The sequence below is a fragment of the Chlamydotis macqueenii genome, chromosome 1 (genome assembly GCF_036417535.1).
Source record: "Chlamydotis macqueenii isolate bChlMac1 chromosome 1, bChlMac1.mat, whole genome shotgun sequence".
Classification (NCBI taxonomy): Eukaryota; Metazoa; Chordata; class Aves; order Otidiformes; family Otididae; genus Chlamydotis; species Chlamydotis macqueenii.
Window position 1 is genome coordinate 102,828,609 of NC_141556.1, and position 72,089 is coordinate 102,900,697.

Below are 72,089 nucleotides of genomic sequence, written 5' to 3' on the forward strand. Positions count from 1 at the left end.
TGGAATTAGAAGGCAGAGAAGCTAGGCAACTGGGATCCATTTCTAGAGAAGCAAGCATTGACAAAGCAGTTGGAAAAGGGACACAAGCCCTCAGCCTCTGGAGGCGACTCCTGTCAGGTGTGAAGGAGAGGTATCCTTTCAAGGAGGATATAATGTGTCATCCAGGCAAGTGGGCTACCATGGAGAAGGGTATCCAGTACCTGAGGGAATTAGCTGTGCTGGAGATTATTTATGATGACCTGGACAATGATCAGTTACCTAAGGATCCAGATGAAGTCAGGTGCACACGACAAATGTGGCGGAAGTTTGTTCGAAGTGCACCATCATCATATGCCAACTCATTGGCAGTTATGACCTGGAAAGATGGAGAGGAAGAAACAGTGGATGAACTGGCTGGCCGACTCCGGCAGTACGAGGAAAGCCTGTCTTCCTCCCTAAGGGCCTGTGTCTCGGCTGTGGAGAAACTATCCCAGGAGTTCCAGCAATTCAAAGCAGATATGTCCCATTCCCCACCGGTACGGGCCAATATTTCAGCTATTAGGAGTAAACGTTTCCCTGCTCAGGAGAGATGGTTTACGCGGCGAGGTACCCTGTGGTTTACCTTGCGTGACCAAGGAGAGGACATGAGGGAGTGGGATGGGAAGCCTACCTCTGCCCTAGAGGCGCGGGTACGTGAGTTGCGTGGAAAAACCATTGCAAATAGAAGTTCTCCCCGGAAAATTGTTGCACCAGTCTCCAATAGGGAGCGTAGAAGGAATAGCTTTAGTTCTGACCCTCTTGAAGGGACCTCTCATGCATATTTAAAAGAAATGAATAATGAATACTGTGGCCAGGATTAGAGAGGCCCTGCCTCCAGCCAGGTGGAGGAGAGGGATAACAGAGTTTATTGGACTGTGTGGATCCGATGGCCTGGCACGTCAGACCCACAAGAGTACAAAGCTCTAGTGGATACTGGTGCACAATGTACCTTGATGCCATCAAGATATAATGGGGCAGAACCCATTTGTATTTCTGGAGTGACAGGAGGATCCCAACAGCTATCTGTATTGGAGGCTGAAGTGAGCCTGACAGGGAATGAGTGGCAAAAGCACCCCATAGTGACTGGCCCAGATGCTCCATGCATTCTTGGCATAGATTACCTCAGAAGGGGATATTTCAAGGACCCAAAAGGGTATCGGTGGGCTTTTGGTGTAGGTGCTTTAGAGATGGAGGAAATTATACAGTTGTCCACCTTGCCTGGTCTGTCAGAGGATCCTTCTGTTGTGGGGTTGCTGAAGGTTGAAGAACAACAGGTGCCAATTGCTACCACAACTGTGCACCGGCGGCAGTATCGCACCAACCGAGACTCCCTGATCCCCATCCATAAGCTGATTCATCAGCTGGAGAGCCAGGGAGTGATCAGCAAGTCCCACTCACCTTTTAACAGTCCCATATGGCCAGTGAGAAAATCAAGTGGAGAGTGGAGGTTAACAGTGGACTATCGTGGCCTGAATGAGGTAACACCACCACTCAGTGCTGCTGTGCCAGACATGTTAGAACTTCAGTATGAACTGGAATCCAAGGCAGCCAAGTGGTATGCCACCATTGATATTGCCAACGCGTTCTTTTCAATCCCATTGGCACCAGAATGCAGGCCGCAGTTTGCTTTCACTTGGAGGGGCGTCCAGTACACTTGGAATCGACTGCCCCAGGGGTGGAAACACAGCCCCACCATCTGCCATGGGCTGATCCAGACTGCACTGGAAAAGGGTGGCGCTCCAGAGCACCTGCAGTACATTGATGGCATCATCGTATGGGGCAACACAGCAGCAGAAGCTTTTCAAAAAGGGGAGAAAATAATTAAAATCCTCCTGAAAGCTGGGCTTGCCATAAAACGATGTAAGGTGAAAGGACCTGCAAGAGAGATACAGTTTTTGGGGATAAAATGGCAAGATGGGCGTCGTCAGATTCCAATAGATATAGTCAACAAAATAACAGCTATGGCTGCACCGACTGACAAAAAGGAAACGCAAGCTTTCCTGGGCGTTGTGGGTTTCTGGAGGATGCATATTCCAAATTATAGTATGATTGTAAGCCCTCTGTATAAAGTCACCCGAAAGAAGAATGATTTTAAATGGGGCCCTGAACAACAGCAGGCTTTTGAACAAATTAAACAAGAAATTGTTCACGCGGTGGCTCTCGGGCCAGTCCGGACAGGGCAAGAGGTAAGAAATGTGCTCTACTCCGCAGCTGGGGAGAATGGCCCTACCTGGAGTCTCTGGCAGAAAGCACCAGGGGAAACTCGTGGTCGACCCCTTGGGTTTTGGAGCCGGGGATATAAAGGATCTGAGGCCTGCTATACTCCAACCGAAAAAGAAATCCTGTCGGCATACGAAGGAGTTCGAGCTGCTTCAGAAGTGATTGGTACTGAAGCACAGCTCATCCTGGCACCCCGACTGCCAGTGCTGGGCTGGATGTTCAAAGGAAGGGTCCCCTCTGCGCATCATGCAACGGATGCTACATGGAGCAAGTGGGTTGCACTACTTACACAGCGGGCCCGAATAGGAAACCCCAATCGCCCAGGCATATTAGAAGTAATTACAGACTGGCCAGAAGGCAAAGATTTTGGAAAGCCACCAGAGGAAGAGGTAACGCGTGCTGAAGAGGCCCCACCATATAACAACCTCCCAGAAAATGAGAAGCGGTATGCCCTATTTACTGATGGGTCCTGTCGTATTGTAGGAAAACATCGGAAGTGGAAAGCTGCTGTGTGGAGTCCTACACGACGAGTTGCAGAAGCTGCTGAAGGCCAAGGTGAATCGAGTCAGTTTGCGGAGGTGAAGGCCATCCAGCTGGCTTTAAACATTGCTGAACGGGAAAAATGGCCTGTGCTCTATCTCTACACTGACTCATGGATGGTGGCAAACGCTCTGTGGGGATGGTTAAAGCAATGGAAGCAGAGCAACTGGCAGCGTCGGGGCAAACCTATCTGGGCTGCCACTCTGTGGCAAGATATTGCTGCCCGGTTAGAGCATCTGGTTGTAAAAGTACGTCACGTAGATGCCCACGTACCCAAGAGTCGGGCCACTGAAGAACATCAAAACAACCAGCAAGTGGATCAAGCTGCTAAAATTGAAGTGGCTCAGGTGGATCTGGACTGGCAGCATAAGGGTGAACTATTTTTAGCTCGGTGGGCCCATGATACCTCAGGCCATCAGGGGAGAGATGCAACATACAAATGGGCTCGTGATCGAGGGGTGGATTTAACCATGGACACTATTGCACAGGTTATCCTTGAATGTGAAATATGTGCTGCAATCAAACAAGCCAAGCGGTTAAAGCCTCTGTGGTATGGAGGACGATGGCTGAAGTATAAATATGGAGAGGCCTGGCAAATTGATTACATTACACTCCCACAAACTCGCCAAGGCAAGCGCTATGTACTTACAATGGTGGAAGCAACCACTGGATGGCTGGAAACATATCCTGTACCCCATGCCACTGCCCGAAACACCATCCTGGGCCTTGAGAAACAAGTCTTATGGCGACATGGCACTCCAGAAAGAATTGAATCAGACAATGGTACCCACTTCCGAAACAATCTCATAGATACCTGGGCCAGAGAGCATGGCATCGAGTGGGTATACCACATCCCCTATCACGCACCAGCCTCTGGAAAAATTGAAAGGTATAATGGGCTGCTGAAAACAACTCTGAAAGCAATGGGTGGTGGAACCTTCAAAAATTGGGATAAACATTTAGCAAAAGCCACTTGGCTAGTCAACACTCGGGGGTCCACCAATCGAGCTGGCCCTGCCCAATCTGAACTTCTACATACTGTAGAAGGGGATAAAGTCCCTGTGGTGCATGTAAGGAATATACTGGGGAAGACAGTCTGGGTCATTTCTCCCTTGGGCAAAGGCAAACCCATGCATGGGATTGCTTTTGCTCAAGGACCTGGGTGTACTTGGTGGGTAATGCAGGAGGATGGGAAAGTCCGATGTGTACCTCAAGGAGATCTAATTTTAGGTGAAAAGAGCCAATAATTTGAAGTGCTTGATGTCGGTTACTATACAGTACTGTATGTCATTATCTAGCTATTATGTGTCCCTCCTTGCTTCTTCCTGCTCCACGCCCTGAGATACTTATGTTGTGTCAAAAGTATTATAGTAAAATCGTTTATACCAACAAAGAATGAACTTTAATAAAATAGGAAAAATTGCAGCAGTGATGCAACCAGAACTGGCTCTTGCTACTAGCACCTGCCAACAGATCTTCAGTCTCCGGACTATGAACTTGCTAAGTCACTTGCACCAGACAGACTACCTGAGGAAACACTGTGTCATCTGTCCTATGCTGAGAGCCTGTTATGACAGATGGAGCCCAAAGTTATGGACTGGATAAACTCAACAGACCTTTTGAAAGGATGGACCATGGACTAAGAGAGTTACATCTGTGTGTCTGCATACAAGTAGATAAAAGGAAGAAAAATTTGATGATTAATTGAAAAGTGTAGAATCTGGGCATGATGTAGATGGTATGGAATAAGGGGTGGATAATGTCCTGGTTCTGGCCAGGATAGAGTTAATATTTACCTGAGCTGGGTAGAGAACTGAAGCTGGTAGCCCCTATGGCTGGGATAGTTAACTAATTAGCTAACAGCTGGGGTTAATTTACCCAAATTAGCCAAAGGGCTATTCCATCCCATCTGACATCATGCTCAGTATATAAGTGAGGAGGGTGCTGAAGGGAGGCCCTCCTAGTTGGAAGAGACTGGATGTGGAGATCTGTTGTGAGCTATTATACTGTATTTGTGTTCCATCACTCTATTGTTTTCTTGTCATTACTGTTAAATTTACTTTTTGTTTAATCTCAACCCGCGTGTTTGGTTTTTTTTTTGTTTGTCAAATCTCCTCCTATTCTCTCGGAGAGTGGGGGGAGTGAGAGAGAGACTGCGTAGTCTGGTCCCCGTTGGGGCTGAACTACGACACTGGGTTATTGTTTCCAACTACCGCTTGTTGTTTTGTGAATTCTAACCTAATTTCTGTAGAGAAGCTTGCAACAACTCTTGCGTACCAGTTCCTCAAATTATGAGGTTTATAGGTGCTGGCACAGCACAAATAATTTCTTGCTTCTGCCTGAAGTATTAAGCTGACATAAAATTAAAAGAGAAGATAATGAGACTCACCTGTAATTGAGTTTTATGTTATCTAATTGAGTTTGAGCACTGAAACCTCAGCTAATTATTGTATCCTCTATTGTTCTAAAATGTAAAGAGTAATGGCACAAATGTACACCTAAAATCTCTCTATAGAAAGACTAGATGAAGCCTACATAGACTAAAACATTGGATTGACTATGAAGGAGTTAATTTATCCACTGTGCTTTAGTTTGAATATAGATATAAAATGCCTGCTGAAACAAAGAAACATTAATTTTTATTTTTGATGTGCCAAAAATTCAAGCCAACGCTGTGGAAAGAGTAAAATGTAGAGATTTTCATGTGTGTGCGCGCGTGGATGAGCACACAATTTTTCGTAATTGATGTCTTTGTAACATCTGATTCATTTTTGTGCTAATTTTTTCCATAGAAAAGTTTCAGTGTGTTGTAAAATCTGGCGTTCAAGACATTGAATGCTGCCAGCTACTTGTTTTTCTGAAAGGCAAATCTCAAATCATTTTTATTGCTCCTTTATTTTTCTCTTGCTTAGAAAAAAAAAAATCCAGGCAATTCCTTTTTTTTTTTAATGTTTTAGTTTACTTCATTGAATTCCCAAGATTTTTCCTAGATATTTGATATGAAAGTTTGTTACATGTGTCCACATGTCCGTACTCTCTCTAGAGGTGGTCTTGTTACTGCGGAATCTGAGCATCTTCCCACATTTTATGGATCACTGTGGCTGACTGATGTTGTTAATGGTGATCATGTTTGTAGTTATTTCATTCTAGTATTTCATTTAGTTATTTCATTAAGAAAAAAAAGAATCTTACAGCAATTTAAGGTGTGTAAGTGTTTCTGAGGGGCAAAGAGAGAGTTTAAATGTATGTGTGATTTAAACTAGAAAATGGACAGTAGAGGGGTGCTAAGTAAGTGTAGAGACATGATCATTCTGTGTTGAACTAGTTGCTAAGGAAACTCTGTATGTTACACAATTCCTCACCAAATTACCTTTATTCTTCAGAAAATGTCATTCAATGGTTTTATTTGGAGATGACAGTGAACCTCAACTCTTGAAGATCTTTTAAAATATATTTTGAGGTATTGTATTCAGAGTATACAATATCTCTCGCTACCAGAGAATGCAGATTTATTGCCTTAAACCCAAGTTCATGTACATACTTTTACATCACTTTCTACTTTTCAAATTTTAGTTGAGAAGGTTGTTGTAGACATATTTAGACAATCTCAATAAAAATGGACAAATGCTCAAAAATGGACATAATATTTTTCAAAAAATCTTTCATTTATTAAACTGTTTCCTCTCTGCAGAGTCCAGGTTGATAGCTGAGGAAAGTGGAAGTAGCTGATATATTTGAATAGACTCATAGTCCAGCTTTCACATACTTCACTTTCTTCCAGCTGAGGAAAGCAGAATAGTTCTTTCCTTGTTTAGATGTGTGTTTTAGTGTTAACTTTTCAAAGGTGACCTGTATATGGGATGGTGTTTGGGCATACATGAGGTTTGGAATGGGACTGTAGAAGCTCTAAAATCCCCAAAACAACCTACCTTTCAAAATGAAAGTTTTTAACAATATTTTCTTTGAAAACACTGGTGAAAATCATTATTTCATAATAGTATTCCAGTTTTAATTTACATCAGTATAAGAAAAGTAAAAAAACTTAGATGGCAGTTAAGTACAATGGGTATTTATATTTTATACCAGTTATCATACTACCCTCACATGCCCTGGTACCTCAGTACTCTCAATACTTTTCAGTCCTGTGCTTAATTATATGACCAAAACATACCAAAACCCCCTTATTTTATTACTGCTACTATGCCATTTCGCTAATGATTTGGTATCTTCAGCTTTTCTGGAAATGGCTAGTATTAATGAAAAATGTTAAATTATTCACTCAGAGTGTTGTTTCATGGAATTAACAAAGATCTTCCTTTTGCAAGAGGCTATATGGATATTAAATGGCCACTTTATTTCAGTCAGTCACATAAGCACACAATCAACTCTATCTCTCTGTCCAAAGCAAAGCTGTGAAGTATGTGTATATATTTCTATATAAACAAATGTATTTTGTAAACTTTTACCATTTTTGCCCATGGATTTTCTATGCTTATAAGATGATTCTTGATCGTGGAAAAAAAATTGTCATCTTGTGGAAGTTACCTCCTGTGAGTTAACAGGCCCGCAGTGAGAGCCAAGTATGCTGCCAAAACTACTATTAGAATAGTAGCCTTAATTTTAACATGTAGTTTAATCTAAGAACATGGAAAAATCTTACTGGATTTAAATAAATTTAAATTTATGTTTAAATCCAAACATACACTAAAATTATGTCTTGCCTATCTCTTATGGCAAATAATTTTGTGTCAGCATATACCTCCTTTTTGATACCTTTCTAGTATCTTTCACTACAGGTGATAGTTTTGAAACAAACATCACCTAATGTGATATTTTACTAGTTTATATCATTGTATCATTCTTAACCATTAAGCAAATAGTGAAAATCAAATAAGCAATCTTCAGCTAAGAATGATTATTTAAAGCTAAGCTATTAATAAAATCCTCTGACAGGTGGAGGCACTTAGTAATATCAATTAGTTCCCTCTTTAGATATGAAGTATTCATTTTATAAATTTATTTATTCTCTATATAAAGTTTGTTGCCTCTTGAAAAATGGTTTGCTGTTGGGAATACCTGATGCTATTCATTCAGAAGAATATTCCGTAGATGATATGGATGTGCTTTCAACAGTTTGGGGGAAAAGGAACAAGTGGTTATGTTTTGCAAACATGAAGATGAGGCTGAGTGTTGGATTAAGAAAAAGATTAAGAGATGGTTTTGTGGAAATCTTCTGCTCAGGTACTACATTTACTATGTGAAGACAGTAGGTTATCATAGGCACTACTTGTGACATATGTTTTTTCTATAACGCCGTATTTCTTAGTTAGTTTTCTCTGTTCAAGTTTTTGCAAACTTAGAGGTGATTTGTTTTAGGCTAGTATAAAACAGTAGCTGAGACTGGTAGAATTTCTTTGTAAGGACTTAATTCATCATTCAGATTGCTTGGCTGGTGATCTGCATGAAAGCTGTATAGCGGAATAAATAACAACAGCTGTGTATCACCTCAGGGAGGGGATATTAAAAAAATTAAATGTGTTTTTTTTCCAGGCATTTGGAAAAGTCATCATGCTTTCAGTGCCCTAGAATAAAGACGAGTGCTCTGATTTTGTGTTCCTTTTGCTCTGTGTTGGGGTACACAATGCAAACAGGGAGGCGGATGCCTGCGTGCTCTCTGGCAAGGAGCAGTCGGATAGTTCACCAGGTTTTTTTTAAACAACTTGAACAACACTGAAAATTGAAAGCTGATGTTTATTCAGATCTAATGAAGCCTCTCTTCTGTGGGAAAGGTAGCTATTTAGTTAGTCTGAGATAATCCAAAGGGAAGTTCTGGAAGAAGTCAATTTATTGCTAATAGCATTAGTGTTAAATAAAAGTAATTGGAATGTGGTGGTATTGCTATGATCTGCTTCTAGTAAATGCCAAATAACAGAGAAAATGGTGGTAGTTTTCACTTTTACTATAGTTTTGTGACAGGGCATGTACTGGGTTTTTTGTTACTTTCTTATTTTTGTTGAGGAAACAGTAATATACCTCCCAAATTAACTTCCAGTTAAATATAAAAAGGTTAGATGGTACCTAATCTCTGAACAATTGTGCTAAAACTGGCTTTCTTTCAGACATACCAACTTATTTTTTAAATATATTGTATATTTCTTTCAACTTGTAGTTTTAAGTTTGACTGGACAACAAGAAAAATGTAGTGTCTTTTAATGATAGTGGTTTTACACCTTGTCATTGAGTCAACTGAGTAGTCAGAGGGCACCTAGAAAAGGGAACTGTAGCCAATTCCAAGCTGGGGGGAAATTAGGGTCTGAAAAGAGGAGGAAACAACAAAGAGAAGTATCCAGGTGACAGAAAACGGAAAAATTTCCTCATCTGTTTGGTCAAACAAAGTGTGTTGGGAAGATGCACTCAATCAGATTACATTTCGCATAGTAATGTGTGTCACATAGATGCTTGGCTTGAGGTTTTTCTTGTGGTTTATAATGAATTGTGTTATGGAAAGGTCAGTAAACATAGCCTTTTCCTTTTATTTTTTTTCTTTTTTTTTTTTCTTCTTCACTTGAAGTGTTGACGTCCACAATTATGGTTGTAAGTGTATTTCATAGTGCAGTGGAAGGGATATGGCACCATCACCAGTGTAGACCTCAAGACCACACTGAACTCAAAGATGGTGTTTTCAAACCATCTCTCTGTGCTTGATTCCACTTTTCTTCTGAAAATACTCATTCATAGTCATCTGAACTAGAGAGGGTGAAGGGGGAGGGAAATTCTTTTAGTGCTCTTCCATTGCCCCTTCCTAGGCTGTGTTATGTGCATAAGGAGTTCCTTTCATTTCTGTGTATTCACACAATTTATTCAGGTAGCATGCATAGGAAAGGTTAGTATTTCCTTGAGTATAGTCCTCTTGGTGTATATAATCTGCACAGAATCCTTTCTGTTACTGACTAGTTATTCAGCATTACACACGGCTAATTATTCTTGTAAAATAAACCTGATAGTTTGACAGGGACTTATGAAGAATATTATTAGTGTTCATTGGTGTTAAATTACTACAAGGACTGCCTTATGACTTCCTGGCAATACCTTCCTCATTTTCCCTCAGCTGCTGCAATATCATGGTAAGTGGTGTAGAAAGTGTAGAGAACGGTGGTCAGTTTTTTCACCCTCTTCCCTCCCTACCCCATCCTTGCTAAGCAAGGGAGGCTGCAACAGTGACTCTGTCCCCTCATAGGAAGGAGTCTGTGCAGAAAAATCATGTTTAAAGTCCCTAGATTGTGTGTATTGTACACCATACTATGGGGGTCTCCTAGCTTAATGCAGCTTTGCAAGAGTGTCCTAATGGAGACTTCCTTAAAAGCCCAGCTTCTGCAGCTGCTGTGCAGTCACAAGATGGGTATGGCAAGTGAAGGAAAAGGACATTGCCTGGAAGCATCCTCTAGGTTCCTTGAGGGGTTCTTGCAGGCACTGAGGAATAACAAGCTTGGGAGTATTTTACTGCTCTAGAGGGGAAGAAATCCCCCTCTGAATGAGAAGTTATCCGACTGCTGCACTTCGCTTGTGAAATGCAAGAGTTGGCCATGTCTCATGCTCTCCTCAGGCCAGCTGACAGCCCCAGCAGGAGGTGGAGGCTGGCCAGCTGCCTTTTCCTGATGATGATGGAGCAGGAGGAAAGCCACCCCATTGCACAGGAGCTTCAGGTAGAGTACATGGCTCAGGAGATCACATATAATGGAGCCGTGCTGGGAATCACGCTCCCTACCTGCAGCCTTCTGCTGTTCTCTCCCACCTGTGGCACAAACGCAGGGCTTCCTCACGTGGGAAGAAACAGGAGATTTCAAAGGTCTAAATGCCGTTGAGATAAACTTGGGGTTTCATTTGCCCAGGGTGACTCTCTGTAAAGAAGTCCCCTCTCCTGCTTCCCCCCTCTCACGTACATGTTTGTGTTGTGCTTGTTTGTTTTAACACATGGAAAATGGCATGATATTGTATTTAAATATCTGCTCCTTCAGGCCAGCACACCTGCCGGTAAGGGGAGAAGCTTCTTGCCATGTGTTATATGTGTATGCTGTCAGATTAAAATGCAGTGCTGTGATTTAAAATGGAATTTCAAAGGCCTGTTTTGCCTGCCTCCCAGCATGGTTTCCGTATGCACAGTACCTATGTGACCAGGCATTTTAAAGGAGAGCAATTTCCTAGTCCGCAGAGCAGTGATTTTTGAAAGGACTGTAGATGCAGTTCCAACAAGAAGCATTAAAATACTTGACTTGTTGAGAAAAGAACACCTTCAAACACTTTCTACAGTAAGTAATTGTCATGGTCCCATGCCAATTGTTTATGACAATTGCTCCATCATTATTGTTTGAGTTTAGTTGTGTTTTGTTTTGGGAAGATTCATACTTTCTGACTTTTACCTTAGCAATATTTTAAGACAAATGCCTATATGAAGATAATTTTACTTCTTACCTTAAAAAAAAGTAATCAGAAATCACCCTCTCTCTAACCCCTATTCTCATTTATATTTCAAATGAGAGGATGATCTCTCCCCTGCCAACTTGTATTGAGACTGAATCAGCTCAGATCTTGGACAGTGGCTTCTGAATTTGGAGACGAGACTGGACGAGTATGGCCCTTTGCCCTTGAACACACCTTGGAAAGTGCAAGTGGAATTTTTGAGTCCTTATGGCCACCTAGTGAAACATTTCAGGTTTTCCCCAGTGGCACAGGAATACATTTAAAAGCTATTAGTTTTATAAGTGAAGAATTGGTCAAAATGTCATTGGCAGATCTGGCTGCTCTCCCTAGGTTGGACACTGATTTGGGGCAGCTGCTTGACACATCAGTTTCCTCACCCATAAAATGGAAGCAATACCTTTGGGGACAATGGTGAGGTCTTTAGATGAAAGGAGATACGGAAGGGCAAAGTGTTGCTATACCATGATTATTATTCTTGTACTGTGAAGGTGCACTTTTCAGGTTTAACAGTGCTTGGTAATGATTAATTGAGTTGTGTGGATTAATTTTTTAGTGAGGCTTATGAAATAGTTTCCTAAGGAATAATGCATTTTACATGTTATTTGAGATTTAAGAATTAAAATTTTGTCTTGTATTTCAAAGAATTTCAAATGACCTTCAGACTGAGCCAGTCAGTGGTTTGAATATGCTAATGAAATCACTTTGCTTGCAAGATGTTTTGTTTGGTAATGAAACTCAAAACTACTGACCGTGTTGAGCTGATAATGTTTGTCTGTCTAGTACACTAATATTCATCAATGCAGTGCATGCAGGTAAAGTTCAGATATGAATACAGATGACTAGGATTTTCTGGGAGCCCATATAATTTATTTTAGGTCTTGATCGTTGTAGCCAGCTGATGACCTTTATTTTACACTGATAATGAAAGAAAGCAGCATTATTTTATCACTTAGCTCCATGAATACAGAAATAACTGAGTTCTCGTCACTAATCATTTTAGCAAATTAGAAAATGCAATTTAGACCACATCTTGCCATCTGTACTTGTACTGAGCAGTGTTTTTGGAGCATATTGAGACTGTTTACCACTTAACGTACTGCTCAGTGAGGACACCAAAGTCTGACTCTTATATTTCAAATGTATTTCAGAGCCCAGTTTTCGGTTTGATTTTTTTCACTTGATCATTGCTGCCATTTTAATTAGACTGAACCTAGAAGAATATAGGTGATTTTTCAGAATGAAGTGTGAACATCACAGTTGTCTTGGTAAGAAAGAGCAAAATGTGTCTTTATAAGCTGTGATCTGAAGTATTAAAGTTGTTTAAAACATAAAAGGCAGTAACCTCAGAAGATTCAAATAAATTTAGAAAAATCCATGGACTTCACTTTTATCTTGTGCCTTTACTACTGTAAATCTTATTAAGTAATGTTGTAATCCTGTAAATTATCACAAACTTGGATAAATGCCAAAAGAGTGAATGTCTTCAGTTGCAGTTTGTCTGGAAAGCTTTCCTCCCACAATATATTCTATATAAGCTTTCTGTACTATTGGCATTAAACAGGACTGGTAATGCTGCAGATCAAAAATCTTTAAATATTTTATCTACCGCAACCTCAGATAATTAAAAAAAATAAGTACTTGATTTATGAAAGCTCATCAAATATGCCAGAACATTAGGTGAGGCCTTTGACATCGTTTCTGAAACTCTGAACGACTTTACATTAAAGCTGAAACTTTCCATTTAAATACATTTATTTCATTTATTTTATGCCAAAATTATTGAAACCAAAGGTTTTGCTTTTAGTTTTGGAACAACTTCATAGCTAAAAAGTCTTCATTAGTCCTGCTAGTCGGATATACAAATATAATTGGGAACTTATCAACCTGTTTCTCTTTCCTGTGACACATAATGAAGGAGGAGTGGGGAGTAGGGACAGGAGGCACAGAGCAAAGAAGGGAAGCAGATGAGCACATCAGAGGGCGATTGTTGTGCCAGAGGTAGAAGAAGGAGGAAAAAAAAAAAGAGACAATCCTGGTTCTTCAGTACATTTCCTGTGAGTTTTAACATATCCTTGTACCAAGCTTCCAATAAAGTTGAGCAATGGGCAAAACTATTAATCAGTCTCCCAGAGTGTGATTTCAGTTGTTACCTATTCCATACCTCTCAGACTTCCCTAGAGAGGCATGGGCAGATGAGACACACACACTTGCCTCTGGCTCTGAATCGTGTGAAATTGCTAGCAGCTTATAATAAGTGTCTGGACTACCAAAGTTTCTTTGGTATTCTTCTAATTAAGTTAATTGTAAAGAGTCAGAGGTGAGGTCACATAAAGAATATGTGGTAAAACACATTCTTTCACAATCTGTGTGAAGGGGGTGAAGATGCTTCTGAGGATTCTCTTGCTATAGCAGAAACTTTGCTGTGATCCACCAAGAGCTGGAGATGGGTCCAAATTCAAATCATTAAATTTATCTTCCTAGGAACATACAGAAGGTGTATGTTGTTCAAAGAAAGCACAGGCTGTAATGCCAAAGGCATCTTGCTGTAATAAACAGTCATGGAAGAACATCTGGAGCCTTTAAATGTACTCTGATCCTTTCAGGATTTTTGACCTCTAGAAGGGAATTTCTGAAATCCTTTCAAAAGAGAGTGAGGCTAGTCTTCAGTGCCCTCTCTGGGAATTAGAAAGAATTTTTGCTCTTGCAGATATGTGAAGTGAAAGATACTTTCAAGAAAAGTATTTAGGCGTTTGATCATTGCCATTGTTTTATACAATTGCTTAATTATATAAACCTAGTTTCTGAGAAGAAGTTATGTTCAGTAGATTTTTCCACTTGGGCTAGGGGAAAGCTCATACTGCCAGTTGGATTCTAGCTTTTCTGACAGATCTTGTCATCTCTGACAGTAAATGGACTAGTTCATAGCAAAGTTGCAGAGATTAGATTATATGCTCCTATGATGTGTATAATGTTGATGAGTTTCAGTATTAGGTTGGTAGGTATGTAGATTGCTGATCTGGATGGTTCCAAGGCATTTTCTGGGGAGAGTTTTACAAATTCAGTGATCTAGGTTAGCAGCTTTGCCCTGTCAAGCTGTCTCTCTCAGTTCTGATTCATTTGCTGTGCTTTCTTTGCCCTGGTGTGCTTACACTCATTACTTCACATTTTGTTTCCTTCCGTCTTTGTGTCACTTCAGGGTTTAAAGAGGCATTTCTGTAACATTTCGCACCTGGAGATAGTCAATTTTCCTTTTAAAAAAAATTAAAATGCAATGTGACTTTTTGATTAACTTTGTATTTAGCAGAAAAATGTTTTGCTAGTGAAAGTATAAAGTAGGGAGTGTATACATTTCATTTATACTAAAGAAAGTTTGCACCATTTTGAAGACTGTGAAGGGATCTTTAAAGTACAAGTGAATGTAACTTATTTCTACGCTATAGTAACTTTTAAAAATTAGGATTTCATGTTACTGTTCAGCAGGCAAAGTACAAAATGTATCTACCCGTCATTTGTTTGCCCAGATACCATGTACCATGTTTAGACCTCTTTTCAAGGAACTACTATAAAAGCAGAGTCTTAGCAGGTGATACCATTTTACAATGTTTGATCCTTACAAAACTACTCTGATTTTTTTTTTTTGTTGTTTGTTTTAACTAAGTTTTAGCAAACATATACTGTATCACATGGATGAATGACCTCAGCCTTCAAAAGTAGTTTTTTTGTAGGTGGACATGTATTTTAGAATCTGAAAATATAAATAAATATGACTTCTGACTTTAGATGTTTGGTTCATAACTGACAATTCAGCTTAGATAATGAAGTCAAATATTAATAACAGTGTTTTTACTGCTCAGTCTGACATGAGGAGAGTTTACTCACTTTAAAAAAAAATTTTGAAAGTTAGTACTTGGAAACTGCGAGGCAATGTTGAAATTGCAAGATACACATTTGCACTGTACTCAGTATACGTGAATATTTACAAAAGCTTTGGAAGCAGTGTTTGTCTTGTAAAATAAAAGGGAAAGCTAGGAAAGAATTAATGGTCTAGCGACTGTGTCAAAAACCCTGTTTGTATGACAAAAACTTCATGATGTTACAGACACCCTTTCTGAAATGACATAGGAAAAATTGAAAGAAGTCACTTGGACAGGAGTAAGAGTGCTTACTGAAAAGCTGGATTGTTAGAAATAGCACTGTGTGGATTAAAATTCATAACCAGGTGTATGAAAATAGTTTTCTGTGTGGAAAAGGTCCAATTTTCCAAATGACAAATAATGTTGGAAAAAATAGGCATTTGCCACCAGAAGGGATGTTATGTGGTCCTGAATTAGTTGAAAATGAGTCAATCATAACATATCTGAGAGTTAAACCTGGCCTTTAAAAACTGTGAATTGATTTTTTTATTATTGTTACTATTTTGTACAAGTTTTAAAGGTGTTAACTACGAACTTCTTTTCGACATCGTTGGCTAAATTCGTGCCCGGTACAGGTCCACTGGCTGGGCGCAGTCGTTACTGTTTGCAGCCTGATCCCACACTGCTTTGCAGGAGAGTTACACTGGTATGAGTCTGGACCACTGCCATAAAGCATCAGGGTCTCTCTCTAGCAGTTTATGCGCAATGTGTAACATTTTGAGAAGCACCAGTCTAACTGGGAGCATGAAGGAAACCAGTGGAACTTGTGTATCTCTGTTATTTAGGTTTGTAGATCTTATCTATATGTTTAAACATATTTTATGATGCTCCCTAGATGGGGAGCCGCTGACAAGGCTTAGGTTGTTCTTTGAGAGCCGTGGGAAAAACACCTTTCCCTGCCAATAACAGATAATGTCTGTGCTGTACATTCAGGGCTCTTTTCTGCGGAGATGGTCTGGTGTTAAGGACAGGTGGTTTGGAGAAACAAATAATCTTTCTTTTTGGTCTTTATCAAGTAGTCCCATTTGGTCTACATCAGGCTTTAAGGCTATTGTGTGCTTTAATGCAATTACACTTGTTTTTTACACAGACTCTGGCAAACCAGGCTTCAGCAGCAAAACCAGCTAAGCCTTCTATAGTTTTTTTCAAAGTGAATTGCATTGTGCTGGTCCCTGGGAAAGTATCTTCCTTGAAAATGTTTAATCCTCCTTCTCCCTCCCTCCCTCCCCATTTCTTGTGGATGAAACTATCCATGGCATACACTGACAATTAGTCAATTCATGTCTTACCTAAGAAAGAATATTTATTTTTTTCCTGTGCACAGTGTAATGTACTTAGAGATGTCTTTTTTGTTTACAGTGTAGGAAGTAAACCGTAAATCTATGATATCCCTCTGTCATTAGTATTGCATAACAATATGAGCATAGTTAATTTCAGTTAAAGATCTTTCTGGATAGTAAAAATAAGAGGGAGAATCATGTAAACAGTGGAGCAGTTGCGAACTACTGAAAATATTACAATGTTGTAAAAATGACACAGCACCTGCATTTATATCACTGATGCTCGTTTCCATGCAGATCACTGGTTTTGTGTAATAATACTGGCTTATTTAATGCTTACATTCCAACGTGTGCTGAAGTCTTTCTCAGCCTTGCCTTTTTGTGACGCTTAGTACGCCCAGCTCCTATTGATACCACCTACTGTTGGGACTGTTCATTCTGTGAAGACAAGTCCTTGAACAATAAAGTGCACTTGTGATGCTGAGGAGCAGCCCAAGCATCTGTATTTAAGGGGCTACCCTCGCCATTACTGTGGGCTTCACAGAGCAGCTTTCCGATGCAGCCTGTGCAGCAATGATAGCCTAGTTCTGCCTGAGAGCCGAAAGTAGTATTAGAAGGAGTTAAAAATCCCTCACCCCACCCCCTGTGCAGTAAAGGCAAAAGTGAAGCTTACTTCCCAAGGAACCAGAGGTTCTCTGAGACGCATTACTGGGAGACAGAGATACATGAGTGTGTGTGCGTATATGTACATGTATATATATGTGTACACACACCATCTCCAGAGTGCAAATGTGCATATGAGTGATTGTTTCAGTGGGATGTACTTCAGCCTTAGTAGTATTGTAGTGGTTATGCTTGTAGAGACTTGCATCTCTATAGAGAAATACAGAGAAATTTTCTGAGCAGCCAGGGATTGAGTTAGGAAAGATAAAGCCCTGATAGAATTAAATTTGTACATGGATGTCAAGAGCAACAAGAAAAGTTTCTATAGGTATGTCAGTGATAAAAAGAAGACTAGGGAAAATGTAGGCCCTCTCCAGAAGGAAACAGGAGACCCAGTTACCTGTGACATGGAGAAGGGTGAGGTATTCAATGACTTCTTCGCCTCAGTCTTCACTGGCAAGTGCTCTAGCCACACAAGGGTCACAGAAGGCAAAGGCAGGGACCGGCAGAATGAGAAACCACCCACAATAGGAGAAAATCAGGTTCAAGACCATCTAAGGAACCTGAAGGTGCACAAGTCCATGGGACCTGATGAGATGCATCAACAGGTCCTGAGGGAGCTGACAGATGAAGTTGCTAAGCCACTGTCCATCATATTTGAGAAGTCATGGCAGTCTGGTGAAGTTCCTACTGACTAGAAAAAGGGAAAGATAACCCCCATTTTTTAAAAATGGAAAAAGGAAGACCGAGAGAACTACAGGCCAGTCAGTTTCACCCCTGTGCCCAGCGAGATCATCGAGCAGATCCTTCTGGAAACTGTGCTAAGGCACATGGAAAATAAGGAGGTGATTGGTGACAGCAACATGACTTCACTAAGGGCATATCATGCCTGACAAATTTGGTGGCCTTCTACAACTGGGTTACAGCATTGGTGGATAAGGGAAGAGCAACTGACATCATCTACCTGGACTTGTGCAAAGCATTTGACACTGTCCCACACAAGGTCCTTGTCTCTAGACTGGAGAGACATGGATTTGATGGATAGACCACTCTGTAAATAAGGAGTTGGCAGGATGGTTGGCAGAATTACAGTCAATGGCTCAATGTCCAAGAGGAGACTGGTGATGAGTGGCACTCCTCAGAGGTCAGTATTGGGACCGGCACAGTTTAACATCTTTGTCGGCAACATGGACAGTGGGATAGAGTGCACCCTCAGCAATTTTGATGACAACAGCAAGCTGTGTGGTGCAGTTGACACGCTAGAGGGAAGGGATGCCACCCAGAGGGACCCAGAGGCTTTAGAGGTGGGGCTGTGCAAACCTTATGAAATTCAACCAGGCCAAGTGCAAGGTCCTCCACATAGGTCAGGGCAACTCCCAGTATCAGTGCAGGCTGAGCAGAGAATGGATAGAGAGAAACCCTGCCAAGAAGGACTTGGAGATACTGGTGGATGAAAAGCTGGACGTGACCTGACAATGGGCACTCACAGCCCAGAAAGCCAACTACATCATAGGCTGCGTCAAAAGAATAATGGCCAGTAGGTTGAGGGAGGTGATTTTCCCCCTCTATTCTGCTGTTGTGAGACCCCATCTGGAGTACTGTGTCCAGCTCTGGAGCCCACAGTACAGGAAAGACATAGATATGTTGTAGCAAGTCCAGAGGAGGGCCACAAAAAAGATCAGAGGGCTGGAGCACCTCTCCTGTGAAGAAAGGCTGGGAGAGTTGGGGCTGTTCAGCCTGGAGAAGAGAAGGCTCCAGGTAGACCTTATTGTGGCCTTTCAGTACTTAAAGGAGGCTTACAAGAAAGAGGAGCACAAACGTTTTAGTAGGATTTGTTGTGATAGGACAAGGGGTTATGATTTTAAATTAAAAGAGGCTAAGTTTAGGCTAGATATAAGGAAGAATTTTTTTTTTTTGACGTTGAGGGTGGTGAAACACTGGAACAGATTGCCTGGAGTGATGGTAGATGCTCCATCCCTGGAAACATTCAAGGTCAGGTTGGACAGATCTGATCTGTTGATGTCCCTGCTCCTTGCAGGGAGTTGGACTAGATGACCTCTAAAGGTCCCTTCCAACCCAAACTGTTTTATGATTCTGTGATTCTCTACAAGCTCTTTATTTGAACAAGCCTTGTATTTTTGCTTATCTAGAAAAGAGTTTGGAGACCTGGGAAAAGGAACGAATGAATGATGCTGCCAAGGCCTGCGTTGTTCCTGATTTCCTTTGCAATTATGTGGTGCTTGGCAAAGGTGAGGATGAAAATCTTTGTTGTCGATCAGTATGGGATCATCTCTTGGAAACAGAGATGCTGTACTCCTGTGGAGCAAAATAATGGTGCTTTCCCTGGCTGTCTTACAGCCAGTTCTGAGACCCTACAATGAGAGGCTATTTCTGAGCTGAGAAAACCATGTGAAGGGATTTTTCTGCCATGAAAACAGTTAGCTTAATTCTTTCCAAACAAAAACTAAAAGGGTTCTTGAAGACTCTCTTCAGTAATTTGGGATTCAATCAGGACAGATTTAGGGGGAAAAAAAAATCAGTTTCCTGACATGAAGCAAAAATTGAGGATAACTTAAGGGAAGACATTAAAGAGAGCTCAGCATTATTCCATAATGGACTGTATAAAAAGGGGCTCAGCCATTAAAATCTTCATTTTTCCCCAATCTTTCTTATAGAAGTAATAACCACTCAAAAGACTAGTTTCAACTGAGGATTCAGGAGGGGCCAGATAGGCTTTACTGAAACATTTACCAGCATCATTCCACCATTCAAAGGAAGAATGGGGTCTATGTTTCAGGGCTGAAAACCCCCACTGAATTTTTAAGGGCCCTTGTACGTGTAGAGAAGCGATGATGTCTTTCGATCAGTGGCTGCAGGTCTGAAATTCCTGCTGGAAACGCTCAGCTGAACTGCTACTCTTTCTTTTTTAAGACAGTTCAGGAATAAAGGAAGAGAGGCCTCTTTAGGTGATAGTGACTGCCATGTATGTTACTTGATCCACTTGAATATGTCCAGTGAAGCCTTTTTTGTTCATAAGGCACTCTCTCACCAGAAAAGGACACATCATTCAATTTCCATAGGCTGTCAGAACTTGAGATGCTGAGTGTTGAGATTCACACGGTGATTGGGATTTATTAGTACATAATTAATACAGTCCTGTCTTTCTTTTTAAGATCTGTCTAAAGAATGCAGTTTGGAGGGAAGACAGATTCAGGTCGTATAACAAAGTAAGGGGGAATATTTCTGCTCTAAGGCCGTAGATAAGCTGGCATATCCTGTTGATTTCTGCAGAGGAAAAAAGTACCTTGGGTAGCCTTTACAGTCCTTTAGAGATTAAGATTTTTTTCAAAAAGAAAAAAAACCAAATCAACCAACCAACAAAAAAAAAACCTGCATTGCTCCAGGTGTCTCATTTGTGGTCTACCAGTCTGGAACAACTTGAGTCTCCTGTGAGCGTAGTCAGAGGAGAGAGACTGCTGTTAGCTTGACCTGGCTTCTCCAGTTTGATTGCCTCTTAGCACAGGAGAGGAGCACTGTAATATCCTTTTTGTTTATGATTAGCATGTTCTTATGACCAGAATGGAGTGTCCTTGAACAAAAACAGCACAAGTTCCTGAGATGTCAGTATGGCAGAAAGGAGGCACTTCTCAGATCCACGTGGTCCCAGGATCTCCCTAAACAAGCAGAGAGTATCTATTACTGCACGTCTAGATAGGAGTTGGGATAAGAAGAGCAAATATCAGCAAAATCCTTCTGCTGTGAGGCAGAGTTTTAAAACTGATCATGAAATTACAGTATACCTCTTCCAATGAACTGTACAGATCTGGAAAGCTTGAGCACCTGGGCAAAGTTAGGTAAGTCCCCTGACCTCAGGAAGAAATGGAAATCTGGAAGTGAGCTCCCTCTTGTACTTGGGGATGGGCTATAACTTCTTCTCATCCAGTTATGAGTTTGCAGTAGAAATACTACCTGTTGGGATTTGAGAAAAAAAGAATTGTCAAAGACAGTGCTGTAAAGTTATTCTTAGTGTTTCTTTTTCTCCCATGGCTTCAAAACCCCAGGAGGTAGGTGGACTGAAGCCCTTGGTGGATGTATCATGCTCTGTGTTGAGGGAGAAAAGGTTATCAGAGATGAAAATGCTTAGAATAATTGTTGAATTTCCACTCACTCAAGTAACAATTTATGCATATCACTCTGGCTGAGTGCCTGCCATTGGTGCTAACAAAATTATTTGTGTCATAAGAAGGATATACCATTTAACAACTGTTTGTAGTCTATAAGGTGTTATAAGGCAATGCCATCATTGCTGATTCTGACCTAGTTTCCTTCAGTCCCGTGCTCTCATCTGAGCACTATATGGGTTCCAAATATAGCCTTAGCTAAACGAAAGGCTGGAGTTTAAGACTCAGTACTTACTCATTAGTCATCATACTCATGAATCCACAGACTGAGCCAAGCTCAAAGTAATAGAGATGGTAGTTCATTTGATGACACTATCTTCCATAATATTGCAATTATTATTTTGAAGTTTTTGTATATTTTTCAATATGAAAGTACATGTATATATAATAGTTACGAGCGTAGAGCCTCACCACTGATAAAGCACATGTGCAATTTGCCATATGCAGTAATTCTTCTGAAATTTCTCAAAAACCTCAGATGCAGCCTTACCCCAAACACGTTTACAGATAATATCAAGGATTCTACAGATGCAACACCACTTTTCTGCAATAATCCATGAAAAAAAGACACAGTACTATGTATGATTGCTCCCATTTCGTGTATCTGAAGTCTATGCCATCATAATTCAGACATTTGAACCATTTTGGAATACCAAACACACCGAAAGTATCATCATCTTTACATAAAATAAATAAAAGGTCTGACCCAACCATCTTTGGTCACAAGAAAACCAAAAACCAAAACCCCTCAAAAACCCAAAAGCAGACCACAAAAAAAACCCTTCCATATCAATATACTTTACCTTCTATAAAGTAAAAATAAATGAAATAGACTGCTTGCTTAATTTTTTACCTTAAAATTTATGGCATGTATATAAAATATATGACTATGGTGTACTGCAGTAATTTCAATCATTTTTAGGGTAAACTGTATATTCTTTACTGCTTGAAAGTAATTCTAATCTCATGTAAATAAATCCCTTAATAAATTATTTAGGAAAAGATCCTGCTTTTACTTAGTGTGCAGCACAATAGAGACTGGGACCTTCTGGATGAGAGTGTAGGTGCTGTGGTAGTGTACATTAATAGTAGGAACTGTGAATGAGTTTTATGTGACACTATGGGCTCTTTCAAGACTTTGCCTTAGATGAACATTTAGCACATCATGCTTATGTAAAGCTATCTTTCCAGAAACTTCCTCCTGGATACAGCTGCTCCATATTACACGTGTCTCATTTATACTAGTCTATGTTAAGACAAACGATCACTGTGCAACTGCTGGGAATTAGGTTAATTTAGTTTTTTTTTTTGCTGTAGGTTCCTGACTTTTGTAGGCTTTAAATTGAGCTCTCAGCCAGGTTGTGTTCCAGACAATTGCCTGGATGAGATTTTGTGGGCAGGTGTTAACTGTGGAAACCTACTTAGTATTAAACATACCTGTTTCATTGCTACCGACTTTAGAGACGATACCTTTGTGGTTTTTTTTTTCTGGTCATTGTTCTTCACAAAAGACCTAATTGAAAATATCTGTCAAATCATGTCTCTGGTTTCCCTCTTCTCACCCCCCCCCAATTAATTGGACACATATTGTGTTTGTGTGGGAAGGAAGGAGGCTCTATAGCAGTATAGCACTATTGCTGGGAAGGGAACATTAAAATGGATAAAGGGATTTCCTAGTGGTATAAATACCTGCACACGACCTCCCTGTGCTCTGGAGCCCTTCTGTATATGTATATGCAGGTAAAAAGCTTGGAATAGAGTTTGAGCTGCTGTTAATCACGCAGGATCTATTCTGTTAGAAAACAGGGGCAAGCGGCTCTTTTGCCTGTTGTAGGGTATGACTTGCCAAGCGTTTGCTTCATCTGACACCTTTGTACCCTTGAATTCTGACTCTTCTCCCTCTCTGCCTCTGATAATGCATCACAGCGCCGCAGAGTGCCTGCCGGTTTCTAACCATGCCACCAATGTTGTGTCTACAGGTACTTTTTAAAAAATAATCTTGCTCTCAGTAACTCTCATTTGTAACGCTTTTGGATAATACGTGTTCATCGAGTTCTGCAATATTTGAAGTATTTGTTATCAATGCTGTGTGTGATTGAGACTAAGTAAAGTAGAAGCATTTTCACAAAACTTTGCATTAATCAGGAAACTCCTAAATGTTTATGTTTTAGCTAAATTTGTAGCTTTCACTAGGTTTGTTACAAGATTAGGTTCAAGTATGGTACCAATGCATTCACTTAAAACAGGTTCAAACACTGTCACTGTTGTAAAGACTATATAGCCTTCAATGACAAGTGTCATGCAAAATAATTGGAAGTTCGTTTATTATGTAACAATAATTTAAAATAATATAAATTACTTTAAATAGAAAATGTATTAAAACAGGTCAGGCCTAAATATCATTTGAGGAAGCTTTCAAGAAGGAAAAACATTGCTTTACAAAGCATATTGCATACTGAATCAAGACTTTAACTGGGATGTTCAAAATTGGTAACAGAAGCCTCATCAATATTTTTGAATTTTGTGTGTTTATGTGTATAATTCAATTAATTGTATTTAAATACTAGGACTATGTAATCGCTGAACTGTCTGAGAGAGACAGAGGGAGAGTTTTCTTGCAACATTAAACCTGCAGAAGTGGTATTCTGGAATACAGGAATTGATGATGGAAAGCATTCAGGAATAGAAAAAGAAATAATTTTTATTTATTTGAAATTGCATTAAGGTAAGATTTTTTTCTGGGGTCTTAACAAGAAACTAGCCTTCTCCTGAAATGCATCAGCAATAAAACATTTTAATAATAAGAAAAAGCATGTAAGTAATGAAAACTGAGCATTGCTGATAGATAAGAGGGTCGTATACATTAAGCAGGAGGCTCAAAATATCCTAATAGGGCTGTTGGTTAACAGTGATAGTAGGGAATAGGAGAATTTAAATTTTGTATGAGGCCAAATATATGTATCTGTATCATAGTAGTACTTTCTAGATTCATCATCTCATTCCATAACAGAAAGTATGTTATAACAGCCAACCAAAAGCACTTGCTTGGCTACTTCAGAGTTGGGGTTTGATATTTTGTAGTTACCACTCAAGGATAAACACCACTGTAGTCAGTGGGAATTTTCTTTGCAGGATCACATCTAGCAGATGAACCTGTGGGAATGGAAGCAGTGACAGAGGGTGCTAACTATAATGAGTAAAGGTCTACAAATTTTGTACATAGATTCAGAAATTGTAATAAACGATGTCATTTTGGTGAAAGCATCTGAAGAGAATTCATGCACAAAGTAGATGTGAAAGAATTTTGAATAACGACTTATGTTAAATATCAAAATAACAAAAAATGCATGTAACAATTCTGAATCACAAAATAGAAGTGAATATACTTCTGTTCAAATACTATACCATGTCATACAGCTGATGTTCTACAGTGTCCTCAACACTTTGTTATTATTTCATTTAAATAGCATAATTCTTACTATTTAATTTTAAATCCTTATTAGTAAGTTGAAAATGTTATTTTTATGCATAAAAATTATAGTCTATAGATTATGAAATAATAGAAAAAAACACCAGAGGATAGTTAGATCTTATTTCAAAAGAAAAGTTGCATTACTCTAAATGCATTAGTATTATTAATGCAACCTTTATCTTTGGTGCATTTATACAAGTATAAGCATGCCGGTTTTACTAGATTTTATGTCTATATACAAGAGGACATTTTACTGTTATGATTACTGTTGGAAAAAACAGTGATTCTAGTCCCTACTTAATTATATTGTTTTGAACAATTGGAGTGTGTTCTCTAAAGTGTAGTTTTACATATCTGAATGTTTACAAACATGAATTGTTAATGTTATATTTTATAGCAGTTGTTAGATGGGACACTCTATGCATTCTATGCCCACTTAAGCATGAGAAACAGCCATATTTCTCATCTTGCATTCAGAAAAAAATTGTCTGATTCTTCTGGCGCTGGTGACTACTAAGCACAGATCTGAAACACCCCTGTGAGGACACTAGAGATAAATTAATTGTGGTTTTGTTGGTGCTGATGATGGAAAACGTTTATATAAACCTAACTTTTTAGAAGAGCCCAGAATCTGTCTTCCTGTTTCCCTACCACCCTGCCAAAGCACTCTGAAATGTTTTTGGTGGCTTGGCCCTTAAGAAAATGCGACTTATGGATGCCTCAAAGCAAATGTCCCAAACTGCTGCTTTTGGAAATCCAGGTATTAGACATACATAAAATATTGCCTGCCTTGATGCCTATGTTCACGGTGGGGTTTGCATGACAGTGAAGCCAATTTTCTAGGAACGTAGAGCAAGCTTTTATGTAAACTTAAATGGATGAAGTTTGAAAGTCCCTTCCAACCCTAACCATTCTGTGATTCTGTAGAAGTTGGGTGCGGAGAGGAACCAGTCTCCTCCTGGAGAATTCAATGCTTCCCTTGCTCAGCGGTATGTGGAAACTGGGTTATGCCTATAGTTTATACTAAAAATATTGCATTGAGACCACAGCATGACAACTTCTGTTCTTGGCTCAGAGGGTATCTCTCTGTTGATGCTGGCAGTCTCATCTGGTGCAACCTGGCCAAGTGTCTGGACTTCCAGCAGTGTTAATCTGATGGCTACAGCTTAGAGTTAAATGTTTACTGAATGCACACGAAAACTATGTACAAAGGTACTGTCTGCCTCTGAACTTAAAGGCTATGTCTTGAATCTTCACACATTTTCTTACCAGTCTCGTCTGTTTTGTCTTTGATCCAAACTCCTATATGCTCCCGTATCCACTTTGCCATGACAACTTTGGGAAACACTTTGCCAGGCCTTCATTACTCTGTGCCTTCCTGTCATTATGGAAATCAACCGTCTACCTATGGGGTGATGGCAGGTAAGAGACATACCCTCAACTGGGTGAGCTATTAGTATCTGGATTTTGGTCAGTTTACCTTTAGAGGAATGGATTCAAGACAAGAAGGCAGAATTGAGGTTAAGGCACTAGAAAAGGGGTTGGGAAATTAGGGGTCAGGGCCCAGAGTTTCCCCAAACCTCTGCATCTCTCGGAAAATCATTCTGTGTCTTATTTCTCTCTACAAGACTGAGACAGTGGTGCTCTTTTTGCTCACCTTTGTCCACTTCCTCTGGGGATCATAACATTTTGAGGGGCTGGGAATGATGTACCTGATATACCTGTGTATTACCAGTACCTGGGGTGATGGAGCCCTGATTGAAGCTGTAAAATAAAATGGTGACATAATGGAAGAATAGCTAAATTCAGCAGGCAGATCATACAGATGACAATGGATTTTTACATTCATGAATATATGCTAGCATCCTGCTCAGTTTTCCGTGTCCCAGGCCGAGTAAGAAAGAGGAACTGCTATTCTGTACAAGTTCAAGTAGCAGTCAATGAGATGACTCTGTGAACCAAATAAACACAACTTCCAGGAAATAATTGTGGCTTGGAGATAATCCAAAATCAAACTCAGCATTTTATTTCACTTAAGAATGAAGGATATATTAGGTAAGTTAGGATAGATGAATACATCTGCATAGGGACTTCTTATGGACAGAGTGCAAACTTCCTTCACTCTGCAAATGTCCAAATGATCCTATTTCATTCTGCATTTATGTGTCTGTTGCAAACATTCCTGTCATTGTTCAGATGAGGAAAGCTGATAGGTATTAAAGAAAAAGTGTTGCTCAGAAGTTAATTTTGTTTAATTAAAAAATAAATACATCTTCATTTTTCTCCTTTCTTTTTTTACTCTTATTTTTTTTTTTTTAGGCATCAAGCCTGCAACTCCAGAAATGCTATCAGCAAGTCTTTCCCAGAGTCGCATCTTGCAGACATGCAGCATGCCGCATCCCAATGTGGTAAATGGTGTCAGCACTTTACAAAGTAAGTTCTACTTGTTTTTAGCCTTTTTCTTTATTCTTTGAGAAAATATTTTTTTGTGGTTATCCTGTGTGAAGTGTATAAAATCTTCCTATGGGGTTAGAACCCTCAATGCTAGCAAGAGCAATCAGGGCACTGAAGACAAGAAAAGTAAATGGTGAAAGGGGTGGGAGGTTAATGAAGTTCTGAGTTCTGCTGTGAAGTTTTGTTTAATTTAGAAAATTGGCAAGGATATCCTAAGAAAATGTAATTTACTGTCTACTCCAGGTACGCTAAAGAGTGTTAATATTTCTCTGATGATTTTCTTTTCCCCCTCAGGTCAGAGACTCTTTAGCTCTATGCACAATATCTAGCAAAAAAAAACCCCAGCTTTCACTCTTTCACTGCATCTCCTTGTTAACTCTGATATTTGCAAACAAAAGGTAGCATGAGATAGTTTTGTTTTGTACTTAAGCAATTTCTTTTTGAGCCAGAACAATCATTTTGAATGTGTTCTGGATTTTGGTGGGTTTGTGTGTTTGTTGTTTTTTTTTTTTCTTTGAGCCCTTATCTGTGTACTTTCCCCAAATAAGTGTTATGCTGAAGCTAAACCAAGATAGTATCTTGCCTGAGCATTAAATGGTATTTACATGGAAATACTCTTTGTACCAGGAAATAGAGCCTGGCACATTTTAAGTGGCTCAAAATGACATAGATCTATCAATCTTGTTGTGCCACTTAATTCCAGCTGAGGCCTTGGATTGTTGTTTGCTTAAGTTTGGGCCATTTACCATCTTGGGACAAGTGTGTATCTTGGGACAAGACTGTATCTCCTAGGAGATTCTCACACTTGGATATCTTCATATATGTAATATAATAAATACCAGATCTGGATTATGAGATGATGAAGCCATGGTTTTATTGTGTAGTGGTAGAGAATAACTGTACTGAGTTTTCTTTTTGGTGTTGCTCAGGTAGCCTGACCCCTTGCCTTTACAAATTCCCGGAGCACGCCCTGAGCGCCAGCTCCTGTGCCCTGGGCCATGGCTTCACGCCCATGCACCAGTCCCTCCTCACGGACGATCCCACCACCACAGACTTCAAGCAGGAGTTCCGCAGAAAAAGCAAGTCTGTTGAAGAGCCTGTTGACATGGACTCCCCTGAAATCAGGGAACTGGAGAAATTTGCTAACGAATTTAAACTGCGGAGAATTAAGCTGGGTATGTGCTTTATGTCCATGAATAAAAGGCTGAAGAAAAAATTAAGTGAAAGCCCAATTATTTTCAAATGTTTTATGGTCCAGCCTCAGCAGTCATCTAATCATAACTCTAACCATGCCTTGCACTGCCAAACCTTCTCTACTCCTAGAAGAGTTGCACGGAATTAATGAACTTCAGCTTTTTGCAACTAAGTATGCAGAAAGTTATTTTAAGCTTTCTTGCCCTTAAATTATTTAAGTGCAGAGAAAATTATTGCTCTTAAATTCAGTAAATTACATTCAGTAGTAGATGCATTATTTTGCACAGCCCTGAATTTTCTGCAACTTAGGGCATCACATGCTCTCACTTCTCATACCCATCCTCTTCCCCATGAAGTGCTTCATCTGATGGTGTAATGTCATTTCCATAAACAAGATGGGTGACATCCATGGCAAATCTTTCGTACCAGTAAGATGCTTCTCTTCCTGGTTTATTTTCTTGTGCCAAGATACAAGTCTGTCTCACCGTTTTTTGAAATGTATTGAAAAAAGAAAACCAGCCAGCGCAGCAGATTCAGCCCACTCACGAATATTAGGTACTCCAAATGTAGAGCTGCGATTTTGACATTATTGGTTGTAACATTACATTGTGTCATTACAAAATAGGGCATACTTCTAGCTTTATAAATGTAAAAAATATTATAAGCTTATTAGTGGTATTTATGTATTATCTCAACATCTAGAAAGCTTGTATGTTGCATTTGCAGTGTAAAAATAATGACAGAAACTAAATTTTAGGGTTTAAAATAATATTTGCTGCTTGTTCAGTTTTGGGGTATGTAATATATTTAAAGTCAGCCACAGCAGTGGAAAAGTTTGCTAGGCCCCATGCTGTTAATCACTGTAATTATTACTGCATGTCCATCCTGAATTTGTGAGGAAACAAAGCTTCCTCTCATGCAAACAGATGGCACTGAGCCTGTGAGACTGGGCTTAATGCTCTAGTGGGAAAAATGCAATTTGCACAGGAGAACAAATCTGAGGTTGAGCTTTACGAAGGAAGACAGAGTTAATATGGGCTGCGGGTCTGAGACTGAGAGACACAGAGCTAGTGTAATCAAAATGGAGGTAAAAAGCTGCCTCGTGAGACATCCAGCATCTAAAGAGATCCTGCCTGCTCTGGCACAGAGGCAGAAAGAGAGGACAATGAGCCAGACCCCTGAACATGCAAATACATGTTCAAAGCGCTGAGCAGGGAGCTGCTGGTACAAAGTCAGTGCCTGCACGGAAGTTGCAGCATGTCTCTGATTGCATCAACTTACTGTTTGCAACAAATAACAGGAGACCAGCGGTGCAGCCAGGGATTAGCTTATTGCCATTGCACCATCTATAGAAGGAAAGATAGGTGCCTGGATCCTTCTCAGAGCCCTAGTTTTGGCATGTAAAACTCCACTAAATCAGTGTGAAACTCCACTGAAACCAGCAGGAAACTGAGCACATCTCTGACGTGAACTCAGTGTCAGCCACAGAGACCTCTGCAGAAAATCCATCCTGAGGGCACTGCAGTCACATGCTGTTCATAAGAGTCAGCAGTGAAGGGCTAAGCATCTCAAGGAAAGTAACCCTTTCTAGAAAGCTCCAAAGTGACTTTTTTTCTCTTCATTTTTGACAGGTTATACACAAACCAACGTTGGAGAAGCACTGGCTGCTGTGCATGGCTCTGAATTCAGCCAAACTACTATTTGCAGGTTTGAAAACTTGCAGCTGAGTTTCAAGAACGCATGCAAACTGAAATCGATACTGTCCAAGTGGCTGGAGGAAGCTGAACAAGTAGGAGGTAGGTAATTGAAATCCTCTAAATATTGATTTGCATTTAAACTGGAATCCTATAGGTATGTTGAAGGACTAGTGTGTGTCTACCACAGACTAAAGGTTTTTGTTTTACCAGCTTTGAATACTAAAGTGTGCTTACATTAAATTTTTGTTACCTTTTATAAGTGAGTAAGGAGGGGCAAACTGAAAGGCATGGAGGGAACAGGATAGCAGACACACTGGTTGGCCTACTGGAAGTAATTTCATTCAGTCCTGTGCCAGCAAGCTAGCTCCCCTTCTGTAGCATAGGTCAGAGCTGTTATTAGGATCTGCAGGACAGCTCATTTAGCAGCACACAGGGGTTCTCCACTAGCAAAGGACTCTTCCTTCCAGCGTCTGGCATATAAGATGCGGCTATGAGGGAAAGGATTTGAGTTCAGCTGAGGCTTTAAACCCTGAAGAAGAACAGCACGGCATAGAGGTTTCTGATGCATCTTTTTGCTGCTAGAGGATTCCCTTCCTTTTGCCTAGTTACTTTCCAGTTGCAGGAAGAGTCATGGGGTCCACCGGGCAAAGTACGATTTAGAACAGGTTGGTTGATTTAAAGGAAATGGGTTGCCTTAGAGAACAGCCTTTTCAGCTGGGTGAGTCGCAACGCTGAGAAGCAGTGTGCCTGGAGGTGACAGTGAAAGCCAGGACTAGCAATCACCTAGCATGGGAAGAAAGAGAAGATGATCTTAATGCTATGCTTTTGATTTGCTGTTGTATTCAGCAGTAGAAAACATAATTAAACAGCTCCTTCTGCCACACACTTCAGTTTCCTTTGAATCAAATGTGGAAAGCTTCCTTCCTCCATAACTGCACTAGAAATCAGAGGTTCTCCTAATGTGGCTGGCATATTGCAAAAATCTCTTGTAACGGGGTTGTGGCAGGTAGCAGCTGCTGACCGCCTGAGCAGCATTACAGGCTTGCACTGCAGGGTCAGGTCATGCATGCAGGCAGCAGCCTCTAAGAACTGAGGGGCAACTCGGCCATCAGGAAGCGAGGTGGAAGAGGCACATGAACACATGGGGCTGAGGGCCACGGTTGCATTTCTGAAGAAAGAGGGTGAGGTAGCCAAGAAGAACGGAAATGAACTCCGTCTCCCTAGACTGTACCTCACAGGGCAGGAGGAGCAAGGTATGTGAAATGAGAGGGCTGCAGTATGGCTCCACAGGACGACAGGCACAGAGCCAGCGCTGTTTGTAGCTTTACAGGTAGCACACCGTTTTTGCTAATAACCATTTATGGCTGGAGGTAAAAAAATAACCAACCATCTTAAAGAAAGAAGTGCTCCTATGTATGGTGCTGCTCTTATTCAGCGGCATTATCTGTTAGCTTTCTTCTGTCTTCAAAGAAAGGACTTTTTTTTTTTTTTTCTGGAGATAGTTGTGCTTGTTTTCCATTCCCTGTGGAAGATAACTGCCGGGTTTTGTTTTTAATGCAGCTTTGTACAATGAAAAGGTTGGAGTGAATGAGCGGAAGAGGAAGCGCAGAACCACCATAAGGTAATAAATATTTAGGCTGTTACATGTTAGAAACCACTTTGGCTAAGATACTTGTTTCTCTTGGGTTCAAAATCAAAGTGTTATTTTCTATTAATGAATCTCTATAGCTAGTGTTTCAAAATGTGTTACTATTTTAAAATATTCTAGTAGAAAATAACAGTGTAACCTCCAAAACCCCAGTTTACTCCAAATACGATACTTTTCCCAATTAAATACATTTTTTTTCAATGTACAACAACACAGTTTCATATGATAAAAAAATTTTAATTAAATTCTGCCCAAATTTTATGATATCTATATAGAAGATAAGGTATCAGAGCATCCTTGTTTTCATTTTGGGAGGTTCTACATTATACCAAAATAAATTGCATTATTTTGCCAGGCAATTGAGGTCTAGGAGGTTTAAGGGTAAGCTTTTACATGTAATACTGCATCCCTGTCCCTATCCTGTGTAACTGGATTCTTTGGAGCCCCCAGAGAAACACTAACAAGCTGAAGAGGAAAACCAGGAAGTTGTTCTGGGAACCTCCTTCTCCCGTTTCTCACATCTCTGGTGGTCAATATTTACCATCTATCCAGCCTCATCTCCATGTGGAAATCAAGCAGGCTGGTAAATCATATTACAAACCAAATATTAAGTAGGCAAAATGAGAACATGGAGTATTTCTTTCTCCTTTACATATCCCAGACATTTATAACCTTTGGTGAAGAAGAGTACACTCAGGAGGCTTCCAAGGAGCCTGGAATACTTCCACAGGAAGGGAATTTGGCTGGCTCTGGGCACAACCCTGGTGCTGTCAGGCCCTACCTGTTCCAGTAAATTGCCTATTCTCTGAACAGGGATCATTTTGATATGCCATGCCACCTCCCAGAGATGCTCTATAGTCCCATAGCCGCAATATGTACCTCTCTCACATTAAACTTGAGGCTTGTTTTTTAAGTCATATTGCCTTTGATATAAGCAATAAAATGAAGATGTGATTTCCCTCTGATTTTTGAATTAAGTATTCCTCTGAGGAGATGCCTCTCAACTAGGAGTGAACTTGGGATGGGAGGTGCTTCATAGCTCATTTACTCATCACAGCACCTCACAATGAATGAAGCTTTACTCTTGGGGAGCAGTGCTAAGACCTTCCCTAGTTAATGTAGTATAGCCTATGTGAGGGTTGTGAGTTGAGAGCATCTTTGTCCTAGGTGTTTTCTCCTGGCTAGAGAAACCCACTGGAGACTTCTTATCTAACATTGTAGCTTTTGGTGTTGTCTTTTAACAGTTATTGAGGAAATAAGTCCTCATATTAAGCATTTTTACATCCTGCTTTTACATCTAACCCCAGTGTACTGTGAGCGTCAAATATGGCAGGTTGTCAAAGGCATAGATAATTGAGACAAAGTTCAGAATCAAATCCCATAGGGTAAGAAAATACTTGTTTTCCTTTGAAGGCATATAGGACCTCAGTTTGAGGACCTCAAACGAATCAGGACTTTATCTGAACTGCAGCCTTACTCTTAGAAATTCTTAATGGATGTTTGAAGGCAAACGAGAGGTAAAACAAAAGTCCCACTAACCAAATTAGGTTATCATACCCTCAGCAAAACCAACTTAATTTGAATTTGTGGAAGCTATTTTATTTTCTACTTCGATTAGAAAGCCTAAGAAACTGTTAGTGAAAACTAATGATGTTTCTATACTTCTATGTGTGCAGAACATTATGCTATTAATTATGCATTAATTGGGTAGCTTTGGTAATGTTACTAAATATTGCAAAATAGACCTATAAATGCAAGAGAAAGAATATATTACAGATGAATTAATGAAAAAAACCTAGAACTCCAGCAAACACTTTGTATGTTTCTGTAACAGAAATACTTGCACTTCATTTCCAGACTAATGCATGAAGTGCCCTCTTGTGTCCAAAGAAATAATAGCTACTGCTGACGCCAGTTTTGGCTGCATCCTGTTGGCACTCAAGCATGTTGTGGATACTCTTTGTTTTCTGAGAAAACGTATCACAAACATGAAGGAAATTCTATCTGACAATAAGGGAAGACAGGAATCTTAACTTATTTTGTTTACTGAACCACTCAACTTTGGTCACTTGTCGTGGTTTAACCCCAGTTGGAAATTAAATACCACACAGCCCCTCACTCGCTATGCCCAGGTGAACAGGGGACAGAATTGGAAAGAAAAGGAAAACTCATGGGTTGAGATAAAGACAGTTTACCATGATGTGCCACAACCAAGTAACCCCAGTAGCGTGCATTTGCTGAACCCCCACAACACTGCTGTGACTGGGGCAGAATGGGTGGTCAGGCTTGTTCCAGTTCCTGTGATCTCATTCATATCTGCCTAGTAGCTGTATCTCCTTGAGAACGTGAAGAAGCACAAACATTTCATGATTACAACTGAAATTGCACTGAACTTGATGCTGCTTTTCCCTTTCAATTACTCTGTGCTGAAATGTTGCGTGATGTCAAGCTGTTCATGTCAGCAAAGAAATACAGTGTACTGTAAGCTCTGTGGGCTTCCTTTACATAGAAAAAGAGGAAACATACCAAGTCACTATCTTCTGTGCTCTTACTTGACCCTTCTCCTGAACTAGTGGTGAAAGCCTGAATGTGTCAGAAAAGTTTTTAAAGGTGACACTTTATCCCTTTATCCAGTATCGCTGCCAAAGAAGCCCTAGAAAGACACTTTGGAGAGCAAAGTAAGCCTTCTTCTCAGGAAATTATGAGGATGGCTGAGGGGCTCAATCTTGAGAAAGAAGTTGTGAGAGTTTGGTTTTGCAACAGAAGGCAAAGGGAAAAAAGAGTGAAGACAAGTTTACATCAGAACGCCTTTAGTTCTATCATCAAGGAGCATCACGAATGCCGGTAAAGCTTTTCCATGCACAGATGTGGATTCCTGTTTTGCATTTTGTAAATATTGTAAATACTACGTTGCTATTAAACAAAAAAAAAAAAAAAAAAAAAAAAAAGGAAAAATCAGTAAACCACTTCTTTTTCTTACAAGCTAGCCAGCTTCAGATGTAGTGTGTTGTGGAAGACCTGATTTTAATGTAAAATATTGGAAACAAATTAAATGCTACTGCATATATTTAAAGAGGTGGAGGTCTCTGCTTGACTGCAAGGAACCTATTACGCATTGTTCAACTAGAAATGCTTTCCAAGTTGCCCAAGTACTTGCGGTTTGCCTGTGCTGTGCCTTTATTTTACCTGCGGTACATTCAATGATTAATGGAAAAGTGCATGTACGTATCCTAAGAATCAGGAAACAAAGCCTTTGCGTTGTGTGTGAAGAAAGGTTACAAAGCTTGATACCAGCAGCTGTAGTTTTGAAATAACTTTGCCTTTGCATGTCCACACACGTGCTGTACCCCTCCTCCACATTAACCAGCTAACTGTGCTAAGCTTTGCAAGATTGTAAGCCATTAGGCATGTATCAGGGTCCCATGTCCAGCGGTGAACACCGAGCTCACCAAACTGAGCATCAGTGTTCAGAAATTAGACCTTCAAAGAAGCGAAGATGAATAAGTGACCTTAAACACGCAGTGGTGACACTGCTGAATATCTAGGTATGGCCAAGTATAGGATATACCCATGAGATCTTGTGGGACTGCCACTAGATCTGAGAGCCAGGTAGAAGAACGCTAGCTGAAGAACTGCCTTTCCAAAGGATGGCTCAAACTCAGGTACCAGCTCACAACAGCCATACACCTCTGAGTGAATAATCTCAGCTAAAGTCCTTGTGTAAGTTCAGGACAAAGCCATTAGATATGTGCCGTAATTGCTGTCATTATTTCTGGTAGGGTAAGGTTACAGAGTACACCTACGTACACCTACTGTTCCTACTGTGTGCTCTGTCTCCGCATACCACCCAACTGCCTTAAACAGGTGCCATATAAAAGTGACTTTTTAAATGCTTGTTATCAAAGGTAATTCTTGCTAATTTATTATATGCCTTAAAGATTTGTTTGGATAAGCTTAGGTATAAAAAAGGGGATACAACTTAGCTTAAGACTTTGTGACTTGAGGGGGAAAAAATAGATAATTATGAGGGATTTTATTACTTCGGGCTTTCTCTGCATTGTATTTTTTTCCTGATTAAATCCATGTGTGGACACACACCAATGACAGAGTGTTAAGCTAAAAAAAAAGAAGGCCTTTCTGCTCTGAAATAAGTGTCCACACAAAGCATATATTGCACTGCCCATTCCCAGTCTCTTACCCCCAACTAATAGAAAATAATCCCTTATTTTTCATCCTCTGGCCTAGAGAGATAATCAGGAAAATAAAACCCAGTGCCAGAGCTCCACCTACCAGAAAGCCAAGCACCAAGAAACTGAATTAATGACTGCGGTACTCACCAGGGATAGATTATCCAGCCATCTCATCAGCCCTGCTCATTGTTATTAGAATAGCCCATTACCATATATGTATTTTTGACTGTTTTCCCAGGACTGAAATTAATTGAGTACATGCAAGTAGTAACGGCCAGATACATTTTATTTTTCCATAAAACAGAACTGATGATTTAGAAAATGTCTAGATAATAGGCCCATAGAAAGCAAAAGGAGTTTAATGTTCAAGACCACTTAGAAGCAGTGTGTACAAGTCAAGTGCTCTCTCTCTAGTGTACTTTAAATTATCTCTGATACCTATTACAGTGGCCATATGCATATTCAGCTATGGAAATTAGGTTCCTAGATTAAAAAAAATACATTTCTGTGGATGAATGCATTTGCTATAACCCCTTAATTTAAAAGAAACCTTCAATTTAATAACTCGAAGGGGAGAAATTGTGCTATGTACTCTCTTCAGGTTGTTCTCATCATTAGAATAGCTCACCCACTACAGCAGAAAGACCAAACCTTAGCCTTTATCCATCACGTCTATCAACAGATCAGGAGCTGTCCAAAAGGATGAAAAGATAAATGCAGTTGAGAAGATCAGCACTCAATGAACCTGATAGCGTGCATTTGTGTACCTTTGATGTTATGTGATCTAATGTTATGTATGTTGAAACTGTCTGATAGATAACAAATATTTATATTCTAAGTTATTTTCTTAATTATAAAAGGCTTCCTAGAAATGCTATAAGCCTGTACTTCTCCCTCTCTCCTGCCCCCTCCTCGCAATAAAGTATCCTTATACATTTGGTATTTTAGGCAATAGTTTGTAGTTCTGTTTTGGTAACAATTTTTTTTTAGTTGTGTATCGTGATGATGTGCTGATACATTTCAGCATGCTGTAATAGTTCATTTAAGAGAAGACTTACCATTACTTTGTGATTTCTAATCTTACAAAAAGTCTTACAAGTGAAGGCTAATTGCAGAAGCATAGCAAAATAAAATGAAAAGTGACACATAACTCCATTTTCTTGCAAAAGAATAACAAAAGGCTACATGAAGGAAGCAGTCACCATTTAAAAACACATCTAGCTGTTGCCACAGAAATACTAACAAGTTAGAGTAGAATTGTTTAAAGAAGAAAAGCTGGACAAAATCAATTTAACGTGCAGTAGCTGCAGCCATTAGACCTAGTGAAAGTGGCAATTCATTTTTTTCTGTAGGAACAACTTATTCACTGGGTTATTGTCATCAATCACTCTTGATTGGGGAAAAACCCCTAGATAAGCCTTCTGAGGGGGTAGCTTTATAAACCTGCAAGTGAGCGTTTAGTTGGCCATTTGACTAACATGAGCTCCACTATTTTTCTTTGAGATGTTTGTGGGTTTTTCTAGTGGTCTTTTCCCATAGTAACTTTAGACACGGTGTTAAAACTAGAATAGAGGACAAAACAAGATGCTATGACAACCTATAAATCTGTGGTTCACCTGTCTCCAAAGTACTGTGCAGCATTCTGTCCCCCTCATCTGAAGGATGCCACAGACCTAGGAAAGGCCCCTCTACAGGCAAAGCTGATATTCACAGGTAAAAGGAGTAACCGTTTAAGGTATTCTCTTCTAGATTTACTGTGTATGCACTGAATGCTGTAGAGATCTACTGAATTTTTAGCTATATTTAAAGGCTGGATGGAGACTGGCTGCTCATCATCTTGCCTAAGGTAAGAACTAGGAGCAAACACATGAAGCTGGAGAGAAGCTTAAGAAAAAACAAAAGTGGTGGTTCTTAATGTGGTGGGGATTAGATCAGTGGAACTCTTCTACTGAAAAAATGTGGGTGGCAGAAGTTTATTTCTATGGACTAGTTTGCAGATGAGCAGGTTCATCAAAGCTTTTGTATAGAGAGAAACCTACAAACAGCTCTGGAAGTGCTCCAAATAGAGAATAGTTAGCAGTTGGAAGAGTATTAGGGGAGAAAGTGTCACCTACATTTATCATCTTCTTGTATTTTCCTGGGCATTGCTTATGGGCACTTGTAGAGTAGGACTCTGCGTGAGATGAAACTTGGTCTGCCCCAGTAGAGCTATTCTTAGGTGCAAGTACAATTGCGTTGTTGTTCTCGGACAGAGGACTCTCAGATTGAGTTGCTATTAAGGTGTCAGCGAGGATAAAGGAGTTTAAGGATTGAATGGAGTAGTCTTGTTTTAGTTCACTAAGAGTGATTTAAAAGGAATTTGTTCTAAGTAGGGCATGCAATTTTGTTAGATAGAGCTACAACATACTAACTATAATTGAAATAAATATAAGCAAGCCTGCTACTGAAAGATTTTTATGCAGATTAGAGCTGCAGGACTTAAAACATTACTATTAACAGAAACAGTAGATAGACATTGACAGTAGCCCTAGTTCAGCAGTCTTACTGATACCAAAAAGCACGTATTATGCTACTTGATAGCTTGGGTCAAATGAAAATTTATCACAATGAATAGGATTCCAAAGAAAGCCCACTAAGAGACACACCTGTAAGACTAATCCTACAGAGGACAAAGTCATTGTGGAATAAAAAGCCTTTTATTAGATTTTTACAAAATAACTTGTAAAAAAAAAAATTCACCTCATATCAGATATATGCAATATATAAACTTATACACTCCTACCCACTACCTCACAGATTCATAGTTTGTCCATTACTTCCTTCAAAGAGAAAGAACATCTGCATTTCTATGCAAAAAAAAAAAACAGCTGAAGGATCACTTATGTTTTTTCTTTCTCTGCTGACTTCAATTCTGAAAATCAGATGGTGCGACAATAGTAGATTCATAGAGGTTGTGGTTTCCTGCTACACTTTCTCTAGCAGCAAAGTCTCTTTGTGAAGTTTGTCCCCTCATGGTTATCCTAGTTTCTCTCTTGGGAGGTATTTTGCTTCTCTGTTTTTAAAGCCAAGATTATTTTGGTGTTCCTGTTCAATGGACAGCCCCACTAAATCAGCAAAACTGAGGGGCAAATAATCTCCAGCAGAGTAAGGGCTGAGGAACTTCACGCCATCTGGGAAGTCATAACTGGGAACTACATTCTCAGACTTTGTCATCTATTTAAAATATCAACAGTTCTTCTTTCGTTAGCTCAATGCATCCTACTTAAAGCTAAAATCATGCTGATGCAGTTCAGAGACCATAGAAAAACCTTCACATAACCAGAACACTTTTATTCTAGTGTATAGACAAGTAATTATCAGGTATCATCCAAATTTGTTCTCAAAACTAAAATTTACATTTAGCTTATCAATGTGATCAATTGCATCTTAGTAAACAATACAATTATGCACAGTTATTTTCCACTAAGAAATACTGTAAAATATATACAAATGTTGTTTCAGGCAATAGTGCTTTTTGCAAGTGCACAAGTTGCATTTCTGAACTTCAGCACTGAGTCCCATCAAGTGTACACAGAGGTCTTGCTACAGTGTTTTGTGAAGCTGCGTTAATTACAAGTTTACTCACCTTTCAAAGACTCATTCTGAAAAAAATCACAAAGGTACAAGATTTATATACATAAAGGCACAGCAATTCCATTGAAACCAGCTATGTTACAGTACATTAGAGTTCTATCAGTGCCTTTCATGCAAAGTTCACTAACAAATTTAAAACCTCTTCCAGTAAAATTAACAGCACAAGGACTGTATCCATCCTTCTCTTTTGGTAAAAAGTATAGCCAGCTATTATTTAATCAACTCAAAGTTACTACAGAGACTTGAAAGAAATACATAAAATGCTTTTTCTTTCTGTCTAAATTTGCTAGCCTTTCCAGGCTATTTTTTTTTTCTCATTTAAAAAAAAAACAGGTTCCAACTAAGAGCAAAGGTTAAGTTTCAGTTGTGCTAAAATGACAGGCTAAGAATTTTTCTACAGTGATAGTTTTCTAAAAATTATACATATTATACAGGTGCTGTCCTAGGAAGCATCATCACCAGCCACGCAAATAGCCAATTCTAAAGATAGAACTGAGATAGAAGAAAACTTTTAATTCAGAGGACGGATTCAGATCAGGTATAAACTAATTTATCATGAGAACTACATTCCTAGTTGGTCCACTGCTCAAAAGGACTTGATGCAATGGACACACCAAGTGTACCTCTCCCTGTAAATTGATTTAAAGTATTCTCCCCTTCTCCTTCCTCCAGTACCAACTTGAAGTTGTCATTTCTGAAGCTTCAGAGTTTTCCTAGACACCAGTTGCATTGAAAGAGTATTTGCACTTTTTACATCTGTCTGCAGTTAAATAACTAGAAGGCAGATTGTATATTGCTATCAAGCTAATCAACTCCCAAAGCTTTGAGCTGTCGTTCAATCTCTTCATCTGATATGGTAGCAGCTTTTGATGTTGATGCAGATGGTAAGCCTCTGGCAGCTGATGGAGCTTTGGCCATCTAGGAGAAGACAGAAGTCTTTTTCAGTCAAAATAACACATCAGACAAGCTGACTTCTAGAATAAGACTATAAAAGGCTGCTAGAATAAACTGTTTTTAAAAAGGAAATTAAGCAGCACATGAACTGGGTAAAAATAGCCATACCTTCCCAGAGATTTCAATTCCTATCTCATCAAGCACTTGGTTAACAATATCTTGGCTTTCTTCCTCTTCATCAGAAGCATCAAAAATATCATCCAGGGTATCACTAACTTAGAAAAAAGAAAAAAAAAATAAAAATCCACGCTGCATTAAGCAAAAAGGTTACTAAAATAACCTCGCACCATTTTTCTACCCTCCCAGAATGTAGTAGTAATACCACTGTACAAGATACTAACACAAAGCACGTTTATATTGGAGAGGCTTTCTTACCTGCCTTGCAAAGCCTGTGAGCACAACTGGAGCAACACAGGGTAAGGCATGACCACTTTCATAAAAATGTTTGGTATCACCACAATAGTTCAGTTAGAGGGCTCTGTCTCCCCCTACTAGATTTTAATATTTCTTGAAAACATCTTATACAGTTTCACAAAAATCTCTTTTCTCTTCCTCCTTCAAGTAAGTTGCAAAATTATTAACTACTCAGCTAATTTCTCAATTGCAACAATACAGTTCCATGCAGTTGAGGTGTTCACATCTTGCTCAGCAATATTGTTTTGAGTCCAAGCTACTTACTACACCCAACACAGTCACAGAGATTAGAACAGGAAGAAGACAATGCTAGTTACACAAGGAAGTTTGGTATTATGTAGGTGACAGTGGACAGATGCAATTGGGAACAACTGCCACCCTGCAAGAAGTTATTTGAGGCTTAAAATAAGGAGACAAAACCACCCCATACCACCAGGTAAGTAAAGCTAAGATTATTAACAACAGCTAAACGATGTGTCCAGTCCCAGAAGAAAAAGCACATGCAGAATGATCAGCTACAGAAACAGCAATTATTCAAGTACCCCTACCAGTTATTCCAACAAGGTTTTAAACTCATCTCAAACCACCTTCCCTTCCAGTACCTTCTTTCTAGAAGTATGATGGGTGTTTTGCATGAGGATGGGAAGAAATGGATTCTGGATTTAATATCTAGAGCTACTAAAAAGCCTAAGGCTCAGCTTCTCTGCTCAGATTTGCATTGTTTTGTTTGCTCTTCAATTTTGCTGTTAATTTCATTAATCATAGAAATAAAACCTCAAGAATTAGTATCACTAGACTGGTTCTACCCTTCCAAGAGCACTGTGGGCTGCAGCAAGTTGTTCCTTGCATGCAGAACTTACTCATTTCTTCAGTCATTTCCATTTTCATGTTTTCCTTCTGGAAATTCTGCATAGTTTGTAGCGTCTTCTGTGGATCCATTTTCTTATTAACTGCTTGCATTGTCTATTAATATTGAAAAAACCCTTAATTGTACAATGAGACATTAGTACATACCAATATATACATTAAGAAGGAATAAAACTTTTCCAATAAAAAAACCTTCAGTACAAATTGCACTTTCTTTGTGTCTCTACGTCCCATGAGAACTACAGATACACAACAGATCAAAAGTACAGTCTGCACCTAGTAAGAAATACTGCTATCTACCACCCTAATAGATATACTTTTAAACACATGCTTCTTTCTTGCGCCACAACCCTTCTCCTGGTCTTATATTAGGAAAAATCTGCCTGATCTAAATGAAAAGAACGGGACTATATTTCCTAAATTGCAGACTACTCACTTTAAAGAGGCAAATGGCTGCAGGTTTTTTGTTCAGTAAGGAACATTTATTTCAACCACCACTAGAGGACAGGCAATAAATTGAAATTGTTTCTTTATGTTATAATGTAATGGAAAACCTACTTTTCTCTGAAAAGCAAGTATCAAAGTTTTCAGGAAGTACATATTAGCTTAGGGTGAACCTTTGTAATGGGCAAAGATCTTTCTGTGACAGTGTAATAAACTTCACCTGGTTTACTACAAGTATGCAGCACTGCCTTTGCAGGCACCAGTATTTAATACTTTCTTCTTTCCTGAGAAGCAAGCTACTGTATCTCTCATGGGATGTCAAAACCTAAATATAGACACGAGCAATTCAAACAGAAAGTCTAAGCATCTTTAAGAAGATAAAAGAGTTGGTTAATTAAAAGGGACGATATCAAGCTACTACAGCTGCTACTGGCTTTGTAGAAGCTCTTCTGCCTTCCTGTCTGAGCTTGTTTCAAGTGATAATGTACTATGCTTCTAACATTACTTGAATTTCAAAGATTGTGTTCATATTCACATTATTTGAATTTTAAAAGTTGTTCTGGACTTAGGTGTCAGTTCTTTAGAATTCTTTTACAAGAGTTATATATGGACATCAACAATACTTTCACTAAACTGATTCAGAGTTTATATCTCCAGAAAATAAAGGTCACATGCACAATTAAAAGAAACAGGTAACTACTAATTGGACTTTACTATGTCCAGAATTAGTGCCATATGTGCTAAAAAGTATACAGAAAATACTTTGAAGGCCTTTCATTCATGTATTTGTCTTGCTTTTTGAGGCAACTGATTCCACATATTTTTCACTGATGGTTGTGTGAGATTAAGAACAGATTCTAAGCTTCAAAATGAATAACTGAATACTTTATTTTTTAAGCTTCCCATGTTGATAAGGCAAAATATTTGCTTTAAAAGTGACCAAAATAATTTAACACTTTCCTCTCCAATAATATTACACAAACCAGTGCATAGAAGTACCTGCTGTGTTTCAAAAAACATAGCTTTTCTGGATGCTGATTAGTTTTGGGGTTTTTTATATAATTGTTTTTTCTACTGACTTAATCTTCATAATTAGCTTAGTGACACTTTGGTTTTGAGAAATGTAATCCATGGATTAAAAAAAGTCCACTATGCAATAATTAAAAAGCAAGACCAACTTGCTCACATGCAACACTACTGTAGGAATACTGAGTAAGCTGTTTAATTTGATCAGTTGTACAGTCAGACAAGCCTGCCCTTCGTGGGTTATTCATGGAGGATGGAAAGTTTACTGCAGAGCCACAACTCTGTGTCACTGAACGGCTGATATCTGCCAACATACTGTTTCTAAAAGATATTTGACAGCAAAGCCTTAGTGGTAATTACTTTCTGCACTAAGTTGTGTTGCATTACTGTGTTTAACTGGCACATAACTGGATTTAACTTGGACTGTGATAAAAGCACACCTTGTTTACAATGACGTGCGCTAATTTTGTTTCCTACACCTCAAGCTGAACAGTCCTGTTTGCCAAAAGCAAACTCCCTATTTATCAATTCAGAGAAATAGGGGAAAGTTCACAACTAACTTGGATGAAAGAGTGAAAAATCTCAGTTATGAGATCCGTGAAAAAACTTAATACAATACAGTTTCCTTAGAGCACAGAGAGTGAGAATGACAGGGCATTCCAGACTGGGTTTCCTTAGAAACTTAAGATCCAAAGCAATAACCTACTTTTTGCGCAAGCTGTAAAGCTACTGTGACACACTGCCTTGATTTCTAGGCATAGCATGCCCTACTTTTTCCAATAAAAACTGCTTGTGACGAGATATGCAGGCAAGACACTGTAGAGGCATGGTTTGGGTTTTTTTTGATGTTCTTCCAGTGTGGAAAGAGTTCTTCCACTGGCATTAGAGTTTACTTTTATCATGCAAACATTTGACAGATGTCTACCCAGGAAAATACACTTAGTTAGGTGCTAACTGGATGGACTAACTAGAAAAAAAAAAAAAAAAAAAAAAAAAAAATCACAGTATGAATCAAATTACATTTCCCTACTGTATCCTCAACACCATTTGGGGTGTTAAGCAATCAGTTTTAACCCTTCAATTATCTTAAACAAAATAACACAACTTAACTTTTGCACCCATATGCTGCATTTTAATGCAAAAGAATGTCTTGTAATGCCTTACTTTTGCTGTAGTTGACATAGCTCCTGCCATCTTCATCTGAGAGTTCATGACCTTTGTTTGAGTCGACATAGAAGTGACTTTAGAGCTAACAGCATATGTTCGATTTTTCTGCTTCCGCAATTGTACAAGCTGTTTTGCTAGCACCTTACAGGCTTCTTTGTTACCAGTCTTAGCCATTTTCTTTATTTCCAGTTCCTGTTAAAAAAGGTACAAGATTAATTCTACAGAATTTTCATTTAAACAAAGACTATAATTAAGCCTTAACACTAATAATTAAATTCCAAAAGTTAACTATCCTCTTGATTTTTTTAAAGACATCTAAAGGCATCCTTGCTTTTCTACCAAGGCTATTTAGTAGAATAAATGCAATGCTGTTATGATTTGAACAGAAGAAAAAAAACACAACAGAAGTGAATTATAGTGTAGTAGCACACAGATCCCTAGAAGGCATCAACTTCTGCATAACATCACATTCTCTTATACATGCACATTCAGTTGCTTATCTGGATAGGGAGTAACACATCAAGAAAACAATCCCAAAAGTGAAGAAACTATTACGGCCAGCCAACTATTAGTGCCATGACTCTAATAATCTTTAATTTCTTGCAATCACAGGGAATCAAGCCACATTGCCCGTGGAAGAAACAGGTAGTTCACAGGTTCTTCTTAACACTTTTTCAGCCTCAAGAAAGTCTCGTAACCTTTTTGGGGAAGAAGTTAGATGAGCAATAATTATAGGCTGTTTGCCCACATAATTTAGCTGGACTTAACTTAGCACACAATAAAAGCAGTATAATTTGTCTACAACAACATGTGTTTAAACACTTTGGGCTTACAAAAAAAAAAAAAAAAACCAAATCCCAATCTATCAGTTCAAGGAGAAACAGCAAACTATTTAGCCCAGAGGTACTAGGAAAAAGTTTGGCGCAAATAATCTTGTCAGCTGAGACTTTTCCAACTATGCCTTCTGATGTGTGACTTGGTAATATAAACTTTTAAACTAATTTTTCCTTTTCAGCCTTTTTTAAGGAGGGCTTGCTATAGCATCTCAGTGCTTTGTATATGGCCAGTTGTACATTTTGATTTTTACCACTAAGTAAAAGCAGCCTTTAAAGACCAGCTGTTTCCTGTGATTCTTCAGGAGGCTATACCTGCTAAAGGAATACAGTTGCTTCACTTTATGTGCACTGGTAGTCCAGAAAACTCCACTTATAAGAAGATATGTTGCTCCGAAAAGGTAAATACTGGTCACCAGGATATGCAACAGTCAGGTTTAAAGGCAAGTGTAAACTGACCCATTGCATTAGCTTTACAACTAGGAAAGACCATGGTTAAGTTTACTATAGAGGTGGCACTGGCACAAGACCTTCTCTGTAAATCCATAATTTCTGAAATGCTGCTGCTTTTAAGATCAAGAGCATGAGGCTATTCAAACATTAGAGGCCAAGGGAGGCAATTCTGCCCCTCTGCTCTGCCCCTCTGAGACTCCACCTGCAGTACTGCATTCAGCTCTGGAGCCCCCAACATAAGAAGGACGTGGACCTGTGGGAACGAGTGCAGAGGAGGGTCAAGAAGATGATCAGAGGGCTGGAGCACCTCTCCTGTGAGGACAGGCTGAGAGAGTGGGGCTACTCAGCCTGGAGGAGGCTCCGGGGAGACCTTATAGCAATCTTCCAGTACCTAAAGTAGCTTTTTTAACCTGATTTTCAAAGCAAAGTACAAACCAACACCAACAACTGCTAAATCACTGCAGATAATCCAGCTGCAGAAATCAAACTTTATATATAGATTATTTTATTATTAATTAAGAATAAATTAGGCAGAAAGCTGCAATACATTATTTGCTTTTGAGATGCTTGGGGTAAGATTATTCAAGTCAGCTATGTTCCTCTGGAAAAAAAAAAAAATCAAACCAAAAAATCAAAATTCATATAGTCATATGAGGTTACTGAACTGAAACAGAACTGTCTGCATACTTTAAGGTATTTTTATACATAGAATTAATATAACTATGTTTTCTCAGAATAGTACCTCATAGTTAAGGGAAAAAAAAAAAAAAAAAAAAAGTCTTTCTGAAGAAAGTACATAACAAAATGTTCCGAGATGGACTGACAAGTCCTTGATCCTTTTTCATCTGCTCTGATTCTGAAAATCAGTATTTATTGTCCATTGATTCTCTCATCCTAACAGCAAATTTAAACTTTTTAAAATACATACTTCACTTCTCCTTTTTTCTTCTCCTCAGAAATCCAACACTTCTGAAACAATTTACTGTAGTAAGTAACAAAAAATTCAACATGAGTATTCACTAAAATTAAGGTTACTTCCAGAGTCAGAATATTTCATACTAAAAAATGCCTTATCTATGAGTAACCTGTTATATCTTACATGTTCAAGGCTTCCAGAAACAATTTCTCTGATCTCTTTCAGTTTATTATTCCCAGCTCTTGGTATTCATGTGACCTGCTGCCATGAAACAACACCTCTGTAGCTACTGAAACAAGTGGCTGGATTTGCATAGCTTTTCCCATAGTCTGAGCATGTCTTCCTGCATCAAACCCCACCATCTGTCATCCATTTATCCAATTATACTGACACACAGGTGCCGCATCCATCTACTCAATACTTGACAGCTCACACACATTAAGTGTTAAATAAATCTTGATTTAGGCAGATAGTTTTACTACTATTAGCTAGTTTTAGGGATGTTCTATATGAATGAAAATAACCCTATGGCATATTCAGGATATTCTATGTTTTTTTCAAGTACTCCCTCCCACTGAAGAGCCATGGTAACATATGATAGCACTGACACTTGTAGTTTTTCCACTACAAGACCACCAACTTACGAGCCTGTTAGAAAAAAACCTTACGAAGGATAGAGAATGCTAAGAATGGAAGGGAAAAAGGAATGCGGTTATTTAATTCAAACACATTGTTTCAGGCTTCTCCTATGTTAAAGACTAAGAACCACTTTTAGATAGTAGATTTTTTCCAACACAATTCTCGTAACTAAAAAAATCAAAGAGGGGAAGACAACTTTTTTTAGTGTTCAATTATTATACATTGAGTTCTATCTTTAGCACTTCGCAAGTTTTCTGTTATATTGGGGGTGCGTGTTTGTTTTTAAAGAGTAAAGTTTCCCTGCTCTACTTACCAGTTGTTTTTCCTGTTTTTCAAGCGCTGCTCTATCTCTGGTTATAGCCCTCTGTGTACCTCTTAACTCTCGATTTTGCTCCTTTATTATATCTGGAAAGAAAATATTTATAGCTGGGAAAAGTTTTCAATACTACATAAACATTTTGTCTGCTTACCGTTCTGCAGACATGCAGTATGTTTGACAGCCTCCCTTTGTTCAGAATGAAGCCAGCTATCAGAAGAATTGTCAGCATTTCAAATACATGAAATACTAGCAAAATACAATTTCATGTATACAACTTGAACACATTTCAACAGCATAAGCCATGTCCCATAACAAAAAGCCTATTTTACCTATTAATGTTCGTTTGCACCATAGCAAGAGCCTTAACAACACAGTAAGAGTTAAGTACACACAGTTTCCTTCAAATTTCAACTCTAACTCAGCAGTAACCTATTCACTGTGAGCCCATGCCTTTTCAACAAGTCAGGTCTAACTGCAACAGCTGAAGAAACCTTACAAGATCTCAGAGCAGTTAAGGAGTTTCCAAGTCCATGAAAACCATGAAGATACTTCTAGATATAAGTCCTGGATCCTGCTCTTCCCTGTCCTTATTCTGGTTTGATGGAGATTGCCCTCCTCTGCAAATGTACCGCATTTGTACAGCCCAACTTCAAGTCAGGCTATAAAGCAAAGATTTTCAAACTTATTCAATTAGCAGATGCCTAAGGATACTTAAGTATGAAAGTGGAGGCCTTTATAGCAAATTCAAGTTTCCTGACAGCTGATGTAACCAGCAGAAGCTTGAACACTGTCTGTCAGGTGAAACATATCATCCTTCATAGGATGTCCACTGTACTACTGAAAAGTTATTTACTGGTAACACCCACTTACTAAAAGCAACTATTATTTAGAGTATAAGCATCAACCATACCAGTGGTAATTAACTTTTGTTAGAATTTACAGCACATGCTTAGGTGTGATTCACCTGAACAATGGTAGAGAGGCCTGCATCTGACTCAGCATCCTCTGACCTTTATATAGAAAAGAGATTAGTACTTTTAGGAAGAGATTCATCTACTGCCAATGTAAGCATCTACATGACATTAGAAAAACTTTGCATGGGAGTTTAAAAGCAGCAGACTGTCACATAAACTTTGTTTAGAGATCTTTCTTCTAATCCACAGAAGTAACATCATGGCAGGGGACTGCTATTGTACTTACAAAGTCTGAAGCTCATGAAGATCAATACAAATAGGCAGAGTTACTAACAGAAATAAAGGCATGAAGGATAAATGGTAGAAACTGCAGCCACCCTTTTCATTTTTTAAGGCTTGCAACAATTTCTCCATAAACAGAAAGAAGCATTCACATTCTTCATTCCCACAATCAGAAATACTGTAAAACATCCATTGCTGAAATTATTTCAACATTAATAGGTTTGAATCAGAAAAACCTCAAGCCTTCCATGGCATTTTAAAGAGTGTATATACACTACCCCCTCCCACCGATTGTTTTTGGCCAAATAAATACACATTCCAAAGAAATTGGGAAGAGACCTGTTTTTACAGTGATACTGCTGCTCTGAGAACTACACAAAAAGCATCTGCAGGAGATGTAGACTTGTCAATGGACAATAATGAAGAGCTGAAAAATAACACAGAACATAACACTGTATTCTTCACATCAGCAAAGCAGCAGTGAAAACTACTCTGAAAATAATGCTACAGGCAAGTAACTTTGAAGGTAGACAAACATTTATCACTTTCTCAGCTGTACTCGTGAAAGTGAAAGAAAAAGCTTAACAGCTATGTACAAGATCGTCTTTTCTAGCTACAATAACTATTAAAAAAAACCCCTTCCCTTAGCGTAGAAAGCTTGTGAAGTAGTAACTTCAAGACAAGAAGAAACAAGAACTGTACTTAAGTCAGGAGACAACAAGGGTGAGCACAGTGCTTGTCTCTGTTGTTTCTAATCTCACATAGTGGCTCAAACTAAGGACAGCAATAAAACAAAATCAGCTATCTGCAGTTACAGGCCCTTTAGTTTGTTTTTGCAAGTGAAGGCCAAGATGAGAACTTGGTTCTTGTTTCTCTGTGATAACTGACACAAATTCCAGCTTTACTCCAGCAGACAGAAGAAGATGGGGTGTTCCTGAGATGGCCTTTATCTGATGGCCACTCCTGTGTGTCACATCTCTGCCTTGTACACCAGGGTAAGGAGGAAGTGCCTCCACTTCTGAGAACAGGTTGGACAAGAGACATCCAGCAGGGCTTGACCTAGCTCCTACAGTCTGCCTTAGTCATGGAAGCTTAATGTCATCTCCTCCCCTCTTGGTGGTGTGGCACCAAAAATGGGAAGAGACAAGTGGGAAACATACGTATTCTCCCCCGGTGACACACAATTGGTTGATGCACAGCGTCATTTTTGGCGTGCCATTTTTGAAAGAGAACCCAGTTGATTTGACGCAGGGCACACAACATGCCAGACAACCAGCTCTGGGGCTTGCCAACCCCCACCCAGCCTCTGCCCCACAGCCACGTGTGGGGCACACCGTTTTGGAGGGCTGAACTGTCACCCATAGGACTGCTGCCAGGTAAGCGGTCTTTTTTGGCTTTACTTTGGAGAACGCTATTTCTGTGCGAAGTTTATGCGCTTTTGTCAACAGACTGACTACAAAAACCATCACGGCCAGCTTGTTTTAAGACTCGCGTACAAAGCCACGGGCGGCCAGCGGCGGCTGGGCAGCTGCTCCAGCCGCTCTCTGTGGGCCTGCTCCGTTCCTTCGCTGCCCAGGGGAGACCTTGTTCCTGTTCCTCCTCCCTCACCCCCGACTCCCAGCACACCTCGCCCCAGACCGGCCCGGCCGCCCCCAGGAAGGGACCCATCCCCCCCCGCGTCTCGCAGTCCCAGGGGGTCGGCCCGGCCCGGCCCGAGCGCCGCCGGTGAGTCACCCCGCGCGGGCCCTGGCCTCCTCCTCTCCCTGCGAGCTCCCGCTCCGCCGGGACACCAGGCCCGAGGCCGCCCCACAGGCACCGCCACCAGCCCCGGTCTCCCACTTTACCCCTCTCCGCGCCCGGGACCCTACGAGGGCTGGGGGCAGCTGCCTCCGGGCTGCGAGAGGGGGCGGCGGGGCCCTCCCGTGGGCGCCGGCCGCTCCGCGCCCCACTCACCGTCCACTGTCTTCTTCTTGAAGAGCGAGGCCATGGCGGCAGCCAGACGCGGAGCAGCTGGAGCCCCTCACCGCCTGAGCCGCCTCCGCGGGCTCCTGCTTCTTCCTCAGGTGACCAGGAAGCGTCCAGACCGCGGAGACCCGCCGGGCTCCGCCTCCCCGCCAGCGAGGGGCGGGCCGGGCCGGGCCCCGCCGCCCCACTGCCCCCGCCTACCCCGCCGTGGACTGGAGGCGGGCGGCCGCTGAGGGTACGGGTTCACGGGCTACGCTCGTCCCTGGAGGAGCTGCGGGACTGTGTTTCTCCTCGCTGTGGGACGGGGCAGCGGCAGAACCTCCCCACTGGGTTTCTCTCCGGGCGTGGGTTTGATCACGCCGAGCCGCGGGACCGTTCCGGGGTGGGTGGGGCGGGAGGGGGTCCTCCCGCCCCCCCGGGGTGGCGGTGTGCGGGCGGGCTGGGCCGGCGTGGCCTCCCTCTCCGTGCACCGCTAAATAGTTCGGGTATATATTTCAGATTATTAAATTAAATTCAGCGATGCGGTGCTCTTCAGGGTCAGTTCCCGCACAACTTCACGGGTGGGCAGCCGGAGGGATTCGGGCTTAGGCGGTGAAACCAAGCACGCGTGGATTCCGCCTGTGGTAGGCAAAGCGCTGGGCTGTAGAACCATAGAATGGTTTGGCTTGGAAGGGACCTTTAAAGGTCGCCTAGTCCAACCCAACCCCGTGTCGAGGTGTGGGTTGGGCACAGGCCTCCAGCAGCATTTGCGAGTCCAGGGTGGGATTTTGGGAAGGAGCTTCCCAGTCTCGAAGCCGCATCCTGAGCCATTGCCGGGCCTGGGGAGCTGGGAAGGCGTTAATTTTTGCAGATGAGCCTTTGTCTGAGTGTCACGGCTACCGTGGTGCACAAGATGTAAGAGTATGGAAAAAGGAATAATAAGTTTATTGGTTTTCAGCGTCTAATTGCAATCCTTAATTTTTAATAAGGTAGTTTAAAATGTAGCAGTGGTTTCGTCACTGGCAATTCCCAACATACACATCGTGACCTTAGAAAATGAAAAAAAGAGCTATAGTAAAAAATACAGAGCTATTGGTTTGCATAGTAGCTAAATACACCTACTCTTACTTTAAAGTGTTGGAGGGTTTATGTTAATTTGCAAGGAAAAACAAGTGATTGGAATGTAGTATCGCATTTTGATAGCTGGCTATAAATTTAACCTGAGGAAGAATTCTAAGTTTATGGTGGCAGTACCCTAATAAACCACACTTTTATAACCTTGCATGGAAAAACAATCTATTAGAATATTATAATAGCACTGTAAAGATGAATGTGGACACAGTACAAACTATGTATTTGGTCCCAGTATTTCTTGATTTTCTGAAAATACTGATTTTATTGCAAATAGTGAGTTTGCATTGTTTTCCACGTGGCCTTTTACTTATGTTTCACCAATTGTGCTAGGCTGAAATCCAGATCATGTGTAATGACATAGATACTATGTAAGTTTAGCGATTCACTATGAGATAAGTTGAATAAAATACCCTTTACACATTTATTCCTGCATCTCCGTACTGCCTGTTAGGTCAGATCAGTCAGAGATGAGTTAGTAAGCAAAACTGAAATCTTGGCTTTGAGAACGCACAGATGAAGGGGAGGAGAGCGCTTTAAATTCAGATTCAGTTCCCCGCTTTCCTTGAGAGAGAGGCTGGGCAGCTTAACTATGGGGGACACTTAAATTGCACTAATTGGCTATGAGACCAGAAGAGCATTTTTCCACAATGTTTCTTCATGAACGTTTACTTCTGATGAGGTAAACAAAGATGTCCATAGTAGGCTTCATGATTGCAATAAATAAAGTACATCTGAGCTACTGCTTGCTAAGACTTACTTTTTTGTGCTATAAGCCTGAATACCGGGATGCTGTTGTATACTTGATTTGAGTCTTTTCGGCAGCAAGGATAAGAGGAGCCCTTGAATTTTGCTTTTAAAAGAATAACACTTAAACTTCATTGTTTCCTTTAGATTCTCAATGTCCTGTTTCAGGATCTATTTGCAAATCTAAATGTAAAAAGAATATCTTTAGTCCTTTATCCTATAGACAAACTTTAAAAATCAACCATATGGAATAAATAACATTTCCTTAGTGACTGTATGCAAATATCTGTAGCAAACAGAAGCAGGGACTGTGAATTTTCTGTTTGTGGGATATTGAGTAAAGTGGAACACAAAAACTGGTTCAGAAGGATGATAACAGTGTCCTGTAATGATTTGAAAGTGAGCACCTTCAAATCAAAGTGTGAAAAATGAATTTGGATAAGAAATGCAGATTAGTTGTGGGAAAGCTGGTCTCCATTTCAGAGTTGCACTTAGAAAAAGGTGATGGTTGTTTTTAAAGACATACATAAGCTACTCCAGCATTGGCCCATTTAAGCATATTGTTAATTTAAACCAGGTGACTGAGTTCAGTCTGCTTGAAGATAAACATGTTCAGGTGCTCAGATGAAACGGCTGCTGTGAAGAGACCATTGCAAATCACCTCTTTCAGGTACAGGTTGTTAGAATAGTAGAGTTAGTGGCTGAGTTGCAAAAATACTTTTCTGATGAATTTGCAGGAAAAAGAAGAAAAGGTGAGTTTTCAGGCATGTGAGCCTTGAAGAAACTCTCAAGGTCATGCTTTGAATCTTTTCAAGCTTTCTGTCTGTATCAGCTGGTCTAATTAAAGTTATTAGTCTTTCTCATCTCTCTTTCTAGGGTGAGGGAAACACTGCAAGTGAACTTTAGCTGACAAGCTAAGGCAGACTGTCTTGGGATGCTTTGTGGATAATGACCCAAATTCAGTACTCTGTTTGATCTATTCTGGGCCTGTCTAATTTCTCATCTGCAGATATAAGGAAATTAAATGAGGCCATGTATAGTAAGGAACGAAGTGGGTAAGTGAATGAGATAAATGATCAAAGACTGTTATAAATGCATTGTTACATGAAATGCACAGCAGTTAACGTGTAAAATAAGGTTATGGGGAGTAGTGTCTTTGGGGCCTCAGCAACTGGCCATCTTCCAAATCCTGCAAGGACTTGCTAATGCTTTACTTTATCCTGGAAGAGCTCCACTGAAGCCAAATGACACAGCACTTCCACGTCTAAGAGTTCGTGAGATTGTACTGTGCAGGCTCTGTGACCTTGTCCCTTGTCGTTTGAAGGTAGGCTGAATTAGAAGGGGACAGAAAGGAAAAGGCAGGGAGAGAGTTGTGGACTCAGTAGAAGCTCTGGCTGCAGTTCATCTCAACACCTGAGTAAGAATCTGCTGTGGCACAGGCTGAATGCTATGACTGCTTGAACGTATAGCCCTGCTGAAGTCTGCCTGTGTGTCATGATGTTATCTCTAATTGCATTTGTTAGTAACAGTAGTTGGAAGTTGGAGTGGGCTCTCCGGGGTGGAGAGGTGATGGCAATGCACTGGGCACAGGATGCGAGATGCTGGGGAGAAGGTGAAGCAGAAAGGGGCAGGGAAGGACCGGTGGCCATCACAAAAGGCATGTGTGGAAATTTGTGATGAGGAATAAAGAGTTAGAAACAGTAGGAATAAATGAAGATGACCCTAGAGGTGAGGTTAAAGAGAATGGAGAAGAGCAGTGAAAATGGTGCAGCTGTAAGAAGTTGAAAGTTCCCTCTGGTATCATGGTTCTGAAATTCATATTCTCTGCTTTGTTCAAAAGTAAATCCCTTATTTATGTGTTCAAGTATAAAAAGTGTTTTATACAGCCTATCTCACCTTGCAGATTAGACAACTTTCCAGCAACTTTTGTGGAAAGCTCATGAGATCTGAAAAATACCTTATTCATAGGAGGAAAGGGGGAGTCACAACTAGCATGTACATGTTTTGCCTGATAATCCACTACGTTTTATTCCAGGTAAGTAAAAAACAGCAAGAATGAGTTAAATAAAAACTGTAGTGTCTTTAAATATGAAATGTTACTGTAGGGTTTGCTGAAGAGCTTTTAGTGAACTGGAACTCTGAACATTTAAAGGTTGTTTTCTTAATTTTTTACTCCTGCGTGTATTTGCAAACAGTTATGGGGGGGGAAGGGGGTAAACAAACAAAACAAAAAACCCAGCCACCCTTAATATATGTGAGTAACTAGGCAAGTAAGTTTTTCTTCTGTTCCATAGAAACAGCATATCAAAGGAAGATACTTATGTATGCAAGATTGCACCTTAGTTTCAGTCACTTTCAGCATCTTCTTAATAAAGTCTAAGTACTTTGCACCATTTAGTATGTGCATGATGTTCAGTACTTTGTAAAATGCTCTAAATGCCTAACCTCTCCTTACAGAAATCTAGTTTTAATTATTACCTTGATTGATGATAATAAGATACTTTTGAGTTGGGGACTACATCTTTTATAACCTTCACATCCGATTGCAAGGTTCTTCCTTGGCGAAGGAACTAACACTTTATTATAAAATAGTGCCATTACTTTGTACAAGCAGATTTAGTTTTGCTTCAGTAATCAAGTACAGTAGGACATCATATTTCTGTAGGGCGTTCATGAAATCAAGGGTTATATTTTTAAAAGCATTTGCTTGCAAATATTGTATCTTTAAATGACTTTGCCCAAGGAGAAAAGGAAATCCAGGCTAGCAACAAAATAGGTAAATACTGTTAGCATTTTATCACAAGCATCAAGAACTCCTCAAGGCATCAAGTTTAGAAAAAAGAGCGATTATGGGGAGGATATTTATTCTTACAAGCCACAAAGTCAACAGGGACTGCTAAATGTTCTTACAGTCATAATAGCCTATCTCATGTTAATTCTAGCCCGAAGCTCCGTGACTCTTTATGTGCAGAGATAATGGGAGGTAAAACTGTATTTTTAGTTTAGCAGTGGATTCCTCCCAATCGTGGAAAATAAATTGGAGAGCTTTGCAAACTAAAAATGGTTTGGGCTTTGAAGGAATTCCCAGCAATAATATACAAGACTTATTACCCTGGGTAGTTAGAGGGTCTTGTATGTTTATAGCTGATAGTAGACATTTTGATTGAATATTGCCTCAGTAACTTGTTTTCATATAATTTGCCTTTAACTCAAATCTATTGATCCTAAAAATAAGACCTTTTTCTTAATGCTCTTATTGTTTGTACTTCCTATATGTAAGTTGCCTAGGCAAAATGCTGCATTAATGGTAAAGTTGTTATATTTCACTTATCTGGAATTCACTGCACATCGAGATTTAATGCATCAGGACCTGTGTTAAATAGGTTCAGGTTTGAGAACACGTACATTTTTTTTTTTCCAAGTAAAACACGCCACAATTAGTTGTTCTAAAAGAATGCATTAGAAACCTAGGAAATTCAGTTTAAGGTTATTACTGTTGATTTTTTGTGTTACATTATTATCTAGGAATATGACTGCTTTGGGCTAGGAATGCTATAAAGGTAAAACAAAACTACTCCATCCCCGAGAGGACATATTGTCACAATATAATAAAAAATAATATGTGGATATCAACGACTGAACATTGCAAAGAAACTAGAAGTTTCCTTGCGTACTGTCTGTGCATAGGTGTCAAGGTGAAAACACGTTAAGCATTTGAAAAAAACCTTTGTGTCAGTTTGTGAAGAAGTCCTTCCAACAGTGATGAGTAGGTTAGGAGAAGGCAAAAGATGGTTGTCAGAAGTGAAATTAATAGCTTGTTGCTGAAAGCTCGAGTTAATGAGAACTGAAGGAAGGAATCAATGTGGACTGTGAACGTGAGCTGGTACAGAGATTAGGGTACGCCAAGGAAGGCCTTGAATAGAGATGCACTCTTTGTGGTGAATAACTGAAGGAACCACTTGGAAAGAGGCAATAAAAATGACCATGTGATTGAAGTAATGAACTAAGAAGGTGGCCTTTTGCAAAACGTTTTGAAGGAGCCAGCTTGGATTCACCAGGGATGTGAAGAAAGATGTTGCGCTCATCTTGCACCAGAGTAATGAGTGGCTGGTCTGAAGCTTCAGCTTTGTGATTTGGTAGGAAAGGCTGGTCTGGCAGAGCTGCTCTGCAAGAGGAAGTAGTAAGATTTTTTTGTACAGCTAAAACAATGAGAATCTGGAGATGACGCTCAGCTGACCACCGTCAATAATGGAGGTGAAGGTGGTGGTGATCGTATTGATGAGGAAAGGGAGAAAGTTGGAAGCGCTGCCCTATGGAGCTGAATATTTATAAGCTAATGATGGACAAAAAGGCTGACATTTAAATTCAAATAGAAAGAAGTCTGGAGTAGAGAAGCAGAGCTATAAATTATCAACATAAGTGGGATAGTGAAGATTTTGTACTAATGAATGAGACTCTTTAGAAACAGAATAAAGAAGGAAACCAAGGACAGGGCCTTATGTAACTGAAAAGGTGCATCCTTAATATATGCAATTCTATATAATGGGTGGTTTTTTTAGTATTTTTGTAGTTATATCTATGGAGGGGATTTTTTTAGAAGTTTGATAAAGTGGAAGTACTTGAACATATTTTATTCTAAATAAAGTGCATTATATTCTTCATCACTTAAGAAGGCAAGAATTTTTTTTTAACTTATGATGACTTTGCAATACTTTAAAACATTTATTATTTAGTCTTTTGATAGATGTGAGAAGAAGCAAATATTTATTTAGTGGAGTTGTGATGGTATTCTTGCATCTGCATGTAGACAAAGTAATTTTAATATTTTTAGAAATGTCCATGTTTCTTTTAAGAATAAAAGGGATACAAAAATATCTCTTAACACTGGAAATCTCAGATCAAGGATTCTCATCTCAGTCTTTTTGTCAATGATTTATAGTTTCACTGGTGTTCAGCATGCTTGTCACTTACGCTGTCCTTTGAGAATAGCTATAGCTACTTAATGGTCCAATCCAGCAAAAAATATGTCCAGTCCCTGTATTGCAAAAGTGTATATAAAACTCAAAGTCACTAGAATCTGCCCCCAAAGCATATACTGCCAGAAAGCCAGATATATTTTATATTGCATTGGGCCCTGAAGTGTTATAAAAAATGGGCTATCTCGTTTTTTTCATACCAGCATCAAGCAGTTTATTGCAGACCCTGTTTATGCCTTGTGAGAGTGAAGTGTAGTAGACCCTTGTGCATGCTTTGTTTTCAGCACCGACTCTGGAAGCAGTTTTGAATCTAATTTAATTTTAGTTGAATCTGTGTTCTCTTTGTTGTCTGTGTGTGAATCAGTATTGAAAAAAATAGACTAATGTTGTTTTCACTGTTTAAAAAGGCATTCTGTTTATTTTGGATTAGTTCAAACTCTATTTTTACATCATGCTTAACAATTTCTTTCTTAACCCCTTAATGCCATTGTCACTTTATACAGCTAGGGTAAAACATGCCATTTCCAGGGATGGGACAGGACAAGGCGAGGGAGAGCTTAGCGACGTGTAAATGAGGATTCAATTCTACAAAGCCAGGCAAGACATTTGGCCACATTAATTTCAGTGAGAATTCATATGGATAATCTCTTTATAAGTTAATTGGGATGTTTAATTGGTAAACGAGGTAGCCAGGATCCATGTGTAAGTGTCTGTAGCCTTCTGGGAGACTCAGCTGTCGCTTATGGAAGTGATGTTGAGCAGCCTCCCCTTTGCTCATACAACATCAAGTCTCCTGAGATGAGTCTGTGGATCTCATTAGGTCCCTATTCAGAGGACTTGTCTGGCTTAACCTTTAAATTGTATCTGAAAAAATGTGTCTATGATGCCTCTTCTTTCTCTCAACTTGTACCAAGTTACTGAAGTGACTAACTTAGCAACTGTTTACTTGTAGAATAGTATCACTACGTTAACTTACTCTTTGATTCTGATATGGCTGTAGTTGGCAAAAATGCGTGTGTGATAATTATGGATCTTGGTTCAATATTAAAGGAAGAGCATGAACCGCAGATGGTTCTGATGTCCCAGATCAGCAAAGTTCTTTTGAAACACTTGCCTGTGTGAAAGCATATGATCCCTTTCTCAGCAGAAAAAGTCCTTTTATCAAGACTTGCTCCAGTTTTGGAAAGGAATCAGAGATATGGCTATTCTGCTGAGAACGAAGACTTGGTGACTGCCTCTGTTTTTGCTGTTTTGTGTAGTGCACAGCAAACTGTAGTAGGATGAAATTGTGCTCTGTGGAGCAGAGGGGAAAGAAACTCAACTGCGTTTTTCTCTCTGCTGCGCAGGAAAGCCAAGTCCCTCCAGGTAGGAGGGGATCCTGTGGTTGTGGGAAATACAGATGGCTGGGAATTTGTGGAAGAGCAGCTCTGTGGGAATGTGTCTTTTCTTGTAATAGGGGTTTCTGATGGTAACTGCTCCTAGAAATGACAGACATTTTGGATTTAGGAATAGCCCCTGTACAACAGGGCTTTTTACGTGATGGTGACAGAATTCTGAAATGGGTTGTTTTGTTCAGAGTTCTGCTGACTCCATCACTTCATAACAAAAGATCTAATTTATTAAGTGCCCGATCAGAACTACTGAAATTTGTAATGTTAGCCAAATCCACCAGTTGGCAATTTAGCTCTCACTGCAGTACCAATTACAGCTGGTTCTTGTGTTCGTTGTTGTCATTCATGGAATGCCTTGATAAGGGGAATAGAAAGAGGATTATCATGCTCTTGCCTGTCATACAGAAATAGATGATGCAAGCACACCAATTTTGTCTTGCTTATAGATAGCTTCTGGAAATAGTGGTCTGTGAGGGAATAGGGCTGATTGACTCATTCGTTGTGAATAATTTAGCCTGGAAAATTTGCATTTTTGTACATGTATTATCCATGAAGAACTGAATTTACATTCATCTATTTGTTATTCATAATCTTCCATTTAATAGTTTATGAATTGCTGTCTGAATTTTTTTGAGAAGTGCTCACTTCACTGTTTTGTTACATGTGATGTACGATGGTCTTCCTAGTTATCTTGATGGTTTCTAGGTTCTCACTGGAGGACTGACACTTTTAACTAGAGAACAGTTACAGCCGTCTGTGGTTCTTTGTGGTCACATGAGAAGTTGGCTCTCTATGAAGAGGACTCATGTACCAGCATTTTTTAGAAAATGGACACGGTCAAGGGAGACTTGCAGTGGTCGTGAAGTTTGTTTCACAGTGGTTTTTTAATTCAAGTTTGTGCAAGACCTCATAATCTGGCTTTCTTATCAGAGCAAATTCCCCTTTCTTTTGTAAGAAGGCAGGGTAATACAGAGTCAGTGTGTGACTGGGCAACATGATAGTTACAGCTCCCAGGCGTGAAGCGGAGTATGTGGGGGTGATGGAGAGCTGCTGAGAGAAGTAGTGCAGGTACCAGAAACAGTGTGTGTGTATTAGCATGGTATTCTACCTATAATATAAATATATATATATATATATATATCAGGCTTCTAGTTTAGGAATTTATTGGATATCTCTACTGAATTGTGTTTTGTGTGTGTATGTCCACTGTATGTGTGTATATATACGTGCCTCAGTTTCACTCTTTTATTAATTTCTGCTCTGTGTGTGAGCAGCCTTGCAGAGGTACATTTCTCTTCAGAAAACAGGAATAGCAGTCGTTTCCCACTTCCTTCTCAGGACTGTTGTAGTTTATTAGTCCATGGTTTTGAGGTGCTGTGAGCATGCTGGCCATTTGTATGGAAAAGCTAATAGTCAAATAGTGCTGGATTACCAGAGTGCGCTAATGAGTGCCAGCGAATTAATGTTATAATCACACAAGCAAGTACACAAAATCACTGAATGTTAGTTTTATGTATGGTTACAATCGATGTCAAAACTATAGGATGTTGTATAATCAAATAATTTATTAGGCACAGCTGGTTAACTGCTTACAGCAAAAAAACCTGTAGGTTAATTGCTCCTTCTACTGCGCTGGTTTTATGCATGGTCTCTCTGGCTCCAATACCCAAAGCAGAAAACCCTGCCTTGGGCTGCTTGAGAGTTGTGCAAGAAACAGTGGGTCATAACTCATCCATGTCAAATTAATGTTGTTGTCATGGGACATCGATGGCATAATGACAAGAGAATAAGGGCATTAAGGAGAGGTAGTCCTTCAATAGGAATTTCCTTCTGATTTCATTGATATGCTAAATGGAATTGTGCCTTTCCCCCCCACTGTAAGAAATCATGATAATGTCTTTAAATAATTAACTATGGGGAACAAATATGAACCTTGTTGGTTAAGTGTTAATAATTTTATTTGTTTGTTTCCGTTCAAAATGAAATTGTTTTATACATTTAGGAATACAGTAAGGGAAGTTGCCACATAACATCAATCCCAAAAATATATTTTCCTCTGAGGGAGTTTTTGACAATTCAACTATTTTACTCTATAAAGTACAGAGTTAAATGTCTTACTCAGACCCATGTTCTAGAATGGCAGTTAACTATTTTTGGTTTTGTTTTCAGGATCTCTTTTTTTAACCAGGTAGGTGAAAGGTACTGATTCTTAATTACTTGCATGTTTAGGGATCAGTTTGAACAAAACCAAGATGGTTTCTGTGGGTCATTGGTTGTAAATGAGAATTTGAGAAATAGTGCTTCATTTAATAATTGAAGCCCTTTACATGAACTGTTAGATTTTCAAAATAATTTCTATGATTTAGGGGCATGAGTCTATTGGAACAGGTGATGTTCAGTCACACCAGACTTGTCTGTATTCAAGTTGTTTGTTTATTATATCAACAGAGAGCTGTTAATTCCTATGGTGTGATGGTAGATATTTGCTTGTTTCTGATTGGGAGAGGAAAATAGGAACTTTTTGCTGCTTTAATTATGTCCATATTAGAAGATTGTATCGATTTAACTGTAGCCTTCACTGTTAGATACTTCAGAATTTGTTAATAGCTCTGGTGGTAGATACTGTTGAAAACTTATTCAATATGTCATCATGTGTAGAAGCAGTGATTTCTTGAATAAGCAAATACATGGGAATAGAAGTAAAACTTAACAAAGTTCAATAGTGGCATAAGTTAGCATATTGGGTAAAACTCTCTACTTCTCATCGCTGTTTTGCTTTTTATTTATGCAGTGCTCAGTCCAATAAATCCATACTAATGCTATGGGATTGAGAGGTCCTATTGCTTTACAAATAAATAAATACTCAAATTGGCATGGGAATTTCTTCTGCTACTGAACATTAGGACTGGGCATGAGCAGTTCTCCATCTCTCTTGCCTGTACTATACTCCCTATCACTCTCTGCATGTCTTTTGTAGGCAGCTTAGCTATATGGAAGTTCACCCTCCATGCAGACCATTTAGTCCCTTCTTCTTATGTGTCCTTCAGCTGGCATGCGTGTCATGGCAGGTGCTCCAGTGTCACTTTTAAGTCATATCAGTTATCACTATATGCTTTTCTCTGTAGATCTAAAGGTGCAAAGCTGTGAACTCTAGGGTATCTCGGCACCTGTGCCAAAAAAAAACCCCTAAAATTCCATTTCATATATACTGCTTTGACAGAGGTGTCTACCTTGGCAGAACTTACTTGTCTCCTTGAACATTTGTTGGGTTTCTGGTTTTCACATATGCATTTGAATGAAAGGGAGTAGGGGGGAAGAAAACTCAGTTTTTCATTTGTGTTTTTGTCCATCAGATCTCATTTAAACCATTAAATTCAACTAATGTACCCTGTTTGCCATATATTTCTCTCTGCTAATTTCTTCCAAGATAAGCAACCAGCTTTGCTTCTTTTATTCCTGGCAGTTTGGTTGGTTCGTTTGTTTATTTTAATCAAGGGTAATGGGAAGCTGGAAGAAAAACCTTCCCATTCAGCTGCATGGTGAGCTGTCACTGGAGTGATTTTGCAAGAAAAAAAACCCCTAGATATTATTAACTAACAGTTTACAACTTGTTCTGCAGAGCCCTCAGTGAACTTAAGACCTGTTTCTAATGGGTCTGTGAAAAGTCTGTCAGAAAAATAAGCTCTGCAGTGGGCTTAAATTCGTTTTGCAGGTATTCACACTTCTGTGGTAAAATTCTTATGGTGACTTCCAACCAAAACCCAGTTACAAAACAGTGCTATAGGGTGGTGTTGCACACATGCACACATAAAGCTGTATGCATATTATTGATCTTTGTATTTTCTGCAGCAAACTGAATGGCAACATCAAACAGAGTCATTTTCCTTCCTACCGTTCTTCTTTAACCTTGAACCTTTCTCAGTTGGAGAGTCAGTTTCCCAGTTTTTCTAAGTACTTTTCCAAGTGTACAGATTTCAAGGAAATAGAGGCATAAATTTCTCAAAACACTTGGCCGTTACTCCTGTTTCCATTTTCTAAAAAGGTAAATTGTTTATAGAGCGCTAAACTCAGGATGCCACCAACACAGCTCAATAAGACCACATTAAAAATCAAGTGAAAGGGGAATTGAGCCTATTCCCTGTACAGATCAGTCTGCCCTATGCTGGGAAGAAGAGACAAGGCTGACAAATACTATAACCAGTCCTGAACAACAATCTCTGTGCTTAATGACATTTAAAACTAGATTAGAGAAAACATGGGGAAGTAAGCAAGAGCTAAAGGGAGCAATCTGCTGCAGAGGGAGGATGGGGCCACGTGATTCTTCCCTTCCCTGTATGAACGAGCATCGAAACAGTGCCATATATTCAGTGTGCTAACATTTGCATTACAAATGCTTGTACTGGGTTTAGAAGAGAACTAACAGATTGTCATTGCCCAGAGCACTGGCATTACAATGATTGCTCCAATATAACATGGCTGTTAAACTTTTTCTTAACCCTTCTGCTGCCTTCATCCAGCTTGAGAGAGTGTTATTTGCCTAGAGTTCACCTTCTTAGACAAACGCACATTTTAATGCCCACAGAGATCTGGACAAAACAGTTATCTGTTTTAATCACTAGCATCAGAGATATTGCATGTTTCAGGATGTCTGGATTTTCTGAAGTGGTGGAGTAATTTATGATGCACAGCTCACTCATCAGAGCACTGCTGAGATTGCACCGGCGGCTGATGGGAAGATGAAGGATTATGCAAGGCTTTTCACACATTTGTTTCTATTGTATCCTCTACAGTTTTCTGAAAGCTGGAGGCACTAAGTTTAACACCCTTCAGTCATTTAGGCCATGGTTACGAGGCTGTCATTCAGTTTCATTTCAACTGTCCTAATTTAGATTAGTGAAGTTGGAAGATAATTTTATCTTCCAGTTACTTAGTGAATCCTGTATAAATGAACAGATCTGGAAAATGGTGAGGGTTTATTTTGTGAATATTTTACTTTAATAATTCTTCAGTAAATGAAAAATCCTAAATTTCGTTTGTATTCAAGTTCCACAGCTAATTGAAAAACAGTGAGTCTTTGAACTTGGTTTTTTTGGATGTAGATTTTGATATCAAAGTTGTCAATACTCCTAAAAGAGCATTAACATTGGGATAGGAGTAATGGGAGCTTTTGCAGAAAAAAAAAAAAATTCTTTACACTCTTTTGCTAAACAGCGTCACAAAAATTATATCTGTGACATTTCAGTTTTACTGTACTCTTGTCTGCTTATTCTTATTTCATCATGGTCATCTATTTTTATCCAGTTAATGTTTCAGAGCTTTTTACTGGGTAATTCTTAAGTTTTCTACCCCACTAAAGAAAAGCAGATCTGTGTAGACGTCTATCAGCCCCGTATGTGGTTATAAAAGTTATTAATCATCTCAGCAAAGCATAGCTGACAAATGCCAAAAAATTTCCTGTTCATATTGGTGCAAAAAATGTGTAACTGAAGGAATACTCTCACTAAAGTAAAATAAGACCAAGCCATACTCTACTTTGTAGAAGCATATTGAGGGTAACTATATCAGCTTATGAGTTAGCAAGGGAATTTCTATTTACGTGTTAATGAATCCACTTCTATCAGTAATAGAGTGCATCGATGGGAAAAGGTAGTGATCTTAATTACAGCCTACAAACCTAACAAATTATTTAAACTTTGCTTAAAACCGGCTCCTCAGAGTCTCATACTGAAACAACCAACCAACTGGTATTAAAACACTTGCATTCAAATTAAATTCCATGATTTTTGCCCTCTGACAAGGTCAGTTCACATCTAGCTTTCAGGAAACATAGCCTGAACAATCTGGTCTGTGCCATGACAACATGCTAGCATTTTAAGTTTTATCAGAACTTCAATTTGCTTTAAAAAAAACCAAACTGATAAATAAATAAATCTCTTGTGCTTTTAAAAACTCTGTCTCACAATTGTCCTTGAATTATTAATTATATCGCAGAAATGTCCATGTTCAGATGAATGTATGTTCTTCTGATTCAAGGTGTTTCAGGAGGTGGAAGACCATTTCTTTCAATACTGCTTCAGTTCAAGTACAACTGTCATCTTTTATTTGTCTCAAAGGCATCATAGGATGGTTTTGCTGGTGGCTCCAGCTCAAGAACATGTAAGAAGGTCACAACTCTTAAACTTTCTAGTTCCTTTGCTTTTGTCTTTTGGTCAGGAGGATGTAAGAACAACTTTAGATTTTTAGCTCACCTGAGATATCAATTCAGCTTCAGAAAAGTTTTACTGTGATGCATAAAAAACCCAAACAACCAAACCCAACTCCTCTTTTGCTGTGTTCATTCAGTAAAATAAACTAAACACTTTACATTTGAACAAATATTAGTCTTTAAACTTAAATAATTCTAAATTTAACCAGTTAATCTGTGTTTTGTATTGTGATGTTATCTTCCTTTTATAAATGATTATATTACCAAAAACCCCCTTCTTGTTAGCATACAAAATATTCTTTATGTTGATATAAGTTGCATCAAGGAGTTATAATATGACAGCTTGCAACTAGATGTAGATTCTGATAGAAGAATCTATCACTTCAGCATTTAGTGGACAACAAAAATGTGTACTTTGAAGTAAAGACATAAAAGTAGCCAATATTGTCTGGGAGGCATTGCCCTTATGTAAAGAATCTGTATGGCATTTGAAGAATGAGAACATCAGAAAACTTGCAAAATAAAACTATTTCAATGTGCAGATATGAATCTGAAACAAAGTTTCTCTTTGCCATAAAGAAAGGCATTGGGTCTGGTTTTGTGACTGCATAACACATCCAAATTAATTCCTTTTTTTTTGTTCAGGTGTGCTGTACAGAGTGTATTGTCACATTAAGAAGCTGAACATATTAAAAAACCCATGGGTGTTCTAAGCAAGCTTTTTCAGGATAAAAATATCATCTCTGATAGGCTCATGTTTTGTATAAAAGAATGTAATTAACTTCTTTGCAAAGATAGTATTTTGTGGGGGCTGTTTTTTTGACTCTGTGTTACAGTCTACCATTATTAATTAGTTTATGACTTGCAGTTAAAATCTTCCATAAATATTCTATGTAGAGCACAAAAGTGTCTTACATGCACATGTTTCAAAACACTATGTGAAAGAAAACCTGGCATCATAAAGTTACATTCCACAATTTGTTCAAATGTCCCAGGAAATAACAAACAGGACTTTGTGACTGAGGGATGATCATTGTATCTTTTTTTCATCGGTGAGAGAAATGAGCAGTTTTTACAATTATCTTGACTATTTCGTCAACCTAAACCAACCTATCATTCTGAATTTTAAGAATGGATTTTGGCTCAAAGAAAGGGGCAGATTTGTGATTATCTAAATTGTGAAGAGACATAATATTTTATTAGCAGTCTTGGCAGGAGTACTCGTGTGTGCGTACTGTAGCACAATCTATGGTATTTGTTACAGTAAAATCTAATTAAGATTTAAACTAAGATGATGACATTCAAACTGCCATTGGACAAAGAGAATTGCATCCTGTGGGTCTCTTTTTTCATACATGTACATTTGCCATTTTGTGAGTTTGTACCCAAGCAGCTTCTGCCTGAGCTCAAAAATGCATTTGGCTGCAGTTGTTTTGTGTGCTGTTGTCAGAAAGCAAATACACAGCCTATTACTTGCCAGTTTTATGTGATCCTTGATAACTTCTCCGGCCAGGCGTTTTCAGCTATCAAGCACTGGAGCACTGTTTTGGTCTGCAGTTTTACTCAGCGCCATTGTAGTGAAGATTTAGATATGCAAAATGGGTTTTATGTGAGTTTATTAGGTAATGGTTAAGTCAAAATAGTTAACCGCCTGCTGTCGCGGTTGCTCCTCTAGTTGACTGAGAATGAAAATAGTAAATCTTGTATTTCATTTTTTTTGTATGAAGAATGACAGCTTTGTGCAATGTGTCAGTCTGGCATATAAATGTGCTCCTCTTCTTGATGTACACCAAAGGCTTGAGACAGGATTACAGAAGCTGAATAAAGAGCAGTATGTGCCATGGCTTGCTTCTGCTGATGAATGCAGCTTGGGCTAACTGTCAGTAGGGCTTAGAGAAAACGATCTTTTAAGTCGGGGACTGTGCTACATACCTAGCGAGCCACTTCCACTTCTGAAAATTAATATTTATTCTATGCAAGGTTCCACGTTGCCATTTTACTGGATTCAACTCCTACTGTTTGAGCTGGGTGCAATCAGCAAATTATCCATTTTCTTCCCTGTTTTCCATAGTATTTGTTTTGGAAAACATAGCAGTAATGGTGGAAGGTCTGTTTCTTTGTGATGTTTATTCCCTCTCTTTGATACTTAGCCAGAGAAGACTAATCCAAATACATCAGCTGGTGAATTCCAGATGGTAAGTGAAGGCAAACTGTGTGGCAGAAGCAGTGAATCTCTAAAAGATCGATTGCTTGATCGTTTTTTGTAGGTCATAAAAGACTTTTTAAATTCAAGGTTTTTTGCTTATGTGAAGTTTGGGAAAAAAAAAAAAGCCTCTTAAAATTTCCAGGAGTCAGTACAAAATACTGCAGTAATATCTGTAACATCATTTGACTCTTGCGTCCCAGATTTCAGTATATGCAGAGATGCAAGAAAAGATAGGATCTTTCTATAGCTGGTGACAAAGTGTCCTGTAGGCACTGGAGAAGTGAATATCAAACAAAGATTTGAAACGGTCTTACACCACAGATCTGACAGAAAATTTCTAAAGAAATAGTGAAGTAATACAGGAATATTTTTAACTGGGTTGTTTTTTTTTTTTTTTGACTGCTGTGCTTGTTTGTTCCCACTTCAGGGAAGTTTTCCCACTACTAAGTTCTTAGTTCTTTCATTCATAAGGAGTTTGTTTAATGTTTTCTCATGTAACAGAAGAAAAAGATTTGTTCTGTATTAATTAGCAGATTCAGTAGCATGATTGGGAGAAGATGTGGAGTATTAATGAAATTATGGTGTACTCTGAAACTCCTTTCCAGTGGAAACTTGTCAAATACAGTGATGACTCCTGCTGTCCCTCAGGAGCATCTCTTGTTTCTCCGTAAGTATGTGAGGAGCATGCTGCTGTACTCTATTGTACTGTCTGGAATAAATACTTTGTCACAACAGAGTACATTGACAGTTTCAAGTGCAAGGGAGCATATGTATACGTGTGGAGTAAATAATCCTGAGATGTGGCAGTGTTTTTAGTTCTCAACCCAAAATTTATGCAGTGAAGAGAAAGTTTTATAGAGTTATTTCCTCCCCCTGCAAGGACTTCATTATATATGGGCAAGGCTGCTAATAGTCATTGAAACGTTATTGTTCTTAAGCATAAATCTGCTTTTTGTGAGTGGACATGAAATTCATAATCCGTTAATGTCTGGTTAGTTCCCCTCCTACTCCCCACAACACCACCCCACACCTTGGTCAGTGGCTTAACTGCAAAAATTAGCTGTGAATGGAAAAAGAGAGCAGAGACCAAAAGTGAATCTAAATATGTAAATATATTTCAAAAGTTATGTCCTTGTTGTTAAATCTTTAGAAGACCCTCACTCTGTCTTCGTGTCATGCTGTTGCCCAGCATCCTGTCTAAGCCTATTACTGCTCCTACTTGCTACCAGTATATTCATTAGCTATTTAATCTTTTAATTCCTGTATGAAGATTCACAGAAAAGTAATGTTTGCCTGTAAGTGTATGTGTGCATGTGGGTTATATGCTCATACAAAACAAGTTTTCTTTCTGTTCATCCTTGTGTTCTTGCCATAATTCTATCCTTCCATCTTTACAAATGGCTCCCTGGTGCCAACTACTCAACCACCTTCTGATGCTGAGTCCTGTCACTGGACAAACAGGAGTGCTGTCTGGGGAAACATTTCTTTCTTCTGAGACTTTGGTGGCTATTCTGGGAAGACCATCCGTCCCCAAGAAATTATTCTCTCCATCCTAGATGTCCTCTTGTCTGATGGACACTGATAATCTGGAAGTCTTTGGCCAGAGAGTCCTGTGTCCTCGTTTGGCAAGAAGCTGTGGTCCTCAGCAGTGTACTTAGACCTGAGGATGTGGGGAAAACAGCAGTGCATGTAGAACTTTGACAGTCAATGCTCTCTCCTGTGAACTGACAACAGTGCTGGAGCATTGTCAGATGCCATTTCAGGAACCTCCTTCTGTATTTGAAATGTGCTGCCATGGCCCATCAGAGGTTAACTGTAATGACCTAGGTGCCATCTGACTTTTTACATAGCATAAGAAGTACTTTGGGATGTCGTATGAGCTCTCAGCACTTTGAGAGCAGTCTATTGCATCACGCAAGCTGGGAATGTGCTGGAGGACTTAATGGTTTTACGGTATGCCCATTAGTTCAGACTTTTTTTTTTTTTTTTTTGCCCCGTTAGCCACTGGAATGTGCTACATGTGTACCTGGAGCACATCACCAACAGCACTCTACTTCTTGTGCACCGTTCAGCTGCCTGAACCTCTGTGAAGTTAGCAGGGACAATCAGGGGGTTTGCTTCAAGTCCCCTTCTACTACGTACTAAAACAGTAACGAAGCCCTGCTTTGAACAACTGTCTTCCAGTATGGAAGACATGGTGTAGCCACAAAGAAATTCACTGTTAAAAGTCTCTTAAGGTCAACTTTTTGACCTCAAGTGACTTTAAACAGCATGTGTTTGAGCAGAACTTCAATCCCTGGCTCTGTGTTGGGATGCTGCGTGCCCCACTGTCCTCTGTGCACACTACTGTGAACTGAGTGCAGTGTGGCTCACTATTAAGGCTACTCAGGTGGCCAGCAAGTGTCACACCTTGCTGGTGTTATATTGAATGTAACAGAGTACCTTAGACCACCAATGTCCATTAAATGATGACCATTTTAAATTGACCAACAGATGGCACTGTCAGTCTCCTTTTCTCTTGTGGCTTAGAAGCTGCTCTTAACCAAACTGTTGTCCAGATCTCTCTGCTGCTAAATTGAGTAATTTCGTTCTAATTAATATTTCATTTAAATTCCTAATGTCTTACACTAGCGCTTAAAATCTCTGCATGCCTACATGTGCAATGAAACAAATTATAAGGATGCATATTCATAAATTTAACCTGTGATATTCCTGCTACTCTATTAAAATGACTCTTGATTTTCAAGGGGTTTATAATTCAATCCTGAATTTGAATAATTTAAGTAGAAGAGGCACTGCATGTGATCCTCACAGTTTAACAGATGCATACAATAGTGGAGAGCTAAACAGTGGTTTAAAAATTGACAGAACCAGCTAAATTGCATAAAAAGTACAGTTTTCATGGAAACTCTACCTTTCTTTTTTCTCAGATTTATAGTAGGTTTTGCTTGTATTCTGTATCTTTAAAATGCCTGTTCAAGATCCATAGAAAACACCACCAACTTATAAAAATGACTTGTAGCAGCTACGTCCTCCTATATTACCTGAATTGCTAATGAGATTTTCAGAACGAGACATTACTGAGAAAGTGTCAGGAATAGGACTTGCCTGGACACAGAGAAAAGAAAGATAAAGTCACAAGAAAAGAGAGCACAACACAGAGTTTAAAGGAACCTTTAGATGGTTTTGAAGGGATAAATGCTGTGTAGTGTAGACATCTAGCTGTGGGTAACTACCGTGGGAGAGAGACTGCTGAGGCTCCACTCTGCATGCTACCACCCTTGCCATAAAGAAGGTGTTTTTTTTCTTATGTTTAAAATATCCAGTGCTTCAATTTGTGCCAGTTGTCCCTTGTCCCTTTCACCATGCATCACTGAGGAGTGTCTGCCTCCATCATCTCACTCCCCTCCTACCACCCACCCTCCCCGTGCATATTGATAAGATCTCCCTTGAGCCTTCTCCAAGCTGAGCAGTCCCAGCTCTCTCAGCCTCCCCTCATATGAGAGATGCTGCAGTCCCTTAGTCATCTTTGTGGCCCATGGAATTGCTCCAGTCTCTGTCATGAACTGGAGAGCACAGAGCTGGGCACAGCGCAGCTGATGAGCTCTCACCAAGGCTGAGGGGTAGCATCACTTCCCTCTGTTCACAGAGAGCACACCGTTTTTCTTTCACAGTAGTCTCAGCTCCCTTGACAAGATTATGTCACTTTAGGAATATATAAAGGTTACTTTTGAGTTTCAGTATTTATTATTTTATGCTGAAAGATGTTAACTGCTCTTAGTGTAAAGCTTGTTTTCTGAAAGGGCAGCCTTGGCATAAAGATATTTGTCAGCCTGAGCACTATGGAGAGCCCTAGGACAGCTTCTGCACAGTTGTCCTCCCGATAGTCAGTATGTACTTTGCACAAAACACCTCTGAAGTACTGCTCTGAATTGCTTGGTTTCACCAGTTGTTGACTGATTTTGCAAAAATGTATGTGAGTAAATAAAATGTTAGTAATGTTTGGAACCAGGTTTGATTTTCCAGTAAGAGAATAGCATTATTATTCCAAATTCCTTGTGGTGACTGAGTACAAATACATGCTTAACTTGCAGAGCACCAAGACAAACTCTTCTGTGAGGGTGCAAGAAGGCAGACACAGAGTCTAGTAGCAAATGTAATGTGAGCTTCCTTTATATTCAAGGCTTTTTTTTTTTTTTTTTCTTAGAGGTATTTTTATCACCACGAGGTGTTTCAATTATGTTTTAATTAAGCTGTATGATTATAGGTGCTTGTCAACAGAGGACATCTATCTGGGTAATTAGAATGATAGCATAAGGGATAATTATAGAATATAAAAAGTGGCTAAATTGAGCCTGTTGTGGCGCAGTTAAATCCTGCACAGGCACTCTGTCTTCCTTATCCCACCTCGCTTGGTGCTTAAGTCACTGGCTTGATGTCCACTCACACTGCATTGCTTTAAACTGCATTATTCTTCATTTTAAGTCTGATTTCAAATACAGAATGGAAGTTAATGGCTTTTTTTTTTTTCCTTAAAGTCAAAAGGGAGCAACATCATGCCTTTGCAGTTTTAAAAGTTTTCCAGAAAGCCTTAGATTTCCTTCAGCACACACATCTTTATATTTTACAGTCCCTGAGAATACCTATGAAGATGTCCAAAAGGAGTGAATGTGAATCCA

General features: G+C 39.4%; 2 protein-coding genes across 3 annotated transcripts; one reads left to right on the plus strand and one right to left on the minus strand.

Annotated features, from left to right (window-relative positions):
* Nucleotides 1-23,131: 23,131 nt before the first annotated feature.
* POU1F1 (POU class 1 homeobox 1) lies at nucleotides 23,132-34,607 on the plus strand. 2 transcript variants are annotated; one of them, XM_010126677.2, is made up of 6 exons: nucleotides 23,132-23,273; nucleotides 26,039-26,188; nucleotides 28,150-28,395; nucleotides 30,046-30,210; nucleotides 31,672-31,732; nucleotides 34,394-34,607. In XM_010126677.2, exons 1-6 carry the CDS (start codon nucleotides 23,132-23,134, stop codon nucleotides 34,605-34,607), a joined length of 978 nt encoding a protein of 325 aa, XP_010124979.1. The 2 variants fall into 2 exon arrangements, with proteins under 2 accessions (XP_010124979.1, XP_010124980.1); XM_010126678.2 differs by having other exon boundaries at nucleotides 26,123-26,188.
* A 4,657-nt stretch (nucleotides 34,608-39,264) lies between these two features.
* CHMP2B (charged multivesicular body protein 2B) lies at nucleotides 39,265-50,910 on the minus strand. Its single transcript, XM_086763652.1, has 6 exons — nucleotides 50,764-50,910; nucleotides 47,609-47,700; nucleotides 44,452-44,646; nucleotides 41,811-41,913; nucleotides 40,645-40,751; nucleotides 39,265-40,500 (listed from the first exon to the last, which is right to left on the minus strand). The coding sequence occupies exons 1-6, from the start codon at nucleotides 50,795-50,797 to the stop codon at nucleotides 40,387-40,389; spliced, it is 645 nt and encodes a 214-aa protein (XP_086619778.1). The 5' UTR covers nucleotides 50,798-50,910; the 3' UTR covers nucleotides 39,265-40,386.
* Nucleotides 50,911-72,089: the final 21,179 nt, after the last annotated feature.

Bases quoted from the DNA above. Each gene is read 5' to 3' on its own strand.
- CHMP2B (XM_086763652.1), bottom strand. From the start codon at position 50,797: ATGGCCTCGCTCTTCAAGAAGAAGACAGTGGACG. The intron at 47,701-50,763 runs GTGAGTGGGGCG...TTTTCTTTCCAG, and splicing joins CAAGAAGAAGACAGTGGACG to ATATAATAAAGGAGCAAAAT. The intron at 41,914-44,451 runs GTAAGGCATTAC...CAATATTAATAG, and splicing joins CTATGTCAACTACAGCAAAA to ACAATGCAAGCAGTTAATAA.
- POU1F1 (XM_010126677.2), top strand. From the start codon at position 23,132: ATGACTTGCCAAGCGTTTGCTTCATCTGACACCTTTGTACCCTTGAAT. The intron at 23,274-26,038 runs GTACTTTTTAAA...TTTTCTTACCAG, and splicing joins CACCAATGTTGTGTCTACAG to TCTCGTCTGTTTTGTCTTTG. The intron at 28,396-30,045 runs GTATGTGCTTTA...CATTTTTGACAG, and splicing joins ACTGCGGAGAATTAAGCTGG to GTTATACACAAACCAACGTT.